This window comes from Cibotium barometz, chromosome 23 (genome assembly GCF_041138505.1).
Source record: "Cibotium barometz isolate CiBa-2024 chromosome 23, ASM4113850v1, whole genome shotgun sequence".
Lineage (NCBI taxonomy): Eukaryota > Viridiplantae > Streptophyta > Polypodiopsida > Cyatheales > Cibotiaceae > Cibotium > Cibotium barometz.
This window is the reverse complement of record NC_141068.1, coordinates 11,195,070-11,267,158: the sequence shown is the minus strand read 5'-3', so window position 1 is coordinate 11,267,158 and position 72,089 is coordinate 11,195,070. Positions and strand designations below refer to the sequence as shown.

Sequence of the window (72,089 nt, the reverse complement as noted above, 5' to 3'; positions counted from 1 at the left end):
AAGGCCATTAGATGTTATACATTCAAATGTATGGGAATCGGCCAAGACTGCAACAAATTGCAGATTATAGATATTATGTCACATTCATTGATGACCACACTAGGAAAGTGTGGGTTTACTTCATGAAGGAGAAAAATGAGGTGTTTTCTCACTTTCAGAGATTTAACGGCCTTGGTTGAGAAAGAAAAAGGCATGCAAATAAAAATTATTTATATGTAAAAGGTTTGCATATAAATAAGGTTCAAGGATTTCAAACAGGAAATACCTAAGCAATGGTTAATAGGCATTAAAGTTAAAGTAAAAAGGGAAGTAGATGGTGCACAATGGAAGCCCAAGGGACACATAAGAAGGCGACCCCTCTAGGGGTAGTTGAAGAGGAATTGGATAAGGAAAAGGCAATGTCTAGCCAATGAAAGGTCAAGGGGATGAAGTTGGAAGGTCATGCACCACTATTGCCTATATCATGAGTTTAGGATCTATTTGGTATATGGTTGGGTGGAGAATCAAAGTACTAGTCATACTAGTCCTCAAGCTTATAAATGCAAGGAGCATTACAAGTGCTTTATATCTTGAAGGGTCTCCAGAGTTTTGCCATGAGGGGAGATGACCTTAGTTCTCCATATCTCTTCTCCTTAAATGCTCTAAAGAAACATTTAGAGGAGTAGTCTCCTTCTTTTAACCATCTCGCTTTGGCTCTAATCCTGGCTGTCTCGGCCTTTATTTTATCTCCTTCCACTAAGTGACTTTCAACAAGGGATGAGAGGAGTGCCTTCACTACATCATCCCCAAGAGATGAAGTAGCCATCATGTATAGTGACTTCCTCAGTTGTTTTTTAAGGCTACCCATGATCTCCCTTCTATGCCTAGCCTCTGATCTACCATAATTCTTTATAGAGTTCACATCAAAATTGATGCATCAATCCTACTAGTCCCGAGGGGTTCCTTCCATTGACATAGCACACTCCCATGCATGTTTAACCCTTGCATCAAAGGTCAGCTTACATTGAGCTGAAAGGGGGATAGGTTCCCAACCTTGGATCTCACAATGAGAGAAACCTACCATGAACCTGGCTATTATCTGTTGGTCCATGTGTACATGCTTGCCTCCTTCACCGTCACATATAGACTTTGGCATTAATCACTTTACATGACTCTCTTAGACATTGCCATACATTCCACTCATCATTGCACATGTCATTTTTTGTGGGAGCTATTGGTCCTCAACCATGTTAAGGACCCTAATCAAAATTTGATTTCTATCTTCTAGAAATTTCAAACTAGTCTTGAGCTCTATTCATGGAGAAGTTAGGGGCATACACACTGCATATAACCAAATTGGTGTTATCACAGCTTACCTAAGGTCTATCACACATGCTCCCTCACTTTACCGTGTTGCCACCTCTTTCATGATGAGTAGCACTAATGTAGCCAAAAGTTCCACCCTTACCAAGATGAATGTACATGTCCTCTCTAGTTTTCATTTCATGTAAGCATATATTATCTAGATCATATTTGTTCCATAGTTTAATGCTTTCTCTTTTCTTGGCTTGTGAGCATAAATCACTCACATTCCATGAGAGTATTTTTCACGTTTTGTGATGCATGGCTTCATCATCGATATTTTTGTAGCAGAGTTCCCTCTCCTGTAGGGGGGCTCTATATAAAGGGCTTAAAGAACCGAGTATTGGTTGGAGGTTTTCTAGGTGCAACCTCTGGCTTCTTTTTTGAGGGAGCTCTTACTTTCCTCCACTCTTGGAGTTTTCTTTGGACTGATGAGGGGTTGTGAAGGAGCAAACCTTACCTTAAGATGTAGACAAGGAGCCCTCCCATCTCCATGTGAGCGCTCCATATAGTGAGACATTTCTACTTCCATGTTGACTCTATCGAGGAAACCTTACCTTTAGATGTAGACAAGCCCTCCCTGCTCTACAAACTCTCCCTCTTTGTAAGACATTTCTGCTTCTATGTCAGTGCTATCATCCTTAGTAGAGGATTCTTCTGGGGTGCCTTTGTTGCTTTGTTTGGATGGAGGGGAGTTGGGTTCTACCTTTTTGATCCCTTGGGAGGAGCCTATCTCGATCTTATAGGGGCATTCTTTTGGCAAAGTGTTGAGTCTCCTTACACTTGTAGCAAGAAGAGCACTTGAAGCATCTGTGCATGGTTTTGGATCTTTGCGTGCCAATCAATTGTATGCCAAGGAAAGCAAGTGCACATTCATGGCTAGTGCATTGGAGTACCTTGGTCATATAGTTGGCAAAGATGGCATAAGAGTGGATTCCAAGAAGGTGGAGTGTATGCAAAAGTGGCCTATACAACACAATTGAGAGGTTTCTTTAGACTCTCTTCATTTTATAGGAGGTTCATTGAGAAGTATGCGCACATAGCCACATCATACGGACGGATAAGTTCAAGAACGAAACATTCTTTTAGGATGCAATTGCAAATAAAAGCTTTGAAGAGCTTAAAAGAATGCTTACATCAACCCCTATTTTGGTGTGTCTCAACTTTTTACAAAACCATTCACAATAAGGGCGAATATATGTGGAAGAGGCATTGGGGCCATATTGTATCAAGATCATGGGGTGAATGCATATGAGAGCCACAAATTGGATGACAAGGAGATGGAATTGCATGTCTATAATCAAGAGATGATTTCCATCTTACATGCAATCAAGAAATGGCACCATTATCTCTATGGGAGTCGTTTCTACGTAAGAAGTGAACATAGGGTGCTCAAATATTTTCTATCATAACCGGCTCTATCTCGAAAACATAGAAGATAGGTGGCTATTTTGCAAAACTATGAGTTTGAGATCACTTATACAAAGGAAAAAGATAATATAGTGGCCGATGCTCTTTCACAGACGTGGGCTTCTTCATTGAATGCAATCTTGGAGCTACATAAAGATTGGGTCATGGACATTCAAGAGGAATATCTCTTGGATGAAGAAGTGTCACAAGTGGTGCAAAAATTATAGCAAGACTTCCATGAAGATTCACCTCATTTATGAGCTCAAGAATGGTCTCTTGTACTATAAGGATAAGATTTATCTTGTATCTAGTTCATCATACAAGAGTAAGGTGATGGAGGAAATGCATGCAACCTCTATGGCGGGTCATTTGGGTCTTTACAAAACCTTTGACAAGATAAGAAAGAGTTTATTTTGGAAAAGGATGTGGAGAGATGTGAATGGATATGTCTCAAGGTGTTTGCCGTGTGTCAATTAAACAAGGATCCAACACATAAGCTAGGAGGTTTACTTCAGCCACCTTGCCTATTTCTGAGGAGAAGTGGATGCATATATCCATGGATTACATCATGGGACTTCCTCGCACAAGGAAAGGTTGGGATAGGTTATTTGTAGTGGTGGATCGATTGACAAAGATGCCACACTTTATTCCTACCAAGGTCACCCATTCGGCATCTATCATTGCAAGACAAATTGTGGAGTTTGTATTCAAGCTGACAGAATGCATCAACAAATTGTGAGTGATAGAGATGCCAAGTTCATGGGTTCATTTTGGAAAACATTATTTGAGGTCATGGGTACCAAGGGGATTCCTAGGCACCACCTATCATCCGGAAACAGATGGGCAAATGGAGAGAGTTAATAAAAGTGGGTGAAGACATATTTGAGGCACTTTTGCCCTAATACTCAACATGCATGGGATGAGTGGTTACCTTTGGCAGAATTCGCTTACAATAGCACAAATCATGTAAGCATTAACATGTTGCCTTTTGAGGCTACTTATGGATACAAAGTGAATGCGCCAATGGTGATAATATAGAGGAGATTGCAAATCAGAATGCAAAGTTTGAGGTGGAAGCATCTACTAGAAAGGTGCCAAACCTAACTACCATATACATAATTGGATGCCTTCAGCACATCGACGGTGGCCAGATGACCAACTCCATCTCCTCTAGTCTGATGTTTTGCACCTATTCCACAATATGCATGCCCTTCATGCACTACACTTTTCATTATGTTTAGTAGAGGGAACATAAAGCACCTTTCCTAGTACACCAGCAAAATAGAGTAGACTCTTCCTCCTCAAGGTAGTAGTAGAGGAGGTTAGAGAAATGTACCCAAATAGGGCATTGATTCTGCACAATTTTTTATGGCACAAATGAGGGGAACTAGGGCATAACGACCAAACCGTCGTGGCAACATAGAGGTACTTCCACAAATCAAGTCATGCCACCAACACTTGATAGAAGTCCTGCCTTGAAAGGTGGAGGAAAACCACCTCTTGGCTTCTTCTTAGGAGGAGAAGTGCTTACATCTACAAAGGGCTTAGCTTTGGGGTTTTGAAGCTCATTGGCCACCCACTGCTTAGTTCTAATGTGCCATGTTTTCTATTTATCTATTAGATGATGGGACTTACACATATGGAGATGGAGAGGCACGATGTGATGCAGGCAGCATGCACGAACTGTCTCTTTAGCTTTACATCCTCTTTGCACCTCTAGATGACTCAAGTTGAGGAACTTCCAAGTTCCATCAAGGAGGGATGAAGATATTTATTATTAGTTGGTCCCAGAGCCGTAAAATAACATACTCCAAAGCTTAATGTTAAAAATAAAAAAAATAAAAAACATACATCAAATTTACAAAATTAAGAAAAGTAAAAGAACATGAGACCAAAAATCCCCATAAACTAAGAAGCAAAACAAATTATGTATTTTAAAGATCTAAGGACATGGGCATGTAAACAACAGCCTAGAGGTTAAGGTGCCAAGCACCCTTCTCCTCCCACATCCCTCCCCCTCACTCTACAAAGGGGTGAAAGAGAGTGTGTATTCCTCCTTCGACAAAGAAAAAGAAGAAGAAGAAGATCTAAGGATATTATAAACCCAAAGAAGATCTAAGGATATTATAAACCAAAAGAACATGGAGGAAGGCAAAGTCTTGTTATTACAAAACATAAGCATATATCGATGAAGCTCTCTCAAAAAACTAGACACAATAAATCACTAGTCTATATACAAGTGAACATAGGGAGTCTTGCTAGCCACAAGAAAGATGTAATTTAAAAAAATAATAATACCACTAGTGTCTCATTGATGAGGCAAAGTGTACATATCACCATCTTGTACCACTCTCTTAAAACGCTAGCTTTGCCAAGTGTAGAAGAGAGCATCCAAATAATCGTTGACATCAACATCATCTTCATCATGTGAAATGTGTGGGAGTTTTTATTCAAACCATAATAAGAGACCATGAGATGCAGCCATCTTATGTCATTCATTTCATCACAAATAAACATACCATGTAAGAGACCATGGGATGCAACCATCTTATGCCATTCATTTCATCACAAATAAACACACCATGTAAGAGACATTTTGCAAAGCTCCCATATGCTATGGAAAGGATGTTAACTTTCAAGAGAAAATTGTTAAGCTCCTTGCTAAAATTTATGAGATTGAGTACATTGACTGGGTTTCCCCCATTGATATTGTACCCAAGAAGAATGGAAAACTATGGGACTATGGGTATATGTGGATTTAAAAAAGGTCAATGTTATAATACACAAGGACCATTACCCTTTTCCCTACACAAAATATGTCCTAGAATGAGTGGCCAAAGAAGAAGCTTACATTTTGTTGGATGGTTTCTTGGGCCATAATTAAGTGTCCATTGTCCTAGAAGACTAACACAAGATAACATGGGGAACATTTACCTATAAGATCATGCCCTTTGGACTAATAAATACTCTTGTCACTTTTCAACTAAGATTCAAGTATGACTTGTAAAAATGTAATTCTCAACATGATTTTTTCTAGTAGATAACTTAATGACGTTGAGAGAAGTTATACCACCACAAAAAGACAAGGATTGGCCATGGTCTACATTGTGAAAAAGTATCCCCATTATATATTAACTAATAAGTTTATTTTATTCCTAGGGGATTCACAAGCCACCATAACTTATGGTATCACGTAAGTTTAAGGGAGGGATTTTTTTTGGAAAGGGGGCTTAAACTTATAAGTTAGTGGGTAAGGGGAATTTATGGTGGTGGTGGTGGGGGGGGGGGGCAAGGGAGTAGGGGAGAATGAAAGTAGGGGTTTCGTTTCTTCTTGTAGTTTACAATATGTGACCTAGTGGTGTAGTTTGAAAACTTGATTAGTTTATTACTCTTTGAAGTTAACCACACATGGAACAATTTTTGGAGAGTACATGTAGGTCTTTGTGCTTCTAGCAATTACATCCATGCTACTTACATATAGTTTGTAACTTGTCACATGTATAACATCAATATCTGCTATTTGATTTTTAAACCTTAAATAGGGGATGCTTGAATTTCATAATTGGGACTCATATGCTTAGAAAGGGGTAAAATTTATTTTTTTTGAAAAACTTAAATAGGGGGTTTTGATGAGTTTCATGCATGCAAGTGATGTACCCTTTCTATAGAAAGTGAATTCCTTGCGATTTTATTTTGTGGACCATCATGCCCTATTAGATCTTGTAAAAACGTTGTGCACAAAATGGGATGTCATGAAGGATGGTTTACTTTTACTTTTGGAATTTGATTTTATGGTCACAGTAGAAAAAGAATCAGAACATGTTTTAGTTAACCATTCATCTCTCAAATTACTAATGGTGAACCCACAATAGGTCCTGATCATGATCTTCCAAATGCTTGTTTATTCAGGTTAGATTTGGTACCTAAATGGACTGATGAGATATCACAATACCTAACATTTGGTTTTTTGTAAGAAAAATCCCATTGAATAAGAATAAGATGTGTCAGCTTATCAAACTAGATACACCTTACAATAGAGCATGATAACTATATAAACTTGGTAAAGATAATTTCCTAAGGAGATAAGAAGATAAATTTGATTACCTTCTAGATGCTTGTTTATTCAAGTAAGATTTGGTACCTAAATGGAGTGATGAGATACCACAATACTTTGCATATGTTTTTTTGCAAGAAAAAACTCATTGAATAAGGAGAAGATAAATTTGTGAATGGCATTGTAGGAGGACATTTTGTTGGTGAGGTAACTGCACAAAGCTCTTTAGGAAGGCTTATGGTGGGGCCAACTTTTTTTGGTGATGCCATGGAATTTGTCAAAGGATTTGAGAAGTGTCAATAATTTGCTATGCTAATAAGCAAAAGGACAAAAGGCCATTCACACCAATCATAGTAGTCAAACAACCTTTTAAAAATGGGGAATTTATTTTGCTTGCCACACAATAGACCCAAGCATGCTATATCATTGTTGCTACATATTGTTTCACTAAATGGATAGAGGCCAAGGCCTCTAGGAAAGTTGATGATCATACCATTGTTAAATTTTGTATGAGAAAGTCATTTCTAGATTTCCCATTAGAGCTTGTAAGGGATGAAGGATCACATTTTGTTAATGAGGTGGTCAAGGCCTCTAGGAAAGCCGATGCTTGTAACATTGCCAAATTCTTGTATGAGTAACTCATTTCTAGATCTCATAAGTGATCAAGCATCACAGTGTCAATGAGGTTATTAAGTGCCTCCTCAAGGGTTTCTCAATGGTCCACTAAAAATCCAATCTTTCCATGATCATAAATAAATTTAGATTGACGGCATAGTATGGTCGATAGCCTAAATCAATATTTGGGATAAACTTCTCATTGCATCAATCCCACTTATGTATTCATATAAAAGGACGATGGTTGGTTTGAGAAAAATAATGTTCTATGTATTTGAGGTAATATTTGGCAGCCTTGATCTTGTCATTAGGCAAGGGCTCAAACAACACATGTACCGCTTCTTGCTCTTGAGTAAGGGCTTAGTTTTGGGCCATTCCTACATTTATTAAAGGAGGACATAAATTTTAAACAAGTAATTATATACATATATATATATATATATATATATATATATATATATATATATATATATATGGGAATTATTTTAATTATTTTATGTAAGAGAAACATCTCCCTGTTGCAATAATGGTTATTAGAGCCAAGGACAAGTCCAAATCTTGAAGCTATGAAGGACTAGTGGGTGGACAAGGAGGTGAAGAAATTGAAGGGAGAAAAACCAAATCAAAGGTTTTATCACCTTGAAAAGCTAGAGGTAATTTTATAAATTGGTTATTGTTCAAAGGTCCATATAAGGTGGAAAACCATTTGTGGTTTCAAAAAACCACTAAAAAATCCAAAACCATCTTTCTCTACACTAATCATCTTCTTAATTGGTGCCATAGATGTGTTTTGTAAGCAAGGAGGCTTCAAATCCGCTCAAACATCACCCTCTCCAACAACCAATGGTTTGTAGGCAACTCCATTTAGGCTCCCTTCTTCTCCACAAATTCATTTTTGTGAAAAACCATGGTTTTGAATCTTGCACAATACAAGGTTACAAGCTTTTAAGCTTGAAAAAGCCCATAAAATTTATTATTTTTAGTTTCTTTTCCCAAATCGCATGCTAAAAATATCCATAGCTTCCTAAGAGTTCCAAATTTTTATCCATATTGTTTTTAAAAATTCTAGCCTTATTATCTATTTTCTAGAATTTATTTTAGCATAAAAACCTATATATATATATATATATATATATATATATATATATATATGTAATCCCTAAAATCTAAAAAAACCTCATAAAATCTCAAAAAAATCTCAGTGTCTCCATCAAGCTTAGTTCATGTGTGAAGTTGTTTGCAAGGCTCACAAAATCAGTGTTCATGTCAGTGGCAATCTCTTCATTATCAATTCCGGCATCCAGTGCACCCTTGTGCATCCTCAGCAATGCCTAAAAATCTTTATTTTGAGTTGGTCGAACAGCACACCAAAGGTTGTGGTAGTATTAACATTCTTCTTTGTCTTATACAACAAAGCAAGGTGAACCTCTATCTACATTCAACATACAACGTCATTTTGATTAACCTGATCATGATTTGCAAGGCAACAAATCTCCAATTTCATCAACAAAATTCACAATGAATCCTTCTTCAAGTGATGATGATTAGCATATCGACAATACTTATAGCTTCACTAACTTCTCACTTCCTGAGAGCCAACACTTCATCAAAAGCTTTCTTTAATCCAAGCCCAATTGAAAGAAGAGCAAAAACGATGCATACATGCAGAATTCTTATTGGAGGGTGAGAAGTGCACTCGGGCTGAGGACTCTCAAGAGGATGACCACATTACCAAGATTTTCAAAGTAGCTTTTGATGTTTAACATACACACATGGAATCCAAGATAAGTCATCGCTCTTTTCCTTTTGCAAAGTTTGAAGGTAAAAGATCAAATGTGTTATTGATCACATGGTGGTGGATAAGGCATCTTTATGGTGGAATGTGTTGCATCACATGGTGGTGGATAAGGCATCTTTATGGTGGAATGTGTTGCATCATGTTGCCAAAAAACCAACCACTTGGGTTGATTTCCAAGACAAATTCAAGGAGTGTTTTCTGCCACCCTAATTTCATATATAAGCATGTCATACATGGAACAAGTTTTTGTGGCATGATCGTGACACCGTATCTCGGTATACATAGTGTTTTTGGTAGAATTTACTACATCTTTGCATGCTTAAGGATGTCCTTGATGATACTTTACAATAAAAATATGAAGATGGTCTCATAGAAGGTATACAAGCAAAGGTGAATATGTTCAAACCTCCTTCTTTCTACAAAGCTATTTCTCTATCTCGCGATGATGTAGAAAAAAAGCTTTGCTCCATCAACAAATTTGTTCGGCCTATGCAAGGCCCTCTCCAATACAATCAGCAAATCATCACTTTTGGGTTATAATCGTCCATTTAGGTGATCTTTTCGACCCAATTCTCTCACTTCAAATTGCACTAATAATTTTAAAATTCACGTGCACCCATAATTCCTCCTAAAAATGTATTTAATGGAAAAAATTCAAATCTTAATCTTGTAAATTCAAACCCCAAGACTAGTCACAATAGCACCCATAATGCTTCACCAAAACCCCCTAGACCTAGTGTTATTTGTCAATGTTGTCAAAAATCAAGCCACATTGTAGTGAACTACTACTCCAAGTTATTACCTCCAAAGAAACCAACTGTCACAATCCACTACATTAAAGAAGAAGCTCCTGAGGTCAATTATGACGTCGCTTCATATTGGATCAAGGATACTCTTCATGATGACGTTAATCAAGAATCAACTGACCCTCCAAGTTTTCCCCAATCTTTTCATTCATTATTGCGCATGAAAGGATCCATCACAATGGTAGTCAAATTTGTGTTTTACATGATGATGGAAGCTCACATGATTTCATTTCTGAAAAGCTTGTTCAAAAATTACCATTCTCCTTCTACATATAAAGTTAAATTTACATTTCAAGAAACTTGTTGCAATGATACACTTGAAGTTACAAAGTATTCAAATTGAGATAGGGCCATACAAAGAGCATCATAATTTCTTGATTTCACCATTACATTCCATGGATAGTATTCTTGGCATGCCATTTTGTCACGAACACAATCCTAGCATTGACTATACCACACTCACACTATGCAATTCACACATAATGGTGCAATGATTTCTCTTTCTAGTGATTCTTTAATTTTTCCCATTGATTACACACACTCAAGCAAAAAGAGCACTTCGGAAGGAAAACGATACATATATAATTTATGTGGTAGAGGTAGATAAAGTCAATAAAATGCTCACTGCATACTAGATTCTTTTCATGATTGTTTTACTAATGATTATCCACCTAACTTACCTCCCTCTCACCCTGAGGATCACAAAATAGAACTCATACTAGGCAGTTCACTACCACATCATGTACCTTATAGACAAAATCCTTTACAACAACAATAAATTCATCGTCAAATTAAGGAATTGCTAGATAAGGATCTAATTTGACCTAGTAGTTCACCATTTGGAGCCCCTATCTTGCTAGTCCAAAAGAAAAACAAGACCTATCAAATGTGTGTAGATTATCGTGCATTAAATAAAGTGACTATAAAAAATCACCCCATCTCTAGAGTTGATGATTTTCTTGACAAGTTAAAAGGTACCTCGGGGGGTGCATCTTTATGAACTTTTTCAAAATATATTAGAAAATCCCTTTTTATAAATTTACCTTAAATTTTTGAATTCAAAAACCCCTTCATTTGAACTCATGTGCTATACTTACATATCTTTAGGTGAACCCCCCAAGAAAGGTACTAGTGTCTTTAGTAAAATAGATTTAAAATCGGGATATAGTCAAGTATGTATGGATTCTCTAGACATTTATGAACTTGCTTTTTGCCCTCAATTTGGTCACTATAAATTTCTAGTAATACCCTTTGGTCTTACGAATGCACCAGCTATATTTGTTCACATGATGAATAGAATCTTTTTAAATCACCAAGGTTTTGTGTTTGTCTTTTTTTAAAACATTTTGGTTTTTAGTACCTCTAAAAAAGAACACAAGGATCATTTAAGAACTATTTTTAGACTTTTAAAAGAGAACCAACTGTATGCAAACCCTGACAAAAGTTCTTGAACATCTTGGACATATTATTTCCTCCTGTTGCAAGAGGGTGATGGTTCTCTTACACAAAAATAATTCAAATAATCCCCATCTCTCTCTCTCTCTCTCTCTCTCTCTCTCTCTCTCTCTCTCTCTCTAATTTCTTGTTCAAAATCATAGCGTAAAATATATCCCAATTTTCTAGAATACACAAAAGAAGAAGAAGAACACGTACAACACTAAAATGAATTAAATCTCCCTCACTTGCTTAATAGCTCATGCTTTTAAGCAAGTGTATTTAGATATCTTTTTACATTACTTTGTGAGCCAAAAATAGTTTTAACACTCCACATTGGGCCTTGCTCTTTAACAATAGAAAAGTCTAAGCTTTTATGCATGAACCTTGCTATAACTTTAAATAAATTGGTCCATGAATCTACTTAGAGTAAATAACCATATGAAAAAATGTACTTGGTTTGGCTACAAAATAATGACAGCTATAAATCCAGAATAATAACGGCCCCATAAGTCTGCTATAAAAATATAATGTTGCATAAATATAATGTCGCAAAAAATGTGCACACATGTGTAATCCTCATCGAGTTGCCCACACTAGCCTTATCACTAATATTATATCAAAAACACATACCAAATATTATATCCAGTGACTATCACTTAACACGGTGCAACCAATAGCACCTTGCGGTAAGTCACTAGCGATGCGGTAAATAATAAAAAATAAATATCTATGATAAATGAAACACACCATAAAAATACTATTTAAATAATTTTCATCTTGATAACATGCCTCGGGGTTGAAAAGAAACTATCCTCAGTTGATCCATGAACTCAAGAAGATGCCTCAATTGATGAGTCTTCTTCCTAGGACACATGTTGCTTCAATCAATTATTTTGCGTAGAACAAACCTGATAGTGTGCTGCCATAATTGGCAGTCTGCACACAATAAACCTGATAGTGTGCTGCCACAATCGGTGAGTCTATACACAATGGACTTGATACTGTACTGACACAATTGGTGAGTGTAAACATAGGAATGAATATCTCTACACTACCTCAATTGGCGAGTATGTGTACATACTGTACCACCACAATCGATGAGCCTGTACACTTTAAACTAGAATCAAGGCAACACAACGACGATTCTAAAAGCCACTGTGCTTCCTCAATAGAGTGATTTTTGTACTTAATAAAGTAGAGATGATAAATAGTACTATAGTATATAGGTTAGGTCATGGTCAATGATTGATTCGGGGACGAAGATTTCAGTCTTCTTGTAAAAGGGGCAGGTCATCTAAAACAAGGTAAACTGGAAGAGTTACCTTAAATGGGCATAGTAAACTGATATAAAAAGAGTTGTGTATACACCAATGAGAGGGAATTTCTAATCAAAAGGCATTGTTATTAATTTTATCAAGAATCTTAAATGGCCCATAAAACCATGGAGCGAGTTCAAGTTTGGATTTTTGGCAATATTATATTTTTATAGTGGATTTATGACCATTATTATTACTTTAGATTTATGGTCGTCATAATTTTATAGCCAAATGGTGACTAAACACATTTGTTCATATGGTTTATTCACCCTTAATAGGTTTATGGACCAATTTATTCAAAGTTAGCAAGGTTTATGCATAAAAAGCTTAGAATTTTTTTTTGCGTAACACGATGTAATCAATACCTTGTGACAAAAATATAATGTTGCATAAATATAATGTCTCCAAAAATATGCACATGTATGTGCAACCTTGATTGAATCACTTTAAAGTTATAGCAAGGTTCATGCCTAAAAGCTTAGACTTTTCTATTTTTGACTACCACAATTGAGTCTATTCACTTGAAACTAGAATCAAAGAAACTGTGAATGATAAGTAGTAATCAAGGCACAATAGGTGGACAATAATAATTCTAGGAGCCACTGTGAATGATAAGTAGTAATCAAGGCACAATAGGTGGACAATAATAATTCTAGGAGCCAATGTGCTTCCTCAATAGAGTGATTTTTGTACTTAATTAAGTAGCGACAATGATAAATATTTGCTCTGATACCACTACTGCAAGAGGGTGATGATCCTCACACATGAATGAAGAAATCCAAATTAGGGGGAATGTCCTTCTCTTATTTCCTAAAAATGATGTTCCATTACAAGAAGACACAAGATTTCCAGAAGGCAATAATAATAATGATCCAATACATGAAGTCACAAGAGTTCTACAAGGCTAAAAAAAGTTAAAGAGAGGAAATTTTCCATGTTTGAAGATCGGCCTCTATTCCAATTGGGACCTCATATTTCATGTGTATATTGATGCATCAATCTTTGCTATTGGATGCGTACTAGCACATCCCGGTGAGTTCAAATTGGACTATCTAGTCTGCTTCACTGGGGTGGTTGTCAATTGAATGATGCAGAGGTGAATTACACCACCACATAGCGAGAAGGGTTGGCCATAGTTTACGCTATCGAGAAGTACAAATAGTCTCTCTCTCTCTCTCTCTCTCTCTCTCTCTCTCTCTCTCTCTCTCTCATTTGCTTGTTCAAAACCATGGCATAAAAATAAATCCAACGTATGAGAATACATAAAGAAGAAGAATATGCATGACACCAAAATGGGTTAAATATCCCCCACTTGCTTGATGACTCACCCTTTCAAGCAAGTGTATTTAGATATCTTTCTGCATTACTTGTGCGCCAAAAATAGTTTTTACACTCCACTTTGGGCCATACTCTACACTATGTACACAAACTTGTCGATTGAGGTAGTTTACAAATATCCACTCCTATGTGTACAGACTCACTGATTTTGGTAGCACACTATTATCAGGTTTGTTGTGTGCAGCAGACTCACTGATATTGGCAGTATGCTGTCAAGTTTGTTGTGTGCAGACTCAAAAATTGAAGAAACACGTGTTGTGGGAAGAAGACTTGCCAACTGAGGCATCTTCCCAAGTTCATGATTAATTGCTGAGGGCAGTTGAATTTTAACCCTGGGGGATGTTATGAAAATTGAAATTATTAGATTATTAAAATAGTATTTTTGTGATGTGTTTCATTTATCATGGATATTTATTTTTTATTATTTTTCACGTGGTGGTTAGTGACTTAATGCAAGGTATTAGTCTCACTATCCAACAAACTCTAGCCATATCATGTAAGATACAAACTATATATAATTCAACCATGTGTGTCTTCTCTTTTTTTATATTTACACGTCATATGCATGCTAGATGGTCACCCAGGATTGCTACAACATGCACAAAAAATGGCAAACCAAATGCTCAATTTAATTCAACAAATGAAGGCTTCCATCTCCAACCTGGACAACCATCCATGTCCTAAATTGCCACCAATTTTAGGATGGGTTTGGGAACTCACTAAAGCGTGCAAAGTCATTCATTAAGGAAGGACTAACTAAAATCAAAAGAAAAATTATCAATGAATGCAATTTGAAGTCGTTTCCAAAAGTGACACGCAAACGAAAGGTGACAATGCAAGTTATATTGGATGCTCAAGCCACACTTGGCCCCACACATGATGGTTCAAATTAGTCGAGTTATGGTTGTGGGCTTCGTATCCATGCAACAATGTATCCATGAAGTGTATCCATTACTGGATTGAGTAATTATGTGACTTTTTGCACCACCAATACCGTTTATCCCATCTACTCTTGTTTCGATCATAGTGATCAATGGAAATGGTTCTACTCTCTTTTGTTAACAAACACTTACAATCAAGTTGGAATTGTTTGTCTACTGCATTGTTTGGAGTTACGTTGTCAATACTTTGTTAATATGTTGTTAATGGGTAACAAATATGGTTACTACTATGAAATGAGTCTATTTTTGCCCATGGACTCCTAATAGTTGCACATCTCCTAGTCCTCCTCAATAGAGTTATCATCTTTCATGCAAGTGTGAGTCTTGGGAAGGAAAATATATGATTAAAGCAATAAGGTATATGACATTTTTACCTACGAGGCATAGAATGTGTACCTCATTTAAAAGGTGCCACTAAGTTATAGGATGTGTACCTACAAGTTATATACATACAAGTGCGAGGAGGTTGCCTTGGGCATGACCCCCCTTCACACTATCATAAGTGTTGTCCATGGGCATGATCAATTGTCCTTGGGCCCATTATTTATATAAGACCATTCCACTTTATTACAAGATAGGGGGTCTGGGGGACCACTAGGGCCTATGGTGGCGGGGGTTCCAGGGGGCCGCTAGACCCCCCAAGATGGGGGGTCAGGGGGCCACCAGGCCCCCCTGTGGTAGGGTGGAGGGGGGTTTGGGGGCTGCCCCAGTAGGCCCTCAGCCCGAGAATATGACCTACGTAATAATTTTCATGGCATGACATCATTAAAACAAAATTCAAAATACTATATAATATGACAAAATTTGAAATATAGGTAGTTATTATAATTATGCTTATAGTTTTGTGTGTGTGGGGGGGGGGGGGATGCGACCCAAAAAGAGAGAAAATATGTGACCAACCTTTAATGATTTAAAATTAAAGGTCACTATCTCACAAGATTTGGCCTTAAAAAAAAGTTTTCACTCTGCCTCTACATCATCCGAGAAGCAAAACACAGAGAGAAGAAAAACATCGGAAGAAGCAAGGATGCGGAGTAGGACAGGCACAACTAAATCATCTTCTCTCTCTCTCTGTTGCTCTCCCTCTCAACTTTCCATATCAAATCGTCTTAACCATTCTCTCTCTCTCTCTCTCTCTCTCTCTCTCTCTCTCTCTCTCTCTCTCTCTCTCTCTCTCTCTCTCTCTCTCTCTCTCTCTCTCTCTCTCTAGAAAATCGTCTCACCCTGGAAAAGCCTTGCGAGAAAACGAATTACATGATGGAGATAGGGTAATACCCTAAACCAAAATCAATCTTTCCCTCCCTCTATCTCCACTAAACATAATCTGAAAAATAGCTTGTTGTGTAGAGATTTGGTAGAAGGAGAGTTTATCTCCTCTCTCTCTCTCTCTCTCACACACACACACATAACTTTGGCCATGACTCTCTCTCTCTCCCCGCCCCCACACACATATAGTAGGGAAACTGTATGCCATTAATGAATCTTGATTAACTAATCTTTATTTACAATTAACATTATCACTAATTTGACTAATTAATTAATCTTTATTAACTATTATTGATTAATGTATTAAATTGATCATCACTAATTAAACTGATTCTATTAATTTTTCACTCACAGTCACTAATTTGACTAACCTGTGAGATTAATGCATTTAATCTATCACTATCTAATGAATACATTTAATTAAATTATCTCTAATCTACAAGTCATTTAATCTAAGATTGGGCTTAAATTAACATGATTTTTTTCTTTTGATGATCATTTAAATAAGAAAGATATATTGCATACCTATACGTGGATTCGCTTTGGCTCTTTTTTTCTTTGAATGGATTTGCTTTAGCTGTTTTGCTCTTCAAATAGATATCTTTGGCTCTAGAGTCACACTACTAGAAGTGAACTCCTCCTTAATAATGGAAGACTGCCTCTTTCAATCTAGAGTCATTCACACATAACATGAAGATTTAGATAGTGGACTATAACCTTGGTAGCCCACTTGGCCAGATCCTTGGGCATCCACGTAACCAAACCCTAGGATACCATCATGGCTTGACATGGGAGTTGGAAGAAGATATGGACAACTATTAAATTTGTCCAAATACCTTCCTCACTCATAGATGCACAATATAGTCTTTGACCTAAATCATTGCCCCTAGGCTATAACCCTTCTCACCCACTTTGTCGGATCCTTACGTATCCACTTAACCTAGACTATAACCTTTCTCACCAGCCCAATCCTTAAGTATTCACTTAACCAAACCCTTGGACAATGCTCCAGCTTGACATGGGGGTTGGACAAAGATATGGGCATTCATTTAATTTGTCTAAATCCTAACAACATAAATTTGGCTAACTGTCCAAATCTACATCAAATAGAAATGCATAATGACCATGGGGGCTTGCCTAATGCTCATCTCACTAGATTTGGCCAACTATTCAATATAGATTTAGACAATTGTCCAAATCTAACTATAATTCGTAGCTCAATTCTATTGGGGACTTCCATGATGCTCCTCCCACTAGAACTTACCCCTATTGGAGACTTGCCTTTTTGTCTAATGCTCATATCACTAAGTTTAGCCAACGATTCAATATAGATTTGGAAAATCATCCAAATTTAACTATAATTCATAGCTCAATCACATTGGGGACTTCTATAATGCTCCTCTCACTAGAACTCACCCCTATGGAGACCTACCTAACACTAACCCTTATTGGGGATTTGTTTAATGCTCATATCACTAGGTTTAGCTAACCATTTGATCAATGGATCTTGACCTTATTGGAGACCTTGCCTAAGGCCAACCCTTAATAGGAATTTGTCTAATTCTCTTCTCGTTAGATTTCGCCAACCATTCATTGGTATAGATTTGGATAAATCTTTATACATACATACATCACTGGATCTCAACCTTATTGGAGACCTTGGACTTGCCTAATACTAACCTTGGTGGCTTGCCTAATACTAACCCTTATTAGGGATTTTCCTAATGCTTCTCTCATTATTTTCAATCCATAGCCCACCCCAATTAGGGACTTGCCTAATGCTCATCTCACTAGATGTGGCCAACCATTCAATATACACTTGGACAATTGTCTAAATCTATCTACAATGAATAGCTTACTTTTATTGGGGACTTCCATAATTCTCCTCTCACTTCACATCACCCCTTTTTGGAGACTTGCTTAAGTCTTATTAATACTCTTCTCAACAATTTTGGCCAACCATTAAATGTAGATTTGGATAATTGTCCAAGCATATCTACAAAACATAACTCACCCCCATTGGGGACTTCCATAATTCTCCTCTCACTTCACATCACCGGTTTTTGGAGACTTTCTTAAGTCTAATTCCTATTAATGCTCTTCTCAACAATTTTGGCCAGCCATTAAATGTAGATTTGGATAATTATCCAAGCATATCTACAAAACATACCTCACCCCATTGGGGACTTTCCTAATGCTCCTATCACTATATTTGGCCAATCATTCAATATAGATTTGGACAATCCAAATCTATCTACAATGTATAGCTCACTCATATTTGGGTCTTGCCTAATACTATCGCTTATGGGGGATTTTTATAATGCTACTCTTATTATTTTTAATTTATAGCCCACTCCAATTGAGGACTTGCCTAATGCTCCTCTCACTAGACCTCACATCCCTATTGGGGGATCACCTAATGCTAACCCTTATTGGGGATTTGCCTAATGCTTCTCTCACTATTTTCAATTCATAGCTCATCCTAATTGGGGACCTGCCTAATGCTTGTTTCACTATATGTGGCCAACCATTCAATATATATTTGGACAATTATCTAAATCTAGTTATAATTCATAGCTCACTTCTATTGTGGGGACTTCCATAATGCTCCTCTCACTACACATCACCCCTACTGGACTTGCCTAAGGCTAACCCTTTTTAGGGACTTGCCTAATACTCATATCAGTAGATTTACCCAACCATTAAATATAGATTTGTACAATTGTCCAAATCTAACTACAATTCATAGCTCACTCCGGGGCTCGATATATCCCTCATCCTCATCTATAATCTCATGGAAGAGGTGGTTTTGGATTCTGTCAAAATAATGGGGAGTATGCATAGTGGAAGCAATAGTTGATGGCAAGATAGAGCAACATATATGAAAGAGAGCAAGAACACAAGATGTATAGAAAGCTTCTATATTACCTTCTATTTTAGCCACTCTAAATTTCAGCCACTCTAAATTTGGTTTAACCTTCACCCTCAAGTGTTGTGTTGTGTTACAAAAAGTGAAGCCTCCTGCCCTTTATATAGGGTTTACCAAGGACTAGGATTGCCAACCCTAGATCCCTTTTCCACCCACATGCCCACTTTATTTGGGGTGTGTTCACACCTACGTGACCTCTTTCTCTCACCCTTTATCACTTGTACATCATATATTTCAACGCTCCCTCTCAATGCCACCATGGGACAATGCCAAACATGGAGCAAGGTGAGCATTGGACATACAAGAACAAAATAACCCCCTCTCAACCATAGGATAGATGACAAGGTAGGTAGCCTTTATAGATTAGGCTTTTACAAAAGTGATGAGTTATAGAGAAATGTGGCTCACTCCCAATTCTAGAAAACATGCTTCACTCCTCAACTAGAAGAGTTGCTTATCATGTGAGGAACTTCCAAAATTCCCCTCAACCTTAGTAATATCTTTGGTACCATCTCTTCCATAGTGGTTTCGTGCACCACCCTTGTTGCTCCTTTGCTTTGATGAAACCATCTTCTTGTTGCAAAAGACAATCTTCAAGTGGGATTTGGATGTACCATTCTTCATTACATTGGCTTCATTGGTTGCATCTTCGTGCTTCTCCAATCCTTTCTTGTGGTAGACACGCTTCATGCGTACATGTCTCCTTCCAATCATGTTAGCTTCCTTAGTCCAGCTGCCACATAGACTAACACAAGGCTGCCACCCATGTTTCAATAGCTCATGCATGTGCTTCTCAATATGCTTCTTGCTTCCACCTTCCACTTCATCATGATGCATAAATACATACACCAATGTGGACATTGATTTAGGAGAGGTCTTACACCACTTGTTTATTTTGACACAAGGGAAGTGTCTAACTCCATTACAATATAGTAGATGGCTTCCATGCATATGAGTTCATCAAAAAATAAATAAATTTAGGATCGGTTTTCATGCTTGTTGTGCCAAATTTTGCTTGGTTTCAAAAATTGGGCATGCCTTGCACTTCCCAAGCGAGAACGGCACAAAAAATTTCTTCCTCCGCTTGCCTCGAGCTTGAAAGAAATGAGGAAAAGAAACCTCTGAGTGCTTGGTTGAAACACTGTAGAGCCAAAGGTTTAAAAGAACCTTATAGAAAGGTTTAAAGGAACCTTTAGAAGAAGAACCTTTGAAGGGTTTCAAAAACGTTAGAAGAAAGGATTTTTTTTTCTTTTAAAAGAAACGGTTGATGAGATAAAACGCAAAGGTTTTGAAACCTTTATAATGGCGTTTTTTTTTCTTTTTCTTTGTTTATGAAAAACGACCGTGATGCGCTGCGCCGGCTTGCGTTGCTGAAGAGGCGGCGATGCTCGTGATGCGTAGGTGCTGTCGGCAAAGCGCTGCTGCCGATTGTCGTTGAAGCTGTCATGCTGTTGACAGACGACGGCTAGAAGAGAGTTGTTTGGGTGTGTCTATTCATCCTATGCAAAGGAGCTCTAAAAATGGGACTTTTCAGCCAGTCAGAGATACATTTCTTACTTTGCGTGACATTTTAAATGTCCCAAGTAAGTTGGATACTCTTACACTTCAAACAGATTCGGATGATTGAAAGAGTGTCCACAATTGGGCAATGTCTAATAGCACCCAAGTCTTTTGTTACTAGCCATTTCATGAGACAAAGGCACATGCATTTATTTTGGGCATTCAAACAACATGGCAACTAGAGATGATGACCACTTATGGCAACAATAGCTTGCTAGCCATGGACGCAACTTTTGGTAACAACAAGTACAAGGTAATTCACGATCGATATATATTCTTTGTAGTGTATCGTGTTTGTTATGGGTTTAGTTCCATCTTTATACTATATTGGTATTCAATTCTTTTCGAAATGGTACACTAGCAGCATGGATCATCACTTCATCATGTTCTAGTGATGATACAAAGCTATGGCTAACAACACTTAGGAATCGCATGCTAGACCACAAGAAATCTTGGGATCCTAATGCTTTCATGGTCGAAGATGCCCAAGAAGAGATAAATGCACTCTAGTATGTACTTGAAGCCAAATCACATTATCACTTTGTTTTGCCAAAAAAACAATCACTAACAATTGTTTTATGTTATGTGCAGTGAAGTGTTTGGATTGCCAATTTATTTGTCTGGCATGCATATGGTCACCCAGGATTACTATGACATACACAAAAAATGGCAAACCAAATGCTCAACAAATGAAGGCTTCCATCTCCAACCTAGACAACCATCCATGTGTTGAATTGCAACCAATTCAGGATGGGTTTGGGAGCTCACTAAAGCGTGCAAAGTCATTAATTGAGGGAGGACTAACTAAAAGCAAAAGAAAAATTATCAATGAATGCAATTTGCGTCGATATGAAGCGCGCCCTCCAGCAACAAGCGGACAACCTCAAGTGGTAGCAGGACATGTTCCACCGCCTGCTCAACTTGGTCTACCTCTCCAGAGAGAGGGACTGGTGCCGCAACAGCAGGTGGGCACCTGTAAGCGCCAAGTGCTTGCTTTCTTGGAATTGCCCCAAGCTTCTCTTCTTGCAGGTGTTCACTGTGAAACTTCTAGAAGCCCTAACTTTCCATCAAACACAGGTGAGTATGTTGTTGATGAAAGGGTTTTTGAGCAGTACTCCTCCCCCTTGAAGCTAACTCACCTGAAAGAGTTTATGGAACAGGCAGTTTCCAGAGCCCTAAGGGCATTGCCCCAACAAGCATGGAGGCTTGCCAGCAATTAGTAATCACCAGACAGAGTGAGAGAGGGAAAACTTACCAACGTGGAGGCTCCCACAGCAGCAGCAACCACGAAGAAACGTGAGGATGAGGAGACTATAGCGCTCGCGGCTCTAAGGAGTTTATTTGAAATCAGGGAGGAGGATCCGGCAACGACTGCATGCAAGAGGGCCTGCAACATTCGAACTCTCAAGGCAGAGGGCGTTGGGGCCGGCGGGGCGACTACATGTAACATGGTAGATATGACGAGTGCAGAGGGCGCTGGGGCCGGTGGGCGACTGCATGCAAGAGGGCTTGCAACATTCAAACTCTCAAGGCAGAAGGCGCTGGGGCTGGCGGCGATTACATTCAATAGGGCAGCTCTAAGGAGTGCAGAGAGCGCTGGGGCCGGTGACGACTGCAATTGCGCCATGTAGAAGTGCAGAGGGCACTATGGGCGAAGGTGGCTAAAAAACTTGCCACCTTGCCCTGTTATATATATAGAGAATGTTTCTTTTTCTAAGAATTTGATTTTGTTTATTAATTATGTGTTTTACATTTTATTTTTGTGGTACTTTTATTCATCGAGAAGATTGTCTCGTGCTCCAAGTCTTTCCTCCTATCATGCCTTTGTTGGATCTTTTATTTGTCTTTCATGCACTCATCAGCATGCATCTTTTGCAATCTCTTTTATCCAAATTTTGCACACTCGTAGGAAATTAGCTGAAGGCACAAAATTGGTTAGAATAATTGAAGTATGTTACCATTGTTATTATCATCTGAATTTTTTCCTTCTACTTTCGAGAAGTGTAATTGCATGCAATTATTCTTTGTTACTTTTTGTTGACCAAAAACTTGTTTCGAACAATCAGAAATGAAATGACTTATCTTATGGCAACCTAGATGATCTAGGTAATCCTACATACATGACCATTTGTATAATTGTACTTGGACTACACTGGTCATTTTGTCGCATAAAGGACTCTTGGAGGATGTTTCCTATTAGAGTAGGTAAGGTGAGGTTAGGAACACTACTTTGAGTGTGAATGGACGCTACGATGGTGTTGAGGGTAGAGTTGAAAGAAGAAGCACAACTTGTTGATTCTCGTCGAATTTAATGACTTCACCTCTAATAGTGTTTGATTCTTGTCAAATTTAATGGCTTCATCTAATATTGTTTGCCAAGATTCTAGAAAATCACTAGTGGATTGAGATTCTTTCATTGTAAAATGAAGAAGACTTTTGTGTAGTGCGAGTTGGGATGTTGATATGTGTAGATTGTGTAGTGCAAGTTGGGAAACTAACTCAGTGTATTGATATGTTATAGATTGTGTAGTGCGAGTTGGGAAGCTAACTCAGTGTGTAGTGTGAGTTGGGAAGCTAATTCAGTGCGTTGATATGTGGTAGATAATTTGTTCCAAACGGCTTTTGCGGTGGGTAACGAGCGGACTAATTGGATTTGAGTATCCCTTAAATGAAAGATTATATCAGTGTGGGCCATAGTCTCTTTTTCTTTCCATGCAGCTTGAATCAGTGTTCATGGAGAATATTTTTCTTCTCAGATCTTAAAACTTGCAATTTTAATATTTACAAGTTTTTCTTCAACATTTACAAGTTTTTTCACTAACATATAACTAGAATGCTTAAAATTTTACCAATTTTAAAGATTTTCAAAATCACAAAAATAAAACTTACAAGTGGGATCATGAATTTTGCAGGTATGTTGTAAGGGTTTGCGGGTTTTCTGTGAACACCAGCTGCTTGAATTGCAAGATCAATGAGACCCGGGTCCAGTTCAGTGCCATTAACAACATTCTTAAGTGAGATCGTAAAAATATAATCTCGATCTTTCACTGACCATTCGAATTCATAATTGAATAAGAACTTTTTTATATAAAAAAAGGTTTTGCTGCACCACGATGCTCAAGAGGACGTCTGCCTTCAAAAAAACTAGCGATGCCGGGCAAATAATTGCTTCACTGCTTCGCTGGTGTGATTAAGGCTGCGTTGGAGGGATGAGTTGAAGAATGGGCTGCTGCCATTCGTTAGTGTCTGATTAATTAACAATTAAGTTAATTAACATGAAAGACTGGCAGGATAGTCCGGAGAACTCTACTTGCTGGAGAAAGTGGGTCCTCTATCGCTTGATTAGTCGAATGGACGGGAGTCCTGCAGCCTGCGCCACAGTGACAGCCATCGCTGGGTTCGTTGTAGATGCCGCCCCAACAATCCTCTTTGTAAAGCAGACGATCAGTGAACAGCGGAACATGGGAGCTAGCGGATCAACGTGGGGGAAGAAGGTGTAGTGGCTGGCAGCGGGGAGGGAGCAGTCGAGGAGATGGGGCAGAAGGTATGAGAGTAATGGAAGGGCATCCCATGCAGATACAGTTCTTGGATCCTCCACCACCATTCACTTGCCATGACTGCAAATCACATCAAGCCAGAGCTCTGGACCATAGCAAGAAGGATGGTGAAGGTATTGCGCAATGTGAAATGAATGAGGATGTGCACAAGCTTGTGGATCAAAAATAGAATGAGTTCGCAAAAGTTCTCAAGATTTAACCGTGGATGAGGTGCTCCAGTACTGCAATGCTATGGGCAAGGAGAATGCGCCAGGATCATGGCGTAAGAATTCTGTGATGGTTAAGGTGATTAACCATCTTCCCCATCCAAAGGGGCCAGAAAAAGGCGAAAAGGAAGGGGGTTTGTGCAAAAAAAGCAGCAGAAGGGGGCAGGATGGGAGCACAAAGGAGTGGAGCTGCTGGGGGCGGCTAAAGGAAGGCGTGGCTGTGCTAAAGGTGGAACGAACAGGAAGAAACAAGAATTGGCAAGAGGGGCATGAACAGCAGAAAAGGTAACCTCTACGGTAGGGAGGAGCAGGTGGTGGAAGAAACGCGTTAGGGGGGAAGACGTGCAGGTAGAGGGGCTGCTTGCAAGCCAGTGGGGCCTCTCCAGATCCTTTTTAAGATGTGAAGAGTTTATTTTAACATGCTTTCATCCAGGACTGATATGGCAATCTCACTTCTTCATGGAAAATTTGTGGTGGCTGAACTCTATACAGTGAAAACTGTTTCTAGAAACACCAAAGGAGAGGAACTGAATACAAAGGTGGCCTACTTGGGCAAAGTGGCTTTCACAACAGAGAGATTAAAGCATGGCTCCGTCATACAGGTTAAGACAAGTGATAATTTTCCTTTCGATTTGCACTTTAGGGACAATTGATATGAATTCATTTAATCTATCTTTTACAAAGTCAAGGTCCCACCTTGATCACAAATAAGTGACTAGGACCTCAAGTATTTCTCCTTGGTACTAACAGTAGACTAATTAGGTGCACATAGAAAAAACTACAAGGGCCTTAAGCTTACAGTCTTTGTCATTGAAAGGTTTCTATACAAACTTTCATACTCTACCAACTCTCGACTGTTGCTATACATATGCTTATATTTGAAAAGGAGATGTAAAATTATCAAGCCAATTGTCTCATAAAAATTCTGTTAGTTTTTTGATTCAGGAGGCCTGTAGCCCCACGGATTTGTGCTGGCCCAGTTCCATTGATCACGGCACATCTCCTCTATCCCATATCGAGCCCTGCAACAAAATGGCATCACAATTTAGGAATCTTTTCATTATTTAGTCATGTAAGGATCCCATGCTCTTATCTTGACATCCATATGATCATGAAAATGGTGAAAGCTTACTTCCATTGCAACTCCCTTTCGGCTTTTTCAGTGGAAGCATACACCTCGCTGCAATCTCCCGGCCGGCGATCAACAAACTTTAGAGGTATCTTCTGCTAAGAGTAATGACATTTAAATCAATTCAATATACTGGAAAAGCTGCATATGTCAATAAAAGGGATCCAAGATTAAGCCTCAAGGTTATTAAGCAACACACACCTTCCCGGATGCTTTCTCAAAGGCAGCAACCATTTCCAATACTGAAGTACCTCGCCCAGTTCCTAAGTTATAAACTGTGCAACCTGAAGAAAAATCAACAGGTAGAAGCAAACCATGTCATCACCTCATCAAACCTATTGAGGTTGCATGTTACAGGAAGAAAGATTCTTTTAACATCTACGGGAGGCTAAAAGATGGTTTATGGGACCAGTACAAAGTGGAGATCGTGTAAGGCCTCATCACACAATGACAAAAAAAGCTAAGTGCCTACAGGATCGACACCACATACAGAAATATCACTTCAGCTTGTTGAACTATCTGCCCTCCTGGAGGACCACCCATTTTCCTTCCTTTCTTGCCGCTCTGACCATCCCAAGTTCAGCATGGGAACACCCATGTCCAAATCATGTGAAACCGGTCAAGTTTAGGTGGATGATGCAGTTGATCTCTTGCCAAGAGAGATCAAAGAATGGGGAGTCCAGACTTGTCACATGCGCGGAGGCTCTTGTGTCTTCTTTCAGCCCTAAGTAACTGAATAAGAACCTTGATGCAGATCACCAACAAAGACAGAGAGAAGAGAGAGAGAGAGCTATATTTTCAGTATATTATAAAGTAGACAAAACTGTCCATAGGATTGTACAAGACTCTATGGCCCTTGGCCTTCCAAAAAATAACATAAAGACCTTCTAGAAACTGACTCTTGACCTGCCCCAACTATGAGGGTCAGATGCTCACAAATGAGCAAAGCCTTGCCTTTTATAGGCTTGTGGAAGCAAATCCAACTGGCCGACTGCTGGTCGGCCAGCTCTATGGACAAATGGTCGGCCAGCTCTATGGACAAACAAATCCCAATATTCAGCCGACAAGAAGTACAACTCCTCATATGTCTGGCCGACTGGTCCTTGGTCCATCTAGTTGCCTTCCAGTGCTTGCCAAGGTTGCTACTACCCTGATCCTACTGTTTATCTGCTGCCTAATCCAAGACTAGCCTTGGAAAATCAGGTCTATGTGTGCACATGACATCCCCTCCTGCTAAACTTGATGACGGGATTCCAACCTTTGACCTTGGATGACTGTCACTCCTCCTAGACTACCAAATCTATCGTCCTTCCTTCCTGGCAACTTTTTCATTAAAAACCTTGCCATGTCTCCAATTCCACTCCAGATCTGGTGTTGACATCTGTGCATCTATTCCACTTTGTCCCCTTGCCTTCATGCCCTGTCCTTGAACACTACAATGGTCTCTTTACCGAAGTTGTTCACAGCATCCTTGCTCCTCCCCCTTGGAACCGTTTTCCCGAGAGCCTTCCTTAGTATGCCTCAAATGACATCCGACTCTCAGGGCTGCCATTCTCTTGGGTTTTGCTGACACCGACCAGCCCCATGGGATTTCTACCTTGGTTGTGTTACCCTACTTGGACCTGTGCACCTTCTTGGGACACTTTCAGCACTTATCCTTGCTGAGCCTGATGCTTTGATACCAATGTCACATGCGTGGAAGCTTTGTGTGTCTTCTTTTAGCCCTAAGTAACTGAATAGAAACTGATGGGAGAATTAGGGTTAGGTTATGTGGGAGACATACACAGAGAAACACAAGGGAGAGAGAGAGAGAGAGAGAGTTGTGGGGATAAGTCAACTCATCAAGTATGAGTGTGTGACTCCCCTATCACACATGTATATTGCACTAGTACACATAGTGCACTTAGTACTTTTAAAGTACTAAGTGTACTATGTACTATAACTTATGGGCTTGTACACACTATAAGGGTGGGCATTATGCCTTTACCCCAACAACCTCCCACTTAAAGGCAAAGTGCCCTTAAGTAAAGGAAAAGAAAAAAAATCAGCATGTACATGATAATATACAAGGCCATATCAAGGCTGAAACTGGCCTCCATCAAGTGTCTGCAACAATGAGCAAACCGCTCCGGAGGCAAACTCTTTGTCAACAGATCAGCCGGGTTGTCATCCGTATGAATCTTAACAAGCTGAATTTGCTTGTTCTCTATCACCTCTCTGATGAAGTGATACTTCACATCCACATGCTTCGTCTTTGCATGAAAGACAGGGTTCTTTGCCAACTGGATGGCACTCTGACTGTCACAATGCAACAATGGAATATCCCCTGTATAGCCCAAATCAACCACTAACCGAGATAGCCATAATGCCTCCTTGCAAGCCTCTGTGGCTGCAATATACTCGGCCTCTGTAGTAGATAAGGCAGTGCACTTCTGCATCCTGGATATCCATGACACAGCACCTCCTGTGAATGTAAATACATAACCGGTAGTAGACTTCCGGTTATCTGGATGACCGGCATAATCCGAATCCGTGTAACCATGCACTAATGCATCCTGTTTGCCAAAACATATGCACATATCCTGTGTGCCCTTCAGGTATCTCATGACACCTTTCACTGCTTCCCAATGCTTCTTGCCAGGGTTGGCCATGTATCTAGAAACCACTCCCACTGCAAATGCAATGTCCGGCCTAGTAGCAACCATGGCATACATGAGACTGCCACAAGCTGAAGCATACGGAACCTTGGCCATATCAGCCCTGTCTCTATCCGACTGTGGGCTGTCCATAGCACTGAGTTTCACATATGGAGGCAAAGGAGTACTAGTCTTCTTCCCCCCGTCCATATTGAACCTCTGCAAAACTTTGCCAATGTATTCCTTCTGAGACAAATACAACACATGCTGATTTCTGTCCCGAAGTATCCGCATACCCAAGATGTGATTTGCATCACCCAAATCCTTCATATCAAAGGTTTGATGCAGCCTCTGCTTCAAGGCATCCATCTCTTTACGAGATTTCCCGGCAATCAACATATCATCAACATACAAGATGAGGATCAATAGACTGCCATCCAAAGCTTTCTTGGTGTACAAGCAGTGATCTATGTCACTTCTCCTGAATTTCTGTGATTTCATGAATGTATCAAATTTATGATACCATTCTCTTGGTGCCTGTTTGAGTCCATAAAGACTCTTTTTCAGCTTGCATACAAGCTTCTCCTTTCCACTTACTGCATAACCCTCTGGCTGCTGCATATATATCTCCTCATGGAGATCACCGTGAAGAAAAGCAGTCTTCACATCCATCTGAATCAAGTCCAGATCATCATGCGCAACCAAAGCCAACACAGCTCTAAGTGTGGTCATTTTGACCACTGGAGAGAAGATCTCATCAAAGTCCACACCATATTCCTGCTTAAAGCCCTTAGCCACTAACCTGGCTTTGTATCTTGGCTTTGCATCTGGTGCAACTTTGAGCCTGTATACCCACTTGCATGGCAAAACCTTCTTGCCTGCAGGCAAATGCACCAACTTCCATGTTTCATTTTTATGCAGAGAATCCATCTCTAACTTCATGGCACGCTCCCATAGAGCTTTGTCTGCCCTCTGTAAAGCCTCCTTATAACATGAGGGCTCCCCACAGTCAGTAAGCATCAAATAGTCAACCCCTGGAACAAACCTGTCAGGGGCTCTGGAGGGTCTTGTGGACCTCCGTACCCAATGACCATCATTTGCAGGTTGCTGTCCAGCCTGCATATCACCCATTGGTGGCTCCTGTTCCATGCCATAAGGCTGAAAAATCATGCCCGGTATCTCCTCTAACTGTGGTATATCCATAGGGATATCTTCTGCCATCTCTGGCTGTCCATTTGGACCATTTTCAGCACCATTTAAGGGCTGGTTTTCCTGCTGTAATGGCTGATTTACAGCCCTTTGTTGTTGTCCATGATGTCCATCATCATCAAAGATGACTCTGCCAAGCTCCTGTTGCCTTGCAGGCTCCTTATACATGCATGTTTCATCAAAAATGACATCATTGCTGCGTATGATCTTTCTATTCATGGGATCCCAAAGTCTATACCCCATTTCACCTCTGTCACCATATCCTAGGAGGATCAAGTTTGGTGCGCATTTCCCTGCGTATGTGCACGTACGCAACGCAACCAAACACTCTCAAGTGCTTGTATGACGGAGGCTTCCCTGTCCATACTTCTTCTGGCACTTTCCCACCAAGCCTCGTGTTAGGTGACCTGTTTATAAGGTGAACGGCTGTCATAACAGCTTCAGCCCAAAAACCATGAGGTAATGCAGCATGTGACAACATAGAACGGACCTTCTCCTGAATGGTCCTGTTCATCCTCTCTGCTGTCCCGTTTTGTGGAGGATCATAAGGAGTAGAGAGCTCCCTCTTGATGCCTTTAGCATCACAAAAGTCCTGAAACTGTTTGGACATATACTCTCCACCATTGTCGGAACGCAAAGCCTTCAGTGTTTTGTCAGTTTGATTCTCAACAAGAGCAACAAACTTCTCAAACACTGAGAATGTATCACTCTTCAAACGAAGAGGATAAACCCACACCTTACGTGTGGCATCATCAATAAAAGACACAAAATATTTTGCCCCTCCCAAAGAAAGCTGAGGCATCTCACATACATCTGTATGCACAAGCTCTAACTGAGCATCTTTCTGTCCAAGAGCTTTCTTGTGGGGGCACTGCAGTTGCCTGCCATATATACAATGCTCACAAAACTGAAAACTTGAAAACTTTAGAGAAGGCAAGTAACCCAAACGAGACAATTGCTCCATTCCTTTGACACTCATGTGTCCCAACCGGCTATGCCACATAGAGATTTCCGGCAGCTCGGTTGCATTTACATTAGCATGGTGACAAACACCTGCATGCATAAAGTAAAGAGTGTCCACCTTAGAGCCTCTGGCAACAACCAGTGAGCCCTTACTAATCTTCCACTTTCCACGACCAAATGTGGTAACATAATCAGCATCATCAAGCTGTCCAGTAGAAAGCAGATTCTTTTTGATCTCAGGCACATGCCTGACATCATGGAGCATAAGCTGTGAGCCATCTGAAAACACAAGCCTCACATCACCTCTGCCAAGAATCTTGCATGCATGGTTATCACCCAAATAAACCACTCCTTCATTGCCAGCAGTATACCTGACAAACAAGTCTCTGCAACCTGTGACATGAAAGGAGGCACCTGAATCAATGATCCATGAGTGCATACCATGACCACCTGTAAGAAGTGAATGGGCATCAAGTGAAGACGTAAATAGGACCTCATCCTCACTGCCACCTGCATGTGACACATTGATTTCTTCAATCTTGACTCCACTTTTGCCCTTTGGCTTTACATCTTTGGCTTCATCCTTCTCTTTGTCTTTGCCTTTTCCCTTTTCTTTTTGATCATTTTTCCATTTGTAGCATTGCTTTTTAATGTGTCCCTTCTTGCCACAATAATGGCATTCCAAATCCTTTTTGGAGCGAGACTTGCTCCTTCCCCTTTCTTGGCTTTTCCCCCTTTGCTGGGATCTCCCACGTGCATTCATTGCATTGGACTTTCCAACAGAGTTGTTTTTCCTGTTCATCTCTTCTTGAAGAAGAGCACCCTCAACATCTACATATGACAGCATAGCATTCGAATTGCTAGTGGCTGTCCTGAATGTGTCCCAACTCTCTGGCAAAGTGCATAACAAAAAAGTGGCTTTGAACTCATCGTCCATGGCCAACTTTTGATTGATGACCTGGCTGACAATACCATTAAACTCATTTAGATGGGCTGTCATAGAAGCCCCTTCCTTCATCTGAAGGCCTATGAGTTTCTTCAACCAATACACTTTGCTTGAGGCACTTTGTTGGGCATACAAGTCCTGCAATCTCTGCCACATTCCCCAAGCTGTCTTCTCTTCACGAATGCTGAAAAGTAAAGAGTCTGACACAGACAACATGATAGTAGATCTTGCCAGCTCATCCATATCTTCCCACTCTTCAGCAGTAAGAGAAGCGGGCATTACACCCCTTTCTTTGATAGGCTTGTGCTGCTTTTTTTGGAGCAACACATTGTAGCACTGGGTTTGCCAAATATCATAGTTATGCGAGCCTTCAAGCTTCTTGATGTGAAGCAATGAAGAGCTCTCACCTGTGGTTGCCATAGCAAAATGCAACCTGTAAATGCCTGACTCCCTGCAAAATGTGCAAATACTGCACCAAAAGCACACAAAGTGCTCACAGTTTTTTCTCCCAAGCTTTATCTCCCACTGCGGAAGCAAGAATGCAACTTTTCTCCCACTTTATGTGATGAAAACACCAAAATCTGGTTGCTGCAGATTTTGGACAGCACCTTAAATGTGCTCTTTTGCCCTTCCAAAGTACTGTACAGCAGTACCAAGTGCTCACCAATGATGTACCAAACCTGTACCGGCAAGTACAGCAGCTGAAATTGAACCTTTTGGTCACTCAAAACAGTGTACAGCCATGCCAAAACTTGCACAAAGCTGTGCCAAATCTGTACCAGCAGGTACAACAGCAATAAATGCTCTCCTGGCTGTCCAAATGAGTGAAAATCGGACTTTTACAGTCCCGAACACTGCATACAACAGTCCCGAACAGAAATTGGGCAAAAGCCCATTGACTGCAAGCTGATTTTTGAGGATTCAAGGCATAAATGTCTTGCCTGCTGCTTTGCCAAGCTCAACAAGCATACAAACTTGAAAAGCCCCTTGATTTAAGATCAATTTCTGATCATACATGGTACATTGACGCACATGAAGGCATCCAGAGTGTTCACGATGCTTCCCCCTGGCCACATATACATCCAATACATGAAAGCCCCTTGATTTACAGGCACATTGAGTGCTTGTAAGGCATCAACACATTATCCACAGCATCAAATGCGATTGCCTGCATGCAAATCAACCAAATCGGCACAAAAGCCCCTTGATTTGCACTGCAATTTGCTGCAATTTTGCCCAAATGTGCGATTTCTCACATCATACAGCATGTATGAGTGCTTAATTGCACAATTACATCAAAAGCCCCAAATTTCGACATCCAATTTCCTGCAAATTGATCCTGATTGTGACCAATGTCACCCAATTTTGCCAATTTTGCTCAAAATTGAGCAATTCGGCACCTGTATCTGCTCAATTGATGATTGCACCTGCTCAATTGCAAATCCCAAAAAAAAAAAGAGGAAAATACCTTGCAATTTTCTGATTTTTTCTCTGATTTGCAGGCGGGTTGATGAATTTGGTGCTGATGCAGAAATTTGATGCTCTGTTGCAGAAGGGGGTGATTTCACTGCTACAGCTTGTGAATCCATGCTCCAGGGTGTTGGCTCTTCTCTGCTGTGCGCTGGAACTCCATGCGAGTATGCTGCCTTGCTTCAGGGTGAGCTTATTGAGGTAGCTTCACAACATAGGAGGTCTTCCTTCTCTGCTTTCGCTTAGCGTATGAACGCCCAGCGCTAGCCTCCTCGCTGCCTCAGCCACGCTACACGATTAGCGTATGTTGACGTATTCGCTATGAGCTCGCCTTCGCCTGTGTGCTGTGCGCTTCGCTCACCTTGCGGATGAGACTGTTTCGCCTAGCGCCAAGCTGGCCTAGAATTGCCTGCTTATGCTGCCTTGGCTATGTTCGCTCGCTTATGAGCGCCACCCACCTACAGCAGCAGCCGCTGGTGGCCACAAAGCGCAACAAGCTTATCGCCTGAGTTCACCTCTTCGCTCGCCTAGCTTCGCCTTTGGCCTCTTCGCCAGTTGATGGTTGGGCAGCCTGGGCAGCCACGTGGGCTGGCTGCGTGGGCAGCTGGTTGGCCAGCCCCTTTTGTGCTGCAAGGAGCAGGGCGACCAGGAATCAGCAGGGCGACCAGGAATCAAAAGGCCCAAGAGCAGGCGACCAGCACAAAAGGGGGGGGGCGGCGAGCAGAGCAGAAGAGGGAGGAGAACCTGGTGACCAAAGCTCTGATACCAGTTGATGGGAGAATTAGGGTTAGGTTATGTGGGAGACATACACAGAGAAACACAAGGGAGAGAGAGAGAGAGAGAGTTGTGGGGATAAGTCAACTCATCAAGTATGAGTGTGTGACTCCCCTATCACAGATGTGTATTGCACTAGTACACATAGTGCACTTAGTACTTTTAAAGTACTAAGTGTACTATGTACTATAACTTATGGGCTTGTACACACTATAAGGGTGGGCATTATGCCTTTACCCCAACAGAAACCTTGATGCAAATCACCAACAAAGACAGAGAGAAGTGTTGTCATGTGCATGGATATGCCATGGACATTCTCAGAGATTATCCAGAAGAGGGTAGCTAGAAAAAGACAGTAAGAACCAGAATTTTGGAGCACAAGGCAGAATTTTGGACTTGGAGCATGGCATGGAAGAGGCTGTCGGCTGCCAGGACTGGTGCTGTCAGCTGTACCAGAAGAAAGGGCTGCAGGCGCTTCAGCGTTTGTGGAGAACCAGCATAGTCAAGATGGCCGACCAGCATTTATGGAGAAAATAGGCCTAGTCGGCTGACCGACTGTAGTACTCCTATGATCCAAGAGCCTATAAAAGGCATAGGGTGCTCATTGTGTTAGGCATTGATTCCTTTAGGGAGTGGATCCTTAGGGTCCTTAGTCTACGACAGATTTTGGTGTTTATCACCCTTTTTATGAAGACAGCCTAGGGCTGTAGAAGATTACCTTTTTGTACTATATGATATATACTGAATTTCCAGCATATCTCTCTCTCCCTACTCTCTCTTCATGTCTGCGTTTTGCATCAGCATGTTTCCAGGAGTGTTTAGGGCTGAAAGAAGACCCCCAGAGCTTCCGCGTGTTACATTGGTATCAGAGCATCAGGCTCAGCAAAGCTAAACACTGATTCAGTCCCATATGATGGTGTACAGGTCCAAGGTACAGGAAAGTACAAAGATGCGAAGCCCAAGGCAAGGAACACAGAATCGGAAAGAGCTCCCAGGAGGTTTGTTGGTGGTGTTCCACAAAGCCAGAGGGGATGGCAGTCCTGTGAGCAAGATAGGTTCTCGGGCAACGTTTCCAAGGGAGGATTATCCTCCAAGTGGTGATGTGAGTGCCAGACATGTGCATGGATATGCCATGGACATTCTCAGAGATTATCCAGAAGAGGGCAGCCAGAAAAAGACAGTAAGAACCAGAATTTTGGAGCACAAGGCAGAATTTTGGACTTTCCATTTGGTTTTAGACTTTTGCTGTAGGTTCTGAAGGAACAAGCAAGAGGTGTTTGTCACTTTGGCGTGACAGTGTGGCCTATTGTGCAGGATGATTTTTTTTTCATCACCTAGATGCACGTGAGGGCCATTGCTTTTGTCATATGGGGAGTCTTTGCTCATAAGAAGCCTTACTGTGCCATTGAGTGCAATCGAGGACGCTTGCCATTTTTCAAGGGGGGGTATGTCATGACCCTGTGTTTTTCTCTGGACAATATGCAGGTGTGCACGGGGACATGGTGGATAGTGTGAATGGCATCAGGTTGGAGTCAAAAAGTAAACCCATGTGTGGACAACCCCAAGTGTGAAGGGGGCCAAGTGATTAAAGTCTTCTCTCACAACCCATGGGGACAAAGGGTTTTGGAGGGGACAAAGGTTTAAAAGCCTTTAAAAATAAAAGAACCCTTTTTAGGGGATAATCGTGGCCTTTATGCTTATCTTAGAGGGAGTCGAGCTGCAGCATGGGTCGCATGTGCTTTTTTGGAGGGGGCGTGCATGTTGGTTGTGTGGATGAGAAAGGAACTACACCTGCGTAGAGAGTGCCCATATGGAACTGCTGGTCGTACAGAACGGCAGGTTGAGTACTGCACGGAACAGGCGGCTGCATGTTTTACTGGCGGCTCGATGTACATGCAGAGGTGACGACCAGGGTACGGGTACTGCAGGTTTAGACGCCTACTGTGCAAGTTGGCTGGCGGCTGGTACAGGCCGTAACTGCAGGCCTGTACGGACAGCAGGAAGGTACTGCTGGCGGGCTGCGCTACAGGGAATACAGGCGCAGCTGAGTGTCTTCTTGTGCTTGCTTTTTGGGTGAAAACAGTGGGACTGCACATGCGCCTTAACTCTCTCTTTCCCTCCCTTGCTTGCCATGAAACACCCAATAGCACTGGTGCTTTTTGGAGGGGGCGTGTTTTTGCAGAAGACAGGGGGCTGGTTTCTCTGGACATAAAGGTGGACAGGGGCTGGTTTTTTCATGAACATAGACATCATGTCGATGGCATTCAACTGATGGAACTTTCAGCTTCTATTTGCTTTTGATTCAAGACTGTTTTGGGACAGTTTATGGGCTGTTTTTGTTTGGCTGCAAATTCAGCTATGTACTTGGGTTTCTGGCTACAAGTACAGGTCACTTGGTTATGTTTCTTGGCATGGGAGTGATGCAAGCTCGCATGGCTGCGTGTTGATGGAGTAGATTGTTTTCTTCCTGCTAGAAAGGAAGAGAGGGACCTACAGTTATGGGCATCTCTATGTTTCCAGATGTTTCATGAGGGAACAGGTAACTAGATGTATGCCGTTGTTGGCACTGTTGTTGAATGGTGCCATGAATGGTTCTGTATGGAAACAGGACAGAAGTTTCAAAGGGAAACAGGCCTAAGGGTTTCATGTGGAAACAGGTCGTAGGTTTCTTGAGGAAACATGTTTTTGGGTTTCTCCAGGAGATAGGTCACATGCAGGCAGAAGGTACAGGAATGGACACATGTTTGGTACAGCCTTGCTACTGATTGGACAGGGGACAGGGAATCCATGACAGAGATGGATAGTACCCTTGGAAGGTAGAGAGGGTTGGTACAGGTGTGTCGACTGTATGGTATGCGGTGCTGTGATACGAGTTCTCTTTTGAGAGAGTTTGGGAGTCTGTGTTGTGATGCAGAAGCACTGGATGTGTCAAGGTGTGATGCTGTTCATAGTGTGAGAGGCTATGGATGGTTGTGGCAGCCCTGATCACGGGAGAAAGCTTCTGTATGCAGACTCAATGTGAGAGAGCCTTTTGATATGAACAATGGCTGGACTTGTTTGGGGATTCCGTGTGGATTTGAAGCCATGATGCAGGTTCTTTGCAGGCTTCAGGAGTTCTACTGTGTCGGCTGAGTTCCCAGCCTTACATTGTAATCAAAGCTCTTATAATCAATTAAAGAAATACCGCAAGGGGCGCCACTGCGATTTGGGGCCAATCGATGTCCGTGTACTGTTTGCAGGAGCACTCTAGCTCCCCCTGTTTGTTTTCCTTTTCTAGGTCTTCAATGGCGTTGAAGTGTTTTATGTGCGAGTGTTTGTTTCACCGCCCGTCAGGCCGGTTTCAACATGTGTATAGGCAGCCTGGGAACCTTTCTTCACACGCAATCCAATGCCCTAGATGGAAAAGCATTTGCTCAATGCTCCACTCTCGTGTTGTTACAATGTGCTCTATTATGTAAGGCCTCTTATATGAGGACTAGCCGTTTGTGGTGAGCACCCAAGCTACCAATTTAGACATTGGATGGTGGCCAAATGTGGTCAGATGGTTAGGAGGCAGCTTATGTAGACTTGACACTCTACCAAGTAGGATGCATGCTTGTGTGGGCTACGTGACCACATTAGTGAGCGCTAGTAACAAACCGAGAACACCTTGTTCTCAGGTTGCGAGGCCCGTTGGGTCCACACGGTCTCAGTAGTCTAATATGGTCCCAGTTGGATGATATGGTCGGTTGGTCATTTTGGACCAAGTTGTGGTTTGGCCGACATAGCCAACCTACATCCATGCCGACCCTGGGCACTATATATAGACTAGTTTGGCAACCTTAGTTCATCATCAAGTTCATTGTGTTCAAGTGCTTAATAAGCAAGATATCCTCTATCCAAAGTCTATCTAGATCACCATCAAAGATCCTTACCCAGAGCACACGGATGGGCAGACCACCATCAGTTTGTCAATCAAAGTTTACAACCAGTAATAGTGTTTACTCTCCATTGCAATGCAGTGAATTGTATTGTGAAGATCATGCTTTCGCTATTGTGTTTTCTTACATGGTATTAGCTGCCCATGCCTGTCCACCACCGTTTGGTGAAGGAAAGCTGGATGGGACAAATTACACTCTTGGAAGTTCAAGATTAGGTCCATTCTTGATTCATATGAGTTGTGGGAAACCGCCACAGGGGTTGATGAAAGATGTGTCCTACTCCAAATCCAATAGATCCATTACAGACCATAACAGCCAGAGCTTGCTGTCGCTTTGGCATGGAGGCAGGAATGCAAATACGTTATGTGCCATTGTCACCATCGTCACTGATTCGGTGATGACTCCGCTTCAGCATACTACCATAGCTTTTGAAGCATGGCAAGTTCTTAAGAACCAATATGTGACGAGGAATCAGACGAGGATACAATACCTTAAGAATCAGCTTGCAGCAGACAAGCATTTCATGCAAGTGCATCAGAGTATTGCACCCAAAGTACGACAATTTGGTGACCTCGCTGAACATGCAGGTATGTTCGACCCGCCTCTTACTTTTGAGGAGTTTGGTGCAATGTGATAGAGTGTGCACTGAGCGGAAGCAAAGGGAGCACTAGAATGTGCTGAACTGAGAGAGAGAGAGAGAGAGAGAGAGAGAGAGAGAGAGAGATGAAGCCAAAAGGTTGAATATACTACAGTGAATAAAATCCCGAGCAAGAGACCTTGTAGTAAGTGAAGGATACAAAAGGGAGCAAGTATGTCGAAACACACAGCACAACTAATGAACATATGAATGGGAGAGGCCAGCCCACCTATATAGGTATGGACTGGCCGACTGGATAACAGGATCCGACCTAGGAATAATGTTGGGAAAGTAGAGGAAAAATGGAGAAAAAATAGGGTGGCCAGCCCACAATCAAGGGCCATAAAAAGAGAACAAATATGGGCAGCATACAAGGATCAAATGTTGACACAATGCCGGTGGAGAAGGAGATGCGTTTTGAAAGGCAAGGGGGGAGGCCTCGGTGACTACAATGCTTCTGAGAAGAATGTGTGAAACTTGTATGATGGCCAAGCAGCAGCATTGGCATGCATTTCCAAAAGCGAGAATCCTATAAAGGCTCCTCTAGAGCTTCTATCCATGCATATCTTTGTGGTAAAATGCCAACCATTGCATTGGGTGGTTCTTTCAATTTGTTACTATCGATGACTTCAATAGGAAGACGTGGGTGTATTTTCTTTGGGATATAAGGCTGAAGCTTTTGGAATATTCAAAATATGGCATAGCTTGGTAGTAGAGAATAAGACAGGAAAGAGGCTGAAGATTTGACAATTGCTCATATTCCACAATAAATGGTGTTGTAGAGACAAGAATCGCACAATTGTTGTGATGACATAGAGTATGCTTTAAGGGAAAGAAATGCCAAATTCTTTTTTGGGCTAAGGCAGTTAACACTGCAGTGCATATCCTTTAACAAGAGTTACACAAAGACAATGAAGCACATGCCACCTCAAGAAGCTTATTCTGGTAAGATTGCAGTATTTGGTACAGGTGACAATCGCATCAGCAGATGTACTACAGGTGACAATCGCATCAGCAGATGTACAGGTGCAGATTCGGTTCAGATTTGGTCTAATTGGCTACCTAAAAATTAGGGCTTTTCTACATTGAGCCCATTTTTGGAGCATTCGACCAATTTACCTTTGATTTATACAGGATTTGCGCACTTGCAGCTCTTACAGGTGTTAGCTGATTGTGTTTCTCACGGCACATGTATACATTTGTGGTTTGCTGTGCAGTATATGTATGCCATTGTGGACACTTTGACATATTTGCATCATTGTACAGTACACTTGCAGATTTGGGACATGCATATGTATTTCTCGTGGTAAAGGAGTTCCCTTTCAGTCCATTGGTTATCCTACTATTTATCTCCCGCATTCTTACGGTTTTGCGAGGCATTGCCTACTCTTGGCGACTTGTGACAGATTTGTTGTGCTACCATGGCCAACAGTAATAATGACCTCTTTGGAATGCTATCTCAAGAGGACAAGCTCAATGGGGATAACTACCCTACGTGGGCTTATATGATGCGTCATGGTTTGGTTGCCAAAAATGTATGGCTGTATGTGGATGGCACTGAGGAGCGTCCTCTTGCACCTGCTCCAGCGGAAGGTGAAGTGATTCCCGCTCACCCTCATGCAAGTCCACTTCCTCGTCTTCCTCCTACTCAGTAGCAACGTACTTGGGATGCTAGGGATGCTCAGGCCCATGCATGGATTGCTCTCTCGTGCCGCAGGCTTATCATTTCGCACATTCGTTCTTGCACCACTACAAAGGGTGCTTGGGATACCTTGGCGGTGTTGTATTGAGGTCGCAATGAGGCTCGTGTAGCTTACCTTTGGGGCAAGCTTGAGACTGACCGCATGCTTGAAGGTGATTCTATCGATCAGTACCTTACGCATGTGAAGGACCTACGAGAGCAGCTCATTAACATTGATGAGGTCTTGACAGATAGCTATCTTGCTCAGATAGTTTTGCGTAGTTTGCCTGACTCTTATCAGACATTTGGTACCACTTTGCGGTTGTTGGTTGGCAATGCACCTAATGCGGTCACTTTTGACAACCTTGTGACTCTCTTGCTCAATGAAGACTCAAGAGCAATCTCGTTTCAACAGGAACAACATGATGTCTGCTGAGTCAGCAATGGTTGCTCCCTTTCGTGGGAATAGATCTGGGCCTAAACCTAGCCCATTGGATCCTCCCAAGACTGAGGACAAGCTTGAAAAGAAAAAGCGTTGTAACTATTGCAGGAACACAGGGCACACCATAGAGGAATGTAGGAAGCGTATTGAGAGTGAAAAAACGAAGAAGCTGGCATCTTCTTCTACAGGTGCAGATCAGACCAATTTGGCTACACGTGTTAGCCTTGACCCTTACATCTTCATCGCGTGCAGAGATGTCTTTTGATGCCATTGCTTTTGATAACTAGCTTTATAGTCTGTACTCCATGGTATGCATTGTCTAGCAGATGCATTTCAGGGGGGGGATTTTACTTGCCCACATGCAGTTGGTGATGCCTCATGGTCACTTGTGCTTGTTGACCCTTATGCTGGTCTATGCTAGACGCTTTCTCTGATGTGATGTCTACTGGAGATGCCTTTTATGTTGTTTTCCCTTGTAGCGGGATTGTTTCTACAGTGTTGACATTGTCACTTTCTCACATGTGATGTTTACTGGGAGTGCCTTTTACACACTTGGCTAGTGTTGGCTTGCTCTCATGGTTTTGACATGTCACATGTATATTATTCATTGTGGGATTATGCATCTTTACACTTGCCATACATGCCACTGATCATGGCATCACTGAGAGTTTACCTATCCTCTCATAGCATTGGCTGATGCCCGCCTCGAGTCCCCACTTTTTCTCCCCATTTTCAGCTTTTCCCATTGCTGAATTTTTACTTTTATCAGTCCTACCATTGCTGATTTTTTTCCTCATCGGATCCTCCATTGATGAGTTTCACTTTTGCAACTTACATTGATGTCTCACAGGCATGACTTTTGGATCCTGTTGCCTTTACACATGCGTATATCTACTACCTCTTCTTATGCTTATCACTGGTGCAGTTACAGAGCATTGATGTGGATTACATGCAGTTCAGCTTGGCATTTGGATGCTTGCCTTCAGGGCAGTATTATGTGATGCCTCTTGATTTGATGCAATTGATGTCCACATGATCTTTGCCATGCATTTCTGGTGATGCATCTATGTACTACTGTGCTATAGCATTAGCACTATGACATTGGGGATTCTCCTCTTTCCCCATCATATAGTGCTTGCTTTTTCCATTGGCACTGCAGTTCACTCTTACTGTGGAGCATAGTGCAGGGCAGCATTCACAGCTTTATCACCCTGCTGCTACCCGTTCACACCATTCACTTGAGGGGGGTTTGTTGGTCATGTCCACTCCCGGCTAGTTCAGGTGTGAACCCAGCTTACTCACGGGTACTTTTTCCCTGTGATTAGACACAGGTTTTTTTCGCGTGTGAACACACTTATGTGTGTTGGGCACTTTGCCTTAGGCCTTTTAGTTCTCACTTGTACTTTCATTTCATATCATTATTGAGTACATCTAGCACTCTCACGTTTCTCTGTGCTTGAGGTTGTGTGTAAGCGTGTGTGTGCAGGTTAGCTTCCCTCCTCACAGGTTTTTTCTAGCACTCTTCACGTTTCTCTGTGCTTGAGGTTGTGTGTGAGTGTGTGTGCAGGTTAGCTTCCCTCCTCACAGGTTTTTTCCTCGTGTGAACACACTTATGTGTGTTGGGCACTTTGCCCTAGGCCTTTTAGTACTCACTTGTACTTTCATTTCATATCATTATTGAGTACATCTTTTCCAGCACTCTCATGTTTCTCTGTGCTTGAGGTTGTGTGTGAGTGTGTGTGCAGGCTAGCTTCCCTCCTACCCAACAGAGAGAGCAAAAAATCTGTTTCTTGTTACTGTTTTCTTATTGGATCTGAAATTACATCCTGGGTCAGCAAGAAGCAGCCTCTATAGTGGCACTTTCTTCTACATAGGTTGAGTACAAAGCAGCATGCTTTGCTTCATGTGAAGCGGTCTAGTCGAGAAGGATTTTAGGAGACATGGGTGTCCTGATAAATGGTTGTAAAGTCCATAAAATTCAGAAATGGTAACATCATCCAATCTAGACAAGTTGTTCGCAAGTGGTCTACATCATCGAAAGCTTCTTTTGCCTTAGCAGAGAGAGTCTGGAAAGAACCTCAAGAGATTGGTTTTAACCATATTAACGAGCTTAGGCCTTCTTCTTTTTCTTTTTACGGAGAAAAGATCCTTCTTTTAGCTAGGATCAAACAACCATAGGCTACATGTGCAAGCTCAAAATCCTCAAATGAGGTGAAGAAAACCTGGGGAGGGGTAGTCCTTGTATGGTTGGCCTTCTCGGAGGGAACTACAAGGGGCCGTGAGGGGAAGCCAAAGAGGGGGCCTGTAGGGTCCCTATCGCCATGTGTAAGAAAGTGTCTCGCCGCCTACACATGCGATCCGAACCTCCTTGGAGCTTCCTCCACTGGCCGCAGCGGGTGTTATCTGTCCAGATAGTATGTATGGACTCAACTAGGGCGGTGACTCAAGCAGGGCTTCTGCAGCCCTAAGAAGGTATGTGTATCTCTCTCACTTGGAGTGCTGTGAGATTTCTGTTTAGCATTTGTGAACAATATGTGCATGTTTAGCAAAGAAGAAACATTTAAACTGTGCATTCAGATTCATTTGAGAAAGGCATAAGCTTCAACCGTAGATGATGTATAAATTAAAAAAATGGTAACACAATGCTGAGTATCTTACCTATGTCATGTGCGGTGAAAAGCTTTTGAAGAGCCGCAATGTGCCCATCAGCCAAGTCCATCACATGAATGTAATCACGAACCTACCAAAAAAACAATTCAATTAATTATACTGTAAAGCTATCTTGGACAAGATAATGAGCAGTGCTAACAGTCAATATAGCCCACAACAGTCGTTTTTCACAATGTGACTGTTGGACAAATTGACAATGGATAGAATTCAATTCAAGTACATAAATTTACTGGTGAGAACAGTATACCACAGGTCACAGAATGGGGCCTGCAAGCATGCACCACACTTGATAGATGACACATCTCTCTACAAGTGTGCATAAATCCATGGCCTTTAGTACTGACTCAAAGGTACCTTTATCCACAAGACAAAAATTGGTTTACACGATAAGAACAGCTGCCAAGAGATTGCATTTGAGTGTGTTTGCTGGAAGCCAAGGAAGGAGTTCCAAAGGAAAGAACTAAGAGGCTCAAAAGCTTGTAATGCACAATCTGCCCCAAAGACCTGATTACACATTTGCCGGTCTTTATTGCCAAAGACCTCACCTCTAAGCAAGAAGGAGAGAAAAAAGGATATTTGAAAGCCTTGCTCAAGAAATTTCAGGATGTTTTTGCTTGGAAATACACTAACATGAAGGGAATTCCTCCGGAAATGGTGAAACACACCACCCCTCTCCATGAAGATGCAAAACCATCCAAACAAAGAGCCTACCACATGAATCCCAAGTACGGATAATTGTCAAAGAAGAGATAGACCAAGAAATAGAGAGAGATCATGGTACACATTTTATAATGCACGGCTGTGCGCACTGCAATGGTGCATTAAGGAGGGGAAGAGAGGAGAAGAGGAGGCACAGGTTCGGCGAGCTATACAAAAAGGGTGACATTGTTGTCCACTATTCATATCATTCTATTTACAAGTGACAAAAGTATTTCTATAACAGCAAGAAAAAAGTGAATCAAAAGTTCGTACCCCAGTGCCATCTCTTGTGGGATAATCATTTCCAAAAACAGCCAACTCATTTCGCCGACCGACGGCCACTTGTTGTACAAATGGCATGAGATTATTAGGGATTCCCCTTGGATCCTCTCCAATCAGCCCACTGGGGTGAGCTCCAACTGGATTAAAGTATCGGAGAAGGATAACCCTCCATTCAGGATCTGCTTTTTGAACGTCACGAGCTATCTCTTCAATAAAAAGCTGTGCAAATAGATGTAACTAAATAAGTCCCTCAAGACATGATAGCACACAAGAGCTAAGACAACCTTACATATGCAACATATTTAGGTACCTTGGTACGCCCATATGGATTCGTAGCTGATAATGGGAAATCTTCTGTGCAGGGAACAGTTTTTGGTTGGCCATATACTGTTGCAGATGAAGAAAATACAAGCTGCAATGTTCAAATAGGTTCCATACAGATCATAAGCACAAATCGTGGATCCGGGAATGCAACAGACGTAAGTAATAGTGAGTGGACCCAGTCCAGGTAGAAGAGCAAGTAATAAAGAATGTATCTCAGTAGCAGAAAGAAACCATTAAGGCCTCACCTTTTTGCAGCCATGGTTACTCATAACTTCTAGGAGGTTGAGTGTGCCGATAAGGTTGTTCCTGTGATACAACAATGGCTTCGCCACACTCTCACCAACAGCCTTCAAGCCTGCAAAGTGAATAACAGCATCGAACCTGCCAGAGGAACAACATACAGATCATGAGACATTCAAAGTGCATCCTTTGATTAGCCTCTGTCATCATTGCAAGCAAACATGCACAGCCAAAAAATGGCAGGGAGAAGCAGCTGCATGCACAAGGCAAAAGGGAGTTGCTAGCTCTTGTCAAATTACTGTTACTGCTGCCGGAACCCTTACTCCCCCTTCCTCCTCTTTCTCTCTATGCACTGTTCATTAGAATCCTTCTTTCCAACTTTTAAATTTTCCCTCTTGCTGCCTTATTTCTTTGGCACCCTTGATCCTTTTTTAAGGCCTACCTCCAATGTTTTGCTTGCTGTCTGCCACTCCTCTATACGTATGTTTCCACCTTTTTGCCTCCTGCCCACCATCCACCCTTTCTGGCTCTGTTTTGGGTAACCTTCCTTTTTTTTTTCCCCTTTCCTTTCCTTTGCACTTAAGCTCTGTTGTGAATCTCCCATCTTTCCCCATCCTCACTAGTTTTTTTCATGCAACAGCAACTTAGGCAAATTTCCTGCAACAATCAGGCCTTCTCTTTTCTTCTTCATTGTTGTGAGCAGCAAAGGGAAGTCTTCAATTTGTGTAGAAGACCTGGTGGATAGACAGAGCTGCATTATCTGATTTTTTCCACAAACTGAGGTTACCGCACAAGCAGTCTTGGCATGAAGCCTGATCATGGTCAAGGACCGCTGTAGGTAAATGGTAATACTGGTGTCATGCATGGTTGAGGCTGCAATTCGAAGACCTCGATCTCTTTCCTGCCGGGAAAAAAAAAACACATTCCACAAATTGAACCCTGGGCAACTGTACATAAATTCCTGGGTGCCTTGACATGTAGAACAGGTACCTAACCCCCCAAGGGCGGGGCCAATTGCCGGGTGTCAGAGAAAATGATGCCAAGAGGAGTGAGAACTTGTTCTGTTGACAGCTCTTTTCCCATCTTGAATATAGAGAAGGCAAACCTGCTCTAATCTTTGCACTATGGTTGGCCACCTTCAAAGGGCTATAGTAATTTGATCTGATAGGAGGTTAGGCCCTGCTTGGAGAGCAATCCTATGCTATCCTTGAGTGGAGCACAGTCTATCATGGCGACTTTGGAGTGAAGAGAGCCATGTGTGTGTGTGGAATGCAATGGTATACATGTCGGTCCGCACCGATGGACTTGGCTCCACCTTTCGCAGCTCCGTCTTCATGGAGTTGGCTGCAACAAACTCTCCGGCCAAGTTCGTCTTCTCGACATCGGCTCCTCTCCCTCTCCCTGCCTGGGCTGCACCTCTTCGATGTTACGAAAGGAATAAGCGGAGCGTATCACAGTCCCCTGTTCCTCCTTCGGGCAAGACAGCGAAGCAAGCGTCTTCTTCATCCTTACAGAAGGACCTTCTTCGCCGCCTTTGTGCTGACTCAGTGCTCGAGTCTTCAGATGTTGGGACCTCGCTGTGTCAGGTTCTCTCCCCCAAGCCTCTTCTCATCAGCATTCGGCAGGCACAGCAATTGGGTGTATGGCTTTACTGTCAAAATACGCAGCGGAGATGATGACCAAATCTAGAAACACAAGAGCAAGTGCAGAAAAATAGACAGCAATGGAGAGAGAGGCATATAACTCTACTGTATATACACAAGATCCCGGAATACAATACAAATGTGACAAGGGACTGGGGGGCCATATTATATGGCCAGCATAGTGCAGTCGGCCTGTTCCAGAGGCAGCCGACGGGCACTAAACCTCCACGACCAGCCAAAAAAGCAATCGGCCAGCTGCAGGGGTGTCGGCCAGCACGTGTGGGAGGTCGTGGACCTGAAGCAAAACAATCAGCCAGCACCAGCATGAACAAATGCAGTCAGCCAGCATCAGAGGTTCTCCTGCCACCACAGGGCTGCCACCCAAGCCACAGAAAAATAGGGAAAAATGGGGGAAAAATACGGGGAGTGAGGAAAAATGAGAAAACACCTACAAAGGGCGGGCACACTCACAACAGAGGCCCTAGTGTCTGGTAAAGACAGGAGATGACTTCTAACACCCCCTCTTAGCTCGTGGCTGTGAAACCAACCACAGGGAGCTGGGGTGCCACCTGAGCAAATCCTGAGGTAGCGACTTCGTGAAGAGGTCCACCGTACTGTCCTCCGTCGAACAGAACTCTAGCAAGATGTCATCAGCAAAACGAACTGTTCACGAACAAAGTGCCTCTGGATGACCGTGGGTTCCTCCAGTGGAAGCCCAATCTTGCCATGCAACCTCTGCAACCTTACCACCTCACAAGCAGCCCGGTACTCTGCCTCTGTCGATGACAAGGCAAAAGATGACTGCCTCTTACTGCTCCGTAAAACTGCTCTTGGGCCTGAAGTAGATTTCCTCGTGTCCGGATCTCCTCCCCAATCTGAGTCACTCCAACCGTGGAGTCAATCCCCCTCGTGTGTAAAAGAGTCCATGATCCTTCGCATGCTGTAGAAACCACAAGATACGCAATCCTGCCTCCCAAAGAGTCATCTGCAACCATGAGCTCAACTGCCTCATCAAGGAGCTCCCGTCCAATCTAGTGTCCAACCAAATCAATGAACCATTCTGCTTCCGAGTCAAAGAGGCATCACACTGCTCACAAGGATCAGCACCTGTTACGGTGCAAAGCCAAGTTCTGGAAACCTGCTGAAGATCATGCAAGGCCTTCTGAAACCTGTCAACCACCCCCTCTGAATCCGGAACCACAAAACTTGGAGAATCCATCTCCTTCTGCAAGTAATCAACTACCACCTGCTTGGCTTTCCGAGAGGTCCCCGTGGAAAGAACATCCTCATCTACAGGAATTTCTTTGTTCCGAATACTACGAGACATCAGAGCATAAGTACCTGTTCAGTTTCCAACACTGATGACAAACACAAGAACCACCAACATCAATATTGGAAAGTTCCTGCCAATTGCTGCCATCAACTAGCAAGCTATCCTCCATCTGGTCCCGGAAAGCCTGCACCTGCAGCGTATCCACACTTAAGTGGCCATTACCAGACTGCCACTCATCCCAGACTTGAGGACCTGGGAGAGAGAGTGCTGAAAGCTTGTAAACTCCATTCTCCACTCCACCTTCTCAGACTACCTGGCTTGTTGCTTTGTCTCGGAGAGCAACAAAAAAACTCCACCCGTACGCCAGTCTTGCAAACTTGATGCACTGACAACAAATGAAAATAAGTGTGGGAACATACAACACCTGGGAGGAATGCTTCCCCCCCTACCATCGGGAACTATCTCCAACCTGCCCTCACTGTGAACTGGTATAGTGGATGTATCCCCAGTAAGAATGTGACTAGAATACCTGCAGAGATCCTGTAAATCTGAACGGGAAGGAGTCATGTGCCTGGAAGCACCACTGTCTAGAATCCACTCCCGAGTATCCGTTGCGGAGAGTCCTCCAACCTCCTCCCTGCCTGAAGAAAATGAAACATCGGTGTCCATCACCTCCAAGTGCACAAAAGCCGGAGTCTTCATGCTTGCTGCTGAGGAATCTTCACCCTTCTTGGTCTTCCGCTTGGGACACTGCCTCCAATAGTGGCCTTTCTCGCCACAATCATTACAGGTCCTCTCTGCCTTTAGTTTCTTGTGGTCAGCGTCGGACTTCTTCTCAGAAGCCTTCCCTTTGCCCGTGTTACGGCCTTTCGACCGTTGGCCAGTTAAGGCCTCCGAACCTCCGCCCTGTGGAGGGTTCGTGAATCGTTCCTCCTGGTCCAAGACCATGGGCACAAGCTCCTCCCACGTGATGGTGCTGAGCCTGCCCCACTGGTAATCAAAGACGAGTAAAATGCTGAGTACTGAGAGGGCAAGTGCGATAGCAACGTTATGGCCATGTCCTTTGACGATATCTCCTTCCCAGCCTGAAGAACTTCCTGCTGAAGAGCCTGCAGCTTGTTAATATGCTCCCGCATCGTCGACGACTTTGCAGGGCTCATAACCCGCATCTGTACTTCCAAGGAAATCCTCTTCATGGTGGGCGGTACACTGTTGTAAAGAGAAGCGAAATGCTGCCATATACCTCTGGCCAGCGTCATATGCTTTACATGATTGATTACCTGCGGTGTGCAGTTGAGGAAGATAAATGATCGGACCCTCGCGTTGACACGATCCTACAACTGTGCCTGTGCCTCCCGGTCCTTTTGGGTGACGTAACTCCCCTTCCTCTACTTCCGGCCGTGGAACCCCAATAACGATGAAATCAGCAAGGTCGTAAGACTCCAGAACAGATTCCATCATAACCTTAAGACTCCAGAACACACATGCCGTAGTTGTTCCCGTTCAACGGACAGTCCACCGGGAACGTGGGGAGTGTAGGGATCTTCACATGCCTCTCAGCCATCTCTAACAAATCTGCCATTGCGGGGATGTAATCTGAAAAAGGGTCGGTGGGTGGGAACAAAGAAGAACTTACAACTGCAAGTGGCTGTCCAGCAAATCAGCCCGCCGTCCTCTTGCTTCTCCTCTTCCCAAACAGTCCCTAACAGTCCACCAATCAGCAACACAACAGTCCCCCTCTTGCTCACACAAATCCCAAGAACAATCAAGAGCCTAGAGCTCTGATACCATGTCAAAATACGCAGTGGAGATGATGACCAAATCTGGAAACACAAGAGCAAGTGCAGAAAAATAGACAGCAATGGAGAGAGAGGTGTATGTATATACATACATACATATATACATATGTGTATATATATATATGTATATATATATATGTATATATATACATCCATATATACATAACTGTATATACACAAGATCCCGGAATACAATTCAAATGTGACAAGGGACTGGGGGGCCATTTTATATGGCCCCCATAGTGCAGTCGGCCTGTTCCAGAGGCAGCCGACAGGCACTAAACCTCCACGACCAGCCAAAAAAGCAATCGGCCAGCTGCAGGGGTGTCGGCCAGCACATGTGGGAGGTCGTGGACCTGAAGCAAAACAATCAACCAGCACCAGCATGAACAAATGCAGTCGGCCAGCATCAGAGGTCCTCCTGCCACCACAGGGCTGCCACCCAAGCCACAGAAAAATAGGGAAAAATGGGGGAAAATACGGGGAGTGAGGAAAAATGAGAAAACACCTACAAGGGGCGGGCACACCCACAACAAAGGCCCTGGTGTCTGGTAAAGACAGGAGATGACTTCTAACATTTACTTCATGGGGCGAGTCATGTCTGACTCTATGCTACGAGCATGGTCGACGGCTGCGGTGAGCAGCAACAGCATTTCTTCCTTTGTCTTTTTGGGCAAGGTCTTCTATTATGCCCACTGCACATCAATCGACACAGTTTATCAGCTGGTTATTGTCCAGTCTGGGTTACCTTGAAGGCACTGCCCTCGCATGTTCCCTCCATTGCCGCCCTTCTGGGGCGTGTTCTTCATATCCCGAAGCGGGACTTTTTGGTCGCCAGCAGAGATGTCCGGGTGTGTGTGCTGTGGGATATGGAGCAGCCCGTTCCTTCCCGCCTGGACGTAATTTAGGATTCCATTGCATACTCTGTTAACCAATTTAGGGATTGCTTTGGATGATGTTATCCTCCGGTCACCTCCAGGTGACTTGTAATTTTTTCCCTTTACACTATACTTTGGACTCCTGACCTCCCTGTCCGGAGCTTACAGTTGTAGTTTTTTTCTCTTTGTACTTCATGGTGGGTTATCACCTCTTTCGAGGTTTCCCACACAGTAATATAAAATATTACCAATAAAAAAGTGTGTGGAATGCAACTAACCTATGACGTGGCATGATGACATGACATTGGAATTCAATTTTGTTTTAACCTTTTTTCTCATTTTCAAAACTACTGTGCCCCAGAGACTCTGTAGATATTGCTATTACTAGAAAGTAATGATTACTTACTTGACCATAGAAAAGACCCTCTCGAGCAAGTCCTTGTTTCGAAGGTCTACCTGCAAACATCACCAACAAAATTAGAGCTAGTGTTTAACACACACACATTTATATGTGTGTGTGTGTGTGTGTGTGTGTGTGCGCGCGCGTAGAGAGAGAGAGAGAGAGAGAGAGAGAGAGAGAGAGAGAGATACATATATGTATATAGATATATATACATAAGAAGCTTTTCTCACTTGAAATGACTACATAAATATTGCTAACTAACATATATTTGCTATTTTTTTTCTTAAGTAACCAAATCAAATTTTAGAGCTTTTTTTGAACCTGGAAAAAATACAGGTTACACCCATTTTCCCCTGCTAGATCTGCAACTCTCTTGACAGCATCCTCAACAGAGTTGTCCAGGTTATCGACAATCACCACCTTGTAGCCTGCCTTGAGGAGCTGTAAAGCCGTGTGACTACCAATGTAGCCAGCTCCACCAGTGACAAGGATGAACTTCTCATCAGAATTTAGGGCCCGATTGATCTCTCGAAACGCGTGACTCATGGCAGGAGCAGAATGAAATCTAAGGGTAGCAATTGCAAAGCTTTGTGGGTGAAAAAAGGAGTAGCTCCCTTGTTCACACAGCACAGTGCACGTAAAGCCCGCACTGATGCACCAAATTGAACACTCTGTGCTTCAGCTACTCTGCATTGGACAAAACAAATTTGTTCACCCATTATTATCATTTAGGAGTACCATATGCATGAACCTTGGGAAACAAAATCAAACGCTAGACATATCAAGGCATCAAAAACAAGATTTGTAAAGAAAAAATTACATCAAAACCGGCTCAATCCAAGGCCACCATACTAGCCATAATATTGGAAGAAAAAAATAAATTTTACACCAAAACCTAAGTTTTTTATTTTCTAAACATGTCAAGAATAGGAAGCAGAAAAGGGCAACCTAATTCATTTTGAAGATCTAAAATTTCATAATTACCACTCTTTCCTCATATCATAGTTAAACCCATCCGGCTAAAGAAAACCTGCTAAAAAGGGCAATAATGCAAAATATTGCGATTATTTGTATTTTTTAAAGAAAAGACAAATGGATATTCAGGAAAAAAGGTGTCTTCTTGATACTATCCATGCCTGCCTGTCTGGACAAAATTTCCCGCCCAAATGAAATATTCAAATCCTGAAGGTGTAAGAAACTGCACCCTTCAGAGTTTCTAACGCTACTTACAGCTACAGGAAAGATCAGATTAAGAAAATTAGACCCTTTATACATACAATAACGCATGCAATCCTGTAGGTGTATTAGCACAATCATATTAAACCTCTCCAATTGATCAATTATTACAAGAACCCAAGTCTCTCAATTGATTATAGACCACCATGGCAAAAATCCTCAAATCAGAAACACACCTATTTCAACCAATTGAACACCGCCATAACGTAAGATGAAATTTCCTTCTCTCAAATCAATCAATAGCCGAAAACCACTCGTATAATTTGATATAAAACCGAAAAAATGATGTGTTTAAGTTGAAAAGAATCGATTTAAAGAGCCGATTGTTTCAATCGGCTGAAAACAACCCTAGCAGATGAAACGTACCTTGCTTTTTTCTGCTTTTCCGAGAAGGGGAATCCTGAGACTCTGCAGAAGCGAGGAGAACACAAGCATGTATGCTAGGCGGGCGTTAAAAAGAGAAGCTTGTGGATTGCAGGTAATAAGAAGAAGGTCACGCCAGCGTGGCGGCGTCGTCCACATCCGACGTGTTGCGTGTCAAAATCGTTGCTGACGTGGATTGGGTTTGGCCCCACACAATCTTTTTTATGGTGGGGCCCACTCCTTTTCAAAAGGTTTTTAAACCACGTCATCAACGTCCACCCATTGCACACCACACCTTTTCCTTTTGCCCACTGCCACAAGCTTGCCCTCCCTACCCATAAGTAGAGTCTTTACACACCCCCTCCCCCTACTATGGTCATGGGCTGTGGCGAGTGATGGACGAGGACCCTCCCAAGAATGTGTTGTGTAAAGACCCTAGGTGTGTTAGGCCAAGTTAGCAGTACGCCCTCCTTCCATGTACTATCAAAGCTCGTCAGGTCCCCATCAGCTTGATGCCCATCACTTGGTCTCAGCCTGTACAATGAAGCTTGAAGCTCGTGAACTTCACCTTACATATGGGTAAGGGAAAAGGTTGATAGAAAAGGTTGATGATGCTTGTGAACAGGAGAGATTGGTGAAATAATTTCCCTTTTCTTAAATCTTTCCCATAAAGGCCCTTACCTTGAAGATCCGCCATCTTAGCATTTTAAATGCTCTTGATGTAAGCATTCCTTGCTTCCTCCAAGCATTCCTTGCTTTCTCCGAGCAAGACTTGTGTGCCCCCTTCCCTACCCTAGAGATTATAATGACCTCTTCGATACCCCCACCTATACATACCTTGCTTTCCTCACACACCCACCTATACATGCCTTGCTTTCCTCACACAAGTTGTCTATGCAAACATGCCTTCCCAACATTCACATTCTTCTCATTCCTTGTCAAAGCACCATTTGCATCAAGATTGCATGTTACGGTTTACCTCTCTCCTCCTTAATTTTACATGAAATAAATGCTCCTTGTCTACCAACCACCATTTGCCTGAAATTAATTATACCCATCTTAGTTGAGAAGTGCTATTTTTTATTGGATCATTTGTAGGTGCACCCATTCCTCACAATCCTAGAGGCTATTTTTCCCTATTTTACTTGATCATTTGTAGCTGCAACCATTCTTAGAATCCTAGAGGCTATCTTAGTTGATCATATGCTTTTGCTTAAAATATGATATCAAACTTGAATAGCCTGTACATGATTGAGGATGATTTTAGGGTTCTTAGGATTTCATAGCATGTGTTTTAATAAAGATTGGCATTGGGTGGCAAAACCCTTTCAAAAAGTTTTAATATGTGCAATTGCACTTTTATATTGAATATAAGTACGAATATTCAAAAGCTATAGTACACACAAAAAAAAAACTTTTACCTTTGCTTTGATAAATGTTCTTAAAACACATTTCATGGACATATATATTGTATTGCATTGAGCAACCTCAAAAGTTGTACAATGTTTAAAAATACATATTCTTGCTTTTGGGATTTAGTTAATGACATGGCTTAAATACGTGATGTAATAATTAAGTGTTGTCTCGAAAAGATTGCATGAAGAATGTTGGACTTGGAAAGAGGAAATTTTTTATTAAGGCCTACAAGATTGTAAGAATGGGTGCAACTATAAATGATCAAGTAAGATAGCGTCCAAGATTGTAAGAATGGGTTTCAAAGTATTTCTTCGAACACCATTGTTTAGATAACTATATATATGACCTCTCTCTCTCTCTCTCTCTCTCTCTCTCTCTCTCTCTCTCTCTCTATATATATATATATATATATATATATATATATATATATATATATATACATACATACATTTGTAACGCCTTGACAAGACAATGAAAGAAAATAGTATGTTTGTGTGTGCGTGCATAGATGCATGCGTACATGCACATGTGTTTGCATGTGTGTGCATACGTGCACATGTATATGTATATATATATACATATACATACATACATTTGTAACCCCTTGACAAGACAATGAAAGAAAATAGTGTGTTTGTGTGTGCGTGCATAGATGCATGCGTACATGCACATGTGTTTGCATGTGTGTGCATACGTGCACATGCATGTGCATGTGTGTGTGTGCGTGTGTACACACCCATGCGCATGTGTGTGTGTGTGTTTTACATTTATAACCCCTTCACAAGGTCGTGAAATACAATATTATTATCAAATGAACCTAACAATAGCTCACAATTAACAAAACATATGATAAATTTATTATCTTACATTATCAAAGCAAACGATATATTTGTAACTATTTATAGGAGATTATAAATATGTGTTGCCATTGCAAACTTGAAGTGAAAGTACCACTTTTTAGCTTAGGAAAGACGCAAACCTGAAGGGGATATATTTTTACCTACCACTATCCAAAACAAGAAATAGGTATCAAACCACCACATTTTAAAATTTTGGGAAGGCAAGTGTCATCACCTCTCCTAGTTTCCTATCGATGTCTCAACAAAAGTACTTCTTTAAATTAAGTAGAAGTACCCTCTATGAAAATATCATGTTAAAAATGCAAAATGTTGACTAAGGTGGTAGATAATGGAGGACTATCAATTGACACAACAGGACTCAAGTACTATCTTGAATGAAGTATATAGTAGCCCTTAATTTTTGATCCAACACCAAATGTAAAAGAATTTCCAATATAATGGTTGCATCATTGTCATAACAAATAAAATTCCTATATTATTATTGCCATAAATTGTCTAGCTCTATGATCATATGAGTGAGGGAGAGCGTATAATTGATACCTATTATGTAGAAAATTGTCAGCTATATCACTTACACAAGAATAGATAACTTTGAAACTAATCGTACCAGCAAGTAACCTTACTAAACACAACAAAGCCAACATGCTATCCATGTATATATAAGGAGGCAATGAGAGAGAGAGAGAGAGAGAGAGAGAGAGAGAGAGAGAGAGAGAGAGAGAGAGAGAGAAGCATTTTTTACTAAAGAATGGTTACATCGTTGTCATAACAAATGAAATTCCTATATTATTATTGCCATAAATTGCCTAGCTCTATGATCATATTATGTAGAAAATTGTCAGCTATATCACTTACACAAGAATAGATAACTTTGAAACTAATCATACCAGCCAAGTAACCTTACTAAACACGACAAAGCCGACATGCTATCCATGTATATATAAGGAGGTAATGAGAGAGAGAGAGAGAGAGAGAGAGAGAGAGAGAGAGAGAGAGAGAGAGAGAGAGAGAGAGAGAGAGAGAGAGAGAGAGAGGCATTATTGACTAAAGAATGGCTACATCGTTGTCATAACAAATGAAATTCCTATTTTATTATTGCCATAAATTGTCTAGCTCTATGGTTATATGAGTGAGGGAGAGTGTATAACTGACACCTATTATGTAGAAAATTGTCAACTATGTCACTTACACAAGGATAGAGAACTTTGAAATTAATCATACCAGGTAACCTTACTAAACATGACAAAGCTAGCATGCTATCCATGTATATATAAGGAGGTAATGAGAGAGAGAGAGAGAGAGAGAGAGAGAGAGAGAGAGAGAGAGAGAGAGAGAGAGAGAGAAAAGCATTATTGACTAAAGAATGGTTACATCGTTGTCATAACAAATGAAATTTCTATATTATTATTGCCATAAATTGTCTAGATCTATGATCATATGAGTGAGGGAGAGCGTATAATTGATACCTATTATGTACAAAATTATCAGGTATATCACTTACACAAGAATAGAGAACTTTGAAACTAATCATACCAACAAGTAACCTTACTAAACATGAAAAAGCTAGCATTCTATCCATGTATATATAAGGAGGTAATGTGTGTGTGTGTGTGTGTGTGTGTGTGTGTGTGTGTGTGTGTGAGAGAGAGAGAGAGAGAGAGAGAGAGAGAGAGAGAAGCATTATTGACTAAAGAACATGCTAGAAATAAAAGCAAGAACAATAAGTATTAGGTGAACTCATGTTCCTCAATGTGATCGCCTATGCTCATGGTCTAGATTAATGACAGAATGTAAGATAGATACTAGATTAAATCGATCAAAAGAGAGTTGGAGACATAAGTGATGGAAAAGCACCCAGTGATGATCGAGATGGAAAGAATGATAGTATGAACACATTGGGCACATCAAGTCTCCACAAATAGGGAGTAAATGCTCTTGTTATACTAAGAAACTAGCCAATCTTAGAGGTGAAATGAAAGGATCAAAAGGTGTGTAGATAATAGCTTGCATTGACGAGTAATCAATGCACATGATGATAGCAAACCTACTAGCATTATTTATGAAGAAAAACTTACCAGCTCAAAATAGAGGCAAAGCATATAGAGCATTAAAAACTATTGAAAACAATAGAGAAAAACTTGCAAATGAGTGTTAGAGATTCATGGGTAAAACAACCCAGCAACATAGCTGAGACAAAACTAGTAGAACAAAGGTAGTGAGGGTACCATATCTCCTGTCCTACAAGAAGTCATCTTGCCCCACCAACCATCATGAGTGGATACGTATTGAAAGGGATTTAGGGGAGTGATTAGCAAGCACATAGGGAGAGTTCATACACGGCTCGGTAGCAATCTCGACAAATGTTTTCTAAAAATAAATAGGTTGAAAAAACTAATGCCTAAGTTAATAAGACTAATACATTTAAATCCATTTTGAGAGAGAAAGAGAGAGAGAGAGGAATCTTGTATTAGGAAAAAGAAAAGTTTAAAAACTTGCTCAAAGAGACTTGTGTGTGTGTGTGTGTGTGTGTGTGTGTGTGTGTGTGTGTGTGTGTGTGTGTGTGTGTGTGTGTGTCCTCATTTACCCCACCGTAGGGTCACTCACACTAGAGGTGAGACAATAGGCTAACCACACTAGGTGAGATAATAGGTAAAGGAAAACTTTAAAAACTTGCTCAAAGGGTATTTTACATGTGTGTGTGTGTGTGTGTGTGTGTGTGTGTGTGTGTGTGCGTGTGTGTGTTGCATGTTAAAATCGGTTGACATGGATTTGAATTCTGCCCCACACAATCTTTTTATGGTGGGGCCCACTCCTTTTCAAAAGGTTTTAAAACCATGTCGCTTAATTACTCAACGTCCACCCATGCACACCACAGCTTTGTGTTTTCCCCACTGCCATAAGCTTGCACTATCAAATTCCAATTTCCAAAGATAAAAGGCATTCTTTGATGGCAAAATCTTAGCAATATAAATGCCCTTGATGTAAGCATTCCTTGCTTCCTCTACGAGCAAGACTTGTGTGCCCCCTTCTCTACCCTAAATATTATAATGCCTTCTTCAATAGCCCCACCTATACATGCCTTTCTTTCCTCACACAAGTTGTCTATGTAAACATGCCTTCCCAACAGTCACATTCTTCTCATTCCTTGTTAAAGCACCTTTTACATCAAGTTTGCATGTTACGACTTACCTCCCTCCTCCTTCATTTTACATGAAATAAATGCTCCTTGTTTTACCAAGCACTGTTTGCCTTAAATTACTTATACCCATCTTACTTGAGAAGTGCTATTTTTCCCATCTTATTGGATCATTTGTAGGTGAACCCATTCTTGACAATCTTGGAGGCTAGTTTTCCCCATCTTACTTGATCATTTGTAGTAGCTACACCCATTCTTACAATCTTGGAGGCTACCTTACTTGATCATTTATAGTGGCATCTATTCTTACAATCTTGGAGGTTTACTTGATCATTTATATAGATGCACCCATTCTTACAATCTTGTAGGCCTTAATAAACATTTTCCTCTTTCTCGGTCCAACATTCTTCATATGCAATCTTTTTGAGACAACACTTACCAATTACATCACCTACTAAAAGTCATGTCAATAACTAAATCCCAAAAGCAAGAATATGTATTTTTAAACATTGTAAAACTTTTGAGGTTTCTCAATGCAAAAGACAATATATATGTCCATGAAATGTGTTTTAAGAACATTTATCAAAGTGAAATAGCTAGTAAAAGTTGATCTTTTTTGTTTGTGCCATAGCTTTTGAATATTCATGGTATATTCAATCATTATATAAAAGTGAAATTACACATATTAAAACTTTTTGAAAAGCTTTTTCCACCCAATGCCAATCTTTATAAAAAATCACACCACGAAGGATCCTAAAATCAGCCTCAATCATCAAGTAATGTACAAGCTAATCGTGTTTGATGTCATATTTTGAACAAAAGCATGATTTCAAAGTAAATCTTTAAACCCCATTGTTTAGATAGCTGCATATATAACGTGGAAGACTCTCTCTCTCTCTCTCTCTCTCTCTCTCTCTCTCTCTCTCTCTCTCTCTCTCTCTCTCCCCCCCCCATCGAATAGATCATATTTTGTCTCTTGGGATTGTTCCTACGACGTTAAAAAGAGCTTCTTCTTCTTCTTCTTCTTCTTCTTCTCTCTCTCTCTCTCTATTTGTGTGTGTGTGTGCGTGTGTGTTTTAAATTTGTAGTCCCTTCACAAGACAATGAAAGGTAATATAGGTTTTGTGTGTGTGTTCATGCATGCCTGTGTGCATACATGTGTATGTGTGTGTGTGTGTGTGTGCGCGCGTGCATGTGCGTGTATGTGTGAGTGTGAATGTGTGTGCGTGCATGTGGATGTGTGTGCTTATTCATATACATGTGTATGTGCGTATGTGTGTGCATGTGTATGTGCGTGTGCTGAAAAGATGGAAGGGAGAAGAGAGCTTCAGCTCTTGCAAGCACACACACACTCTCATATACCCTAGAAGAGAACACACAAGGTGAGAGGCTGAAAATTGTTGTTCTTCTTCTTCAACAAAAAAGGTCTACAAAGGAGATAAAGTAACTAACACACATATTAGAGTATATACAAGTGGTCTATAATGTGGACACGCTAAAGTCAAGTGGGTAGATGTGGACTAGTCGGTGTAGTCCAGCTGTAGAATCTCTGGTGAAGATATGTCGATGTGCTAGCTACCAAACCCACCAGTGATGTAAATGTCGAACGGTCACACAGGCGCCTCATGAGTGTCTGCCCATGTTGAGCTTGACATCTCAACACTCCCCCTCAAGCTCAACTCCAGCTCGTGACTCCAAGCATATCTCGAAATCTATGGAGCTTCTCAGCTCCCAAGGCCTTCATGAAGATGTCAACGACTTGATCCTATGTGCTAACGTAGGCCAAGTCGATGTTGCCTCCTGCATACTCTCTCCCTGATGAAGTAGTAGTGTACCTCAATGTGTTTTGTCCGTACATGGAAAACTGTGTTCCTGGCCAACTATATACTGCTAAGATTGTCACAATATATGACAACCTTTCTCTCCACATGCAACCCCAAATCAACAAGTAGCTTGCTTAACCAAGCTACCTCACATGCTACCACCGCCACTCCTCTCTACTCTGCCTCTGTACTCGGCAAGGCAACTATGGGCTGCTTCTTGCTGCTCCATGTCACAGCAGCGCTCCCGAATGAAAACATAAATCCATTGGTAGATCTCCTGTCTGAGATGCTACGTGTCTAATCTACATCTATGTACCCATATAGCTCCAATGGTACACCTACTGCATAAAACAATGCATAATCAACAGTGGCCCTCAAATACCGAAGTGTGCATCGCACACTGTCAAGATATGGTTTGTGCAGAACATGCATAAACTGGCTCTCTAAGCCAATAGTGTAACTCAAATTTGGCTTGCTGATCATGACATAGATCAAACTCCCCACAATCTTCCTGTACATAGTGGAGTCTTCCAACACAAAACCTGCATCCCTACTGAGCTTGCCATTTTAATCTAATGGCACCAAGATTAGCTTACAACCAGCCATCCCATACTTGGACAACATGTCCAATACATACTGTCTCTGTTCTCCAACACAAAACCTGCATCCCCACTGAGCTTGCCATTTTAATCTAATGGCACCAAGATTAGCTTACAATCAGCCATCCCATACTTGGACAACATGTCCAATACATATACTGTCTCTGTGATAGCCAAATATCATCAGGTGTGTAAATGACCTCAATGCCCAAAAAGTAGCGCAGATCTCCCAAATCCTTCATGTCAAACTTCCTTTTGAGAAGACTTTTCACATGCTCAATCTCTTCCAAGTTGTCACCCCCAGCAATAAGATCATCTACATAGATGGTGATGATCACAATACCCTTATCACTCTTACACACATACAAAGAGTGATATGCATCTGCCATATGAAAACCAATAGTGATAAGATACTCAATAATCTTGTCATGCCATGCTTGTGGAGCTTGCTTCAGCCCATAGAAGGCCTTACGAAGCTTACATACATACTTTGGGTGACTTGTATCCTCAAAACCAGGTGGTTGATCCATATACACTTCTTGTCGGCAAGTCACCATGCAAGAACTCATTTTTTACATCCATCTTATGTAAAAACCAGCCTTTAGCTACAGCCACCTGTTAACCCATGGCGGACATGGCGACGTACTATATTTTACGTCATTAATTTAAATATTCTGAGTCATGGGCCGGGCTTGTCGGCACCATATGTTAAGGATGAAGGGATTGGGTGATCGCCGATGAGAGGTGCACCTTGGATATCAGTAGGATAAGGGTTAGGGTCGGCCGGCCATGTATGGGCGCCCAAGTGTGAACGGCCAAGTCACCTATATGAGTCAAATGTAACCCTAAAATCCTCATTCTCATGTGTTGTGAATAGAAGAGTGCTCTTGCCTTATCTCCTTGTTTTCCTTCTCCTGCGTGTGTGAGAGAGTGAGAGAGAGAGAGAGAGAGCGATCGAGCGCACTGTGTAGCGGCACGGCGAGACGGCGGAGAGGCGGTAGAGCGGCGACGGCGGCTCCTCCTTCACGGCTGCGACGCGGGAATCCTTCAAGGCAGCAGTTAAGCGGTGAGTGACACACCCTTTGGCATTCTGTTTGAGCTTCCTTCCCTGGTTGTATGCTTGTAGCCATTCGTGGCTCGCATACGGTGTCTGGCAAGTCCCCAGCTACGACCTGTGCGGCAAAAGCGCACATTTTTGGCGCCGCTGCCGGGGAGTTGCCCTGCACCAAGCTCCAGTTTGCAGCTCGACTACTGCGTGAAGTTTAATCTACACTGTAGGAAAGGCGTCTGTGTTGATGTTGAGGTGTTTCTGTGGTTTTCAATCTCTGTTTCTGCAATTTGTCTTCTGTATTCCTGTTTTTTTTGTTATATTTTCGCTCCGCGTGTGGGCATACGTTCTGTTATCTGGTTTCTGCGTGTGAAAGGGATTTCTGAATCCCCAGATCTGTGCTGTGTGTGCGAACTGCGCCGCGGCCAAGGTTGAACCGTAAGGAAACCCTAGAAAACTTATCCCACAAAAAAAAAAACAAGAAAATTATAAAAAAGAAAAAAGAAAAAATTAAATTTTATTTTCAAAGAAAGAACCAAACGTGTGGAGAGGAAAGCTTTTCTAATTGGAGAAAAAATTTTTGAAAAGAAAGAACCCCAATCGACCCACGACCCCGACCCCGACCCCGGCCCCGGCCTCGGTCTCGGTCTTTTGATATATATATATAGGAGAGTGAGCCTCCATAGCTTTCTCTCAAGTGAGAGCTTATGGGAAGTCGTGCCCTATATGTAGCCCACTCCCCAAGGAGTAAAGTGAGCATGTGGGATAAAGCCCTCACCCTTTCCTCCACAAGCAAATAGGCTTTTGCCCCTTTCCCCGAAAGGAAACGGACTGTTTTGAGGACTACAAGAGCTCTGGATAGGCAAACACGGTGCTGTAAAGCACACTAGGACCCTTTAAACGATACGCTCGTTTCGAGCTATCACACGCCCTAGTCCAAGTTCGACCGTAAGTAAGGGGGTCAAAAACGGGTTAAAAACAACACAAAAACAAGTAAAAACGGGGTGCGAAACACCTAAGAAACCACTTGTGTGAGTTTCAAGGGTAGTTACCAACGCACGTAGGGTACCCACGTCACATGCATCTACGCTCTGGTCGGGTGCTAGAGCCTGAACCACTAGAAAGCGTTTCAGTCTACGCAGGCTCACACCATCCCTCCACGTTGGCATCTTGGCCTTCGGCTGGAACCCAAGGGAGTGCAACCCAAGATCCACGAATAGTGGATAGTGACTCGTCCTCTGACTCAGAAGCCATGGAAGGACACCCTACCAAGAACCCTGAGGAGACAAGCCAAAACATGCCAGTGTGGGCCCCACAGCCCGGATCTAGCATGTTTAGTCGTTTAATAGAGACCTTTAGTAGAGCTACACGCTCTGAGCATGCGACAAGCGAAGTAAATGAGGAAGGAGGGGTAGTAGATTCGCCATTCACATCTTATGTGGACCCTACCCTCCCAAAGAGTGTCCATGTGGATATTCTACCCACTTCGTTTAATGAGGGCCCTACTGAGCTACCACATTCCGATGCTCTTCCTAAAGTAGAGGTCCCTAGAAGCCAATCCATAAGAAGTGACATTGCGTCCACTTCAAGAGAACCGTTTGGCACACCAAGTCTAGATGGGATATTTCTCAATGAAAATTGGGAATATGATCTACACACAGAGACTCTAACGGACCTATACACGGGTTACACATACCATGTAGGTTGGTTAGAAGTCCTACGATCTACATCTAGCGCCACTAATCTAGAGGAGCAACAACACATGATATGTGAGGTGATTCATAGAATTATCCAAATTGAGAGGCAAAATAGGGGAGTGGACCTAGTTTCCACTGGCCCTATGAGGTTTTTGGATACGGGCAAGGCCAAACAACCAACCCTATCACAATTGGAGACTCCCTCGGTGAGTCCCATAGACCCTTCATATGTTGTTTCGCCTGGAGTCTCAATGCAGGTTGAGCCCACGAGTAGTAACTTTAGTTTTCCAACCTTGGCTCAACTTTCCATTAAGGAATCCGCAATGCCTACCCCAATGATGAGCATGACAGAAAGCGCACCTGTTACCACTATAGTTAGTACGACACCACTACCTAGTGGAACAGTACCTACAACAGTGCGTGGCAGTGCCTATCGGCCTTATGTACCTATTGCTACTCATGCTCATGTAGCTCCTACGCCTCCTAGTATGCCGATGGCGTATGCTCCAAGACTGCCTTATCATAACCATTATCCAAGGGGAGCTAGGCCTAGTCACATATCATATCCTACGTCATTTGCCAACCTACTCAGACCAACGCCAACTCCTATCAGCCAGGCTATCCCAGAAGTGCCTCCCCCAACTATGCCTGCTCACCTAGGTGATCTCGCAGCGTTTGCTCAGACGATCGGACGATCTATTGCGGAAAACATGCGGGGTATTCCTGAGAGAGAACCTAGAAGCAAGGCAGTACAAGTGGCTAAGCTCACTCAAAACTTCAATGGTAACGAGGATGTTAGGAAGCACATTGAAGTCTTTGAGCACGTGTGTGATTCCTTGGAAGAACACAATGAGCTGCATAAGTGTAAAGCCTTAGGCTTAACCTTGAGTGGGAAGGCCGGAGATTGGTATCGAACCTTAAGGGTTGAAGAGCGCACTCACTACCCCACTCTCAAGAGATTGTTCTTGAAAGAATACATACGTGAGGGTGTGCTTTGGGGGGTAGCATCTCAACTCCAAAAAGCTGAACGCGAGGAAGGGGAGTCAGTGAGAGACTTTATAAGTCGATTGAAGCATCTAAATTCTCGCTGCACTCCCGATGAACGCTTCAATAACAACCAACTCCTCGATAGATTCATCCGAGGATTGCGCCACGAGGACATTTACAATGGCCTAGTCATTAGAGGTCTTACAACGTGGGAAGCAGTCACTGCCAATGCAATCCAGTTAGAAGACAACTTGATGATTGCAGGTAAAAAGGTGTCTTCAGAAACAAAATCCGTTAGTTCGCAAGTATCTGGGCACGAGCCAATGACGGTAAAACCTATTGCCAAGGAGCCCAAGATATCTGAAATGTCTGTGACCGACCTTACTAAGGCTCTCCAAGAATACTTTAGGGGTAATCGAGCTCCTCAGAATAGCCATATGTACCCAAGGAGAGAGCAACAATGGTGTTCGGTGTGCTTAGGACCACATAGCACGAGTGAATGTCCCACATTTAGAGTCAAATTCAATGGAAATTGCAATGCATGTGGTAAGTATGGCCATCAATCTAAAGATTGCCTAACACTTAAGCGAATGTTGGCAAACCAGGCACCACTAGCTTGGTCAAACACACCTCAAGTACCCGCGCTAATGCCTGCACAACCTATCGAGCAACCGTCACAGCACATAGTTCCAAGGAATCCGAATGTAGTCCAGTCTGTGCCGTTACCACCGCCAGTGCTAGGACCACAACCTCCACATCCAAGGATTACCCCAATAAACCAGATGGGTTGTGAGTCACATAGTGCATGTGGGGATTATGAAGAGGAGATAGACCCTACTGCTCCATATGGGATTGATACGTTTGAAATGATTCCCCAGTACTACATGGAGGATCATTTCGGGCAAGTCAAGCCTGTATATCAAGCGGCTGCTCTTGCCACAAGAGGGCAAAACCTTAATACCTTGGCAAGGAGACCACCTCTTCAATGTTACGAGTGTGGTGGACCGCATCGTGTAGCAGAGTGCCCTAATAGGCTACAGAAGATCTCTACTCAGATGCAACCCAATCAAGCGAGCACATCGGGAATGCCGGTACTTACATGCAGTCGTTGTGGCATAGATCATTTGATCGCACAATGTCCACATAATCCTAATGCACCCAAGATTACGCCATTGAATTTGGTTGAGGTCACCAACCAAGCACGAAGAACCACACCCGTTGTACCCGCGAATGTAGTTACACGGTCAATGCTTCAAAATCAAAACTACATTCTTGAAGAGAGGGATACTGCATCAATCGCTCAGGCAAAGAAAAAGAAAACACGGCGAAAGAGATCGCTTAATGCCACAAGCTCCAAGCCCAGTTCAAAGACTAACATAGGGACAGGAGACGACCCCGTGTATATGAATGATCCTGAAGACGATTCTGATTCAATAGAAACCATGGGGACCAAAGCCACTACCTTAAGGGAGGAACCCACACGGGAGCTCAATGAAGGGGAATCAAGCGAGTACATAAATAAGGGAAAACAGAAGGAAACTTCCTCGGCCCCACAACCAAGTCAGTTAATGCCCTCTCGACCACCCAAACTGACTGAGACTCCCCAAGACAAGCCACGTGGGCCAAAAACCCTCAAGAAAAAGATTGGAACTTACCCAAACCCAGTTGAGGAGATTGAACAAGTACAACACTTAAGGGGTTTGGTGGAAGAAACACAAAGAGAACTGGAGCCAAACCCGAGAAAAGTCAAAATTTCAGACACAGTGTTTCCTACGCAAGTTCAGCCTCACCGGAACCATAAACCGTTAGCTATACCGAGTATCATTCGGGAAGAAAGTGAGGATAGGACATCCGGAAGTGGGCAAACACCCTTCTTGCTGGAAAGAATGTTTAGTGAGGGAATGCCTGACCCCATCGAAGAGGAAGTGATTCCATCTTCACCAGTCCCTAGTCAAGGGGCGATGTCTCGAAAAGTACCGTTGAATGTGTCTAAGCTAATGGATTTCATGTCCTCTGAGATCAGAACCACGATCATATCCAAATTATACGGAGATCCTGAGCTATTCTTAGCTCTTCGGGCATTTCTCAATGGAGAACTAAAGGCGGGGCTACCACAATTTGCAAATATGGATAGACCCGACACGCTTCAAGATGAAGGGGAGCATTGGGATCTACAACCCAACTTTGATGAAGATTCGGTCGTGGAAATACCTGTGAACAAGTTGGGACAGTACTTTGAAGGTGACGAATCTAATGCCACCCTCCCCATTACTACCAAGGGATTAACTCTAAAGGGAATCCTTGATGGTGGTGCTGGAGTGAGCATTGTGACTAAAAACTGTTGGGAATCTATGGGAAGGCCTCACCTCGAAGTCACAAACATAGTGGTTAAGATGGCAAACGGAACCATAGCTAAACCTATTGGAATGTTAAGGGACCTTAAGATCAAGGTCCTGGGATACAAGGTAAAACATACCTTCATTGTAATGGATTTCTCCAAGCATCCTATGTCATATCAAATGATCTTAGGACGTCCTTTCATGAGGGAAGCACAAATGGTACATGACTGGTCGAAAAACCATGTCTACCTACAATTCCAGGACTCTGTCATTCGAGTTGATCTTGAGAATGGTCGTGCACATCCTTTAGGAAGCAAGGTTATCATCGATAATCGATCGGATACCACTGTTCACTCTGCCCCATTAAGGTATTGCTATACATGCAAAAAAGAGACTGATGATGGGAAAGATTCTCCTTATATGGATGTCCTACCGGGTATGACTGAGTCGGATAACGTGGATTGGGTACACCTAGCGGCAACCATAGACACATGGGGAAATAGAGGCACAAGTTGGGTAACACCTGAGGGGCAAGATATGCCACCGTTAGTGCCAATAAACATGATAGGTGTTATGCACATGACTCCTGACGTGGCAAACTCCACCGACACTGAAAGTAGCGAAGACTCTGACCAATGCAACTCTGAGTATGAATCTCAAGAAGAAACTGACCCTGAGCCTGATGGGGAAAATGAATCAAATATTCACACAAATGTGGAAGCAAGGTGCTCAAGGCCTAGGACAGTGGCCTTCTGCAGTTCATCCGAAAGTGAAGATCGACCAAGTGAGTCCGAATCGGATAGAAACAAAAATCAAAAACTTGGTAAGAAGAAAACGAGACATAAGCGCCAACGCTATCGAGCTAATGTACGAACTGCAATAAACAAGGAAAGATCCACTGCAGAATGGCTTAGTTATGTAGGAGCCATTGATGCTCATCGGAAGATAGCGGATAATTGGGGACAATACCTCCAAAGCGTCATGTGGTGTATTCCACAACCTCATGACGTCGCCCAATTAGAAATCGAAGAGAAGCCGAAACTAAGTCGTACTGCAAGAAGGCGGCAAAACCAAGAGTTGGCTCAACAACAAAAGGAAGCGGAATTGAAAGAAAAAAGTCTGGCACAACAAGAACCAGTAGACTTACACCCCGCACCCGAGCATTTCAAATCATTCACCACAGGGGAACGTAAAGTAGTCTACACAAAAGCCCAACGAACGCCTACCAATGGGAGTAGCGGTGTCTACGATGGCCCTGCGGTAGTTAAGGAGATAGACTTAGCAGATCCGGGTGAGGAGTCTAAACCAGTTTATATTGCTCAAGACCTCACCAAGGCGGAAGAAGCTACACTTACGAAGCTTCTTAAAGAATTCAAGGACATATTTGCTTGGACATATCATGATATGAAGGGTGTTCCACCCTCGGTGGTGCAACACACGATTCCAATGATTAGCACTGCTAAACCAGTCCAGCAACGTCCCTACCCAATGAATCCTAAGTACGCAAAGATTGTACAAGAGGAAATTGAAAAGCTGGTAAAATGTGGATTCATATACCCAATTGAGCACTCAGAATGGGTTTCTCCGATAGTCATCGTGCCAAAGAAGAATGGGAAACTCAGAGTGTGCGTTGATCTCAAAAAGGTTAATGCAGCCACCAGAAGGGATCATTACCCCTTGCCATATTCTGAACATGTTCTTGAAAGAGTGGCAGGCAAGGAGGCATATAGCTTTTTAGATGGGTACTCGGGTTACAATCAGATCACAATTGCAGTCGAGGACCAAGCTAAAACAGCATTTATCACGGAGTTTGGAGTGTTTGCCTTTCGCGTCATGGCTTTTGGCTTGACCAATGCACCTGCAACATTCCAACGATTGATAAACACGGCCTTTAAGGAATATCTAAGGGACTTCTGTGAAGCTTTCTTAGATGATCTTTGTGTTCATTCCTCTTGGGACGAGCACTTGATGTGTTTACGAAAAATATTTGAAAGGTGTAGATTATATCGCATCTCCTTGAATCCTTTCAAATGCCAATTCTGGGTTAAACACGGAGTTATCTTAGGGCATATAGTGTCCAAAAATGGGATTTCCACTGATGAGAGTAAGATCAAGGTCATTCTGGAATTACCCCCACCCACCAACTACAAGGGAGTCCAACGCTTTATGGGCCACGTTGGTTATTATCGAAGGTTTATTCTCTTCTTCGCCGAGATAGCTCGACCATTGTATAAGCTTCTCATCGAGTTTATTTGGACCGAAGAATGTGACCGTGCCTATGAGCTATTAAAGAAGGCCTTGGCGAGTGCTCCAATCTTGAGAATGCCTAACTGGGATTTACTCTTCCATGTGCATATTGATGCATCAAACTTTGCTATTGGGTGTGTGTTAACTCAACCTGGAGAACATAAGCTAGACTACCCCATTAGCTTTGCCAGTCGCCAGTTGAACGATGCTGAGATGAACTACACCACTACGGAGCGAGAAGGGTTGGCAATGATATATGCAGTAAGGAAATTTCGTTATTACCTCCTTGCCACCAAGTTTGTTTTCTATGTGGATCATCAAGCATTGTTGTATCTGGTAAATAAACCATGCTCCACAGGAAGAATCACACGATGGCTATTGATTCTTCTTGAGTTTGATTTCACGGTTGTTGTGAGACCTGGCAAGAAACATGTTATGGCTGATCATTTGTCTCGCATACCCAATGGTGAGGCTCCTACAGGGGTTGATGATGACTTACCTGACACTTCCCTGTTCATGGTGGAGACAATGCCTGAATGGAGTGAGAAGATTGTTAACTTTTTGGTTAATGGCTTTCCACCCAAGGAGCTTCGTAAAGATCTAGCTCGAAAGCTGATCAAAGAATGCGAACCCTATTGCCTGATAGCCGGGACTCTTTATAAAAGAGGAAAGGATGACGTTCTTAGGCGTTGTGCCCGAGAAGATGAGTATCTATACATTTTGCAAGAGGCACATATGGGTGTAGCCGGTGGTCACTTCTCAGGAGACTTAACTGCGCGAAAGATCTTACAATCAGGGTATTGGTGGCCCACTATGTTCCAAGATGCATCACTCTTTGTGAAGGGTTGCGATGAATGCCAACGATATAAGAAACCCCAGAGGAAAGATCAGATGCCCCTACATCCAATCAAAGTAAACCAACCATTTGAAAAGTGGGGTTTAGACTTTGTAGGTCCAATTAGCCCAGCGGCCCGAAACACACAATCTCGCTATATTATTGTGGCCACTGACTATATGACCAAATGGGCTGAAGCGAAAGCGACACGTAAGGCAGATGCGAGGACAACAGCCAAGTTCCTCTTTGAAAATATAATCACACGCTTCGGTTGTCCTTTTGAACTTGTGAGCGACAATGGAACGCATTTTATAAATGACGTGATTAAGGAGCTCACAACAAATTTCATGATATCCCATCACAAATCTACTCCTTATTATCCGCAAGCGAATGGCCAAGCCGAGAGTACCAACAAGACTTTAATCTCTGTTTTGACAAAGACAGTTGAAGCTCATCGCACGGATTGGGATCTAAAGCTTACGACAGCTTTATGGGCCTATCGTACTGCGTACAAAGTGGCTATTAATTGTACACCATTCAAAATGGTATATGGCCAAGAAGCAGTCATGCCGTGGGAATTTGTCATTCCAAGTCTTCGTGTTGCTACTCAAGAGGGTTGGGATGGTAATCCCTTAGCAGAACGTCTGTATATCCTTGAGCGGCTAAATGAAGAAAGACAATTGGCTGTATACAATGCCCTTGTGGAGAAGGATAGGAGGAAAAAATGGTTTGATCGCCATCTAAAGGACAAGGACATCAAGGTTGGGGATAAAGTCCTGATGTATGGAGTGCGAAACGAAAAGAAGAAGCTCAAATATGCTGGTAAGGGACCATATAGAGTATGTGAAATTACACCGCAAGGTACCATCAGAGTGGAGACTCTCGACGGAGTTGAAACCATTGGATTCCTTAATGGGAGTAAATTCAAACGATACTATGACCCCCTGAGCCAGGAGGAGTTACACGCAATCCATCAAAAGAAGGCAGCTAAAGAACAGGCTGAGCTTAAAAAGATACAAGCAAGAGTCGAAGCCAAAGAACGTCAACAGCGTGCTAGGAGACAACGAGAAGCCAACTTGGGAATTACGCAAGTATTTTTCGAGGAAGCAGAGGAGGATGCACTGGAATCTGACCCACCTCTAAGATACCCAATTGAGTTACAGAGTCCTTACGGGGGGGTGCTGTATAATGCATTATTGGATACAGGAGCTCAACACAATTTGCTATCATATGGCGTGTGGTGTCAACTGGGAAAACCACCTTTAACCAAGAGTTCTATCCAAGTCCAAGGAATCAACAAGAAGAAAACCCCTGTCTCAGGAATTCTGCACACTCCGGTTGCTTATGACAAGGGAACCATAATTCAAAGCTTTTTGGTTATGCCTGCTGGCACCATGGAAGGGACTGTAATCTTAGGGCGCAAATGGATGATGGTCACCAAGTGCAATATCGATTGGGCAACCAGACAAGTCACAACGCAAGAACCAACACTAGGTCTGACCGCTCAAAATCCTGCACCTAAGTCATCCACTCAAATATTAGATAATGAAAAATCACAAAGTCCAGTGGCAAAACCATCTTCGATTGTAGGCCACCCCTCTAACGCTTCAACGCCAAGAGTGGAAACAGGCAAGGCGGTCCATAAAGCTTCGCTTACTATGCCAAAGAGTACATACAAATGGGTCCCCAAAGCTTCGTTAACAGCTACTTCCCCTGCTCAATCTCGTTCAGCCACCAAGAAGCCTCGTAAAAGGAAAGCAGCTACCCACCCGAGAAAGGGCAATGTAACATCGCGATGGATCCCTAAAAAATTATTATTAGCCCAAGGGTACTATGAGGGAAATGACCAGATTTGGGTCCCTAAACATAAGCTGAATCCCTCTACATCACCTATAAAACCTTGCAAACCAATTGTTGCCACCCCAACGATAATTCAAGATCGTGGTAAGGGAAAGGTAACAGAGTGCTCCACACCACTTCTTCCAGAGTTAGTTTGGATTCCCAAACGATATCGATCATTACCACCTAGCTCAGGAAGGGGGGAGCCACATGAAGCTTCTAGCTCCTCATGCCAAGCACACGCTGATATAGAAGTTTCTACATGCTCTACACCTACTCTTGTCAACACCCAACAAAAAACTGATGAGTCTACGTCTCCCCTTGTAATAGTATCGTCGGAAACCATTTCCTCCATTCGTCAATGGGAGCGTACCCTACCATCTCTACAATTGGATGTGGCCACAAGGGTCATAAAAAGCTATCTGCCCACATCACAACCTATGACCCGCTGGACAAATTGGTTCCAAGAGGCTGCAACATCATTGCAAATAATATGATCTACCCAAGGAAAGGGGGAGCATGTACTCATGCTCGACATTCTAATGCTTCCTCCTTAACCTTCTCCCCTGACCATGTAATTGCCAAATTCAAGGGGATGTATATATATAGCTTCATACATTTTTAAAAAATAAAAAAAAAACAAAAACAAAGAAAAGAAAAACAAAAAATAGTAAAAAGAGCAAGAGCACAAAAAGAGGATAAATATCTGTATACAATCAAGAACTAGATTGACCTGTCTCACAAACCTACTGATGCTATATCTGTGTTTGCAGATATGGCAGATGCACGATCATCATACACTTCATCCACTCCCGCCTTTGATGAGAGGTATCATCTGTACCTTTCTCAGATATTTCACATGTGCTATCCTGTTATTGAAACTGAATGGGATCATATAGATGTACTGGCCAGAGAGGAAAATGTTGAAGAATTAGAATGGCTAATTCGCCTATTGACCATGACTGACCCCTACTCCGTAGAGGAAATATCCCCGATAGCCCAATGCTTTCCTTTTCCACAGGATGACTATCCTCGCATGGTTATATTCTTGATGAGTTTATGTGGATGGGAA

General features: G+C 42.1%; 1 protein-coding gene across 1 annotated transcript; it reads right to left on the bottom strand.

Moving 5' to 3' along the window:
* Positions 1-25,212: 25,212 nt before the first annotated feature.
* On the bottom strand, positions 25,213-52,331 carry LOC147625625 (UDP-glucose 4-epimerase GEPI48-like). The gene is made up of 10 exons (XM_086817140.1): positions 52,195-52,331; positions 50,914-51,279; positions 50,596-50,645; positions 44,602-44,737; positions 44,343-44,444; positions 44,024-44,251; positions 43,040-43,121; positions 25,905-25,987; positions 25,707-25,798; positions 25,213-25,596 (listed from the first exon to the last, which is right to left on the bottom strand). Exons 2-10 carry the CDS (start codon positions 51,136-51,138, stop codon positions 25,503-25,505), a joined length of 1,092 nt encoding a protein of 363 aa, XP_086673266.1. The 5' UTR covers positions 51,139-51,279; positions 52,195-52,331; the 3' UTR covers positions 25,213-25,502.
* Positions 52,332-72,089: the final 19,758 nt, after the last annotated feature.

Bases quoted from the DNA above. Each gene is read 5' to 3' on its own strand.
- LOC147625625 (XM_086817140.1), bottom strand. From the start codon at position 51,138: ATGAGTCACGCGTTTCGAGAGATCAATCGGGCCCTAAATTCTGATGAG. The intron at 44,738-50,595 runs GTAAGTAATCAT...TTCCTCTGGCAG, and splicing joins AGGGTCTTTTCTATGGTCAA to GTTCGATGCTGTTATTCACT. The intron at 43,122-44,023 runs GTACGAACTTTT...TTTTTTTGGTAG, and splicing joins CCACAAGAGATGGCACTGGG to GTTCGTGATTACATTCATGT.